This window comes from Oreochromis niloticus, unplaced genomic scaffold, assembly GCF_001858045.2.
Source record: "Oreochromis niloticus isolate F11D_XX unplaced genomic scaffold, O_niloticus_UMD_NMBU tig00007374_pilon, whole genome shotgun sequence".
NCBI lineage: Eukaryota > Metazoa > Chordata > Actinopteri > Cichliformes > Cichlidae > Oreochromis > Oreochromis niloticus.
The window spans coordinates 56,426-119,747 of NW_020328523.1; the positions used below are offsets into that span (position 1 = coordinate 56,426).

General features: G+C 42.4%; 1 pseudogene; it reads right to left on the reverse strand.

The window, feature by feature from the left end:
* Nucleotides 1-3,314: 3,314 nt before the first annotated feature.
* LOC109197035 (NLR family CARD domain-containing protein 3-like) lies at nt 3,315-56,301 on the reverse strand (annotated as a pseudogene).
* Nucleotides 56,302-63,322: the final 7,021 nt, after the last annotated feature.

The window sequence follows — 63,322 nt, forward strand, 5'->3', positions numbered from 1 at the left end:
TGATCAGAAAGAGCAAGTCAAAAAGAAAAAACTGAAACCTCTAAGCATTCTCACAGCTTCTCACCACACACACATAACTGAAAAAACTAAAACACACCAGCCTTTATTGCTCACAAGAGGTTACTGCAGAAAAAGATATAGTGGTCTTAGATACTGTACAATGCACTCAATATATATATATATCAAACTCAGTCAATTACTACACATTCACCGTAATGAATTCAAACTCTATTTATACAATTCTAATGAGCAAAACCAGCATCTCAGTCACAGGCATTTGAGGACATCTACAAACAATAGTTATCAAGCTAGATAAGACACGAAACCAAAAGCAACAATCCTCTCATGCGCTCCGCAGCAGCTGCCATTTACATGAACACACAATCTAAAAATAGAAGTCAACAGGCAGTGCACTGCTGATGCAGAGACTCCCTTCACAGAAAGATTTCTTACCTTATATTACACAGACGTCTTTTAATTACAGCTGCACAGCTTTTAGGCCTTTTAAAACACCTACCGAATTTCGACACATTTAATAATAACCGCCCAGCGGAAAACTCCCTGAGTTTTTTGCGACCAATTTACCGTTTATCGGTCCCGGACCGCGGCCTCATTTCTAGTGCCCTAACACAATTTAAAAGCGTCAACCAACTCAACCCCTGCCGAAAAGCCCTATTTTGGCCTTCCTCAGCCAAGGCTTTCCCGAAGTTTTAAGTCTTAAGGTTACACGCCCGAAACCCGGTTTCTACTGACCAAAAAAGCGCAATGTACTGTCCCGGACAGTAAAAAGTGATCCTTAATTCACTTAGCGTATTCTGGGATGCCCCAATTCCCACAGATTGCCAAACTGACTATCCCTCATAGAGGACGGAGCCTAAGCGTCCCCGACTCCGGCAAGCGTTACCTCTGGGCGATGCGCTTCCTAAGACTACCCCATAGTCCCGTCCTAAGAAAATTTAATTAATTTGAAAACACCACATAAAATCACATAAACAATCCTATTGATGCCCAAGCCCGGCTTTATATTCAATTGAGACTTAACTGTCACAAACTCTCACCAATTACCTATCCTACTAAATTCACTCTGCAGTCCAACTGCTTTAAATCCTGTTAGCAGCCCAACTGCTTTCTCTTTTCATTTCTTTATTCTGTTTAACTCAGTACTGTCCCTTATAAACTTCCATTTCATTATCATTACTTCAATTTTAACTTTTTACCAAAATCAAAACAGACATTTGCCAGTAATTTCAGTGAGCAGACTTTAAATTTAAACAGTCCAATTTGACACACTTTGGACGAAAATCAACAGGTGGTGCCTACCTTTTGGTGTATGCCGGCTTGTCACTCACTTTGACCACTGACCAATGCCTGAGCGCCTGACGCCTCGGACCTTTCTCCGTCCTGTCTCACTTCCCCCCTCGGACGAAGCCCCCAAATGATAAGGTTCAAAAATATAGGGAAATAAATACAGGCGGAGGGCAAGTAACCACACTGGTCCAGAAGATGAATTCAAGCGTTGATTTTAATGAAAAGCACACGTGTGGGAGAATGAGCTGACTCCGTAAGCCGAGAGCCCCACAATCTCATCCTCCTAACATCAAACTACAATTTTATATGCATCAGAGTATATTTTGTGACGCCCCCTCATTGCGTCAGTACATCAGCTTCAAAACCACAAATGTTCTATTTGACAACTTAAGACACAATTAAAAGAACACTGGCTTCCATCTTCTCCCCGGTGGTTTCCCGCAAGCCCGCTCAGCTCTCGCCTCGTACACCTGCTTCTTCATCAAACAGTCACGTACACACAGAAACTGCACCCTAGCCAAACAATTTAAACTTTCACCTACAAGTGAACCTCTAACTAAGTGTGTGTGTGTGTGTGTGTGTCTATGTGCTAACCACAATCGCACCCCATTTCACCTGCCGAATATCTCCTGACCTCCCCCAGACAGAGAGACAGAAGCCGCTCTCGTGTATGTAATAACCGAACCAAAACTATGTATGTGTACTCTACTGAATAAATGTTTTAATCAAGAACCTCTACTGAAAGCTTAATCAAAAGACATAAAAAATAATAGCATAATCGAAACTGCTCCTCAGACTAGCTTTCACTCAGACTCTGGTTTTTGGTTTCACTTCCTGCAAAGCATGTAACTTCAAAAAACATATAACTTCCTGTCTTATTTTGGCACAGAGCTACTCTGCGTGGGGCCATTCCTTTCACCATGCAGTCTGCATATAAACATTTAAGATTACAAATTCAACTCAACAGTTTAAAGTGGTTATAACTGCACCTGTAATAAAAACTTAATTGGGTGCCAATATGTTTAAACATCTAAATACAATATCACTATTAATAAATGCGTCAATGCAGATGCTTGTTATATGATTATGATGCAATAGCAAAATAGTAAAAATAGAATTAATAAAATGAAATAATAAAAATGGCAGAAAAATAACACCTCAATTCCTCACAGATACTAATATAATACATATACATATATAATACGTACTAATGATGAAGGAACTGAGCTCACAGTCCATTGTTCATTCAGTGAACTACTCAGTTTATTTTGGCCTCAGAAATGCTCACTCTGTTTGTACATCACTTATTGTCAGCAATAGATTCATTCTGCTTTGTGGACATAAACACATGTGACTTCACTTCCTCTTTGTTTTTGATGCAGCGTTTTATAAAATTAGAGCTGCATGAAAAACAATGAAACAGCTTCTAAAAGTTTGACATCAGAGCTTTGTGATAGTTTTCATGTTTCACTCAAACTAAAGTGATACACAACATATGCAGTGCTATACACACATATTCACATGTTTCTAAGAGTTTGAGAATCAAGCTGTTACTAACATCCTGCACCATGTTCTTGTTCAACATGGGAAAAACACGAGACGAGTTTCACACATGCATTATGATCCCTCAATACAATCAGATTCTGCTTAGAACTGCATTCAAGACTATTGAGCCAATATTTTCAGCTTATATGGCTGAAACATTTTCAAATGAGGAGCTTCCAAAAATGAGTGAAACAGTAAGAGCATGTGGAGAGTTTGGAAACATCCCATTAGGAAAGACAAATCAAACATTTGGATTCATTTTAATGAGCTCAGACTTGTTGAAAATGCAGAGGAGCTGGTTGTGAACTGTGCTTCAGAGAAAAACAACATACTGATATTCACTGTGGAACTTTGAGTGGAAAAAGACAGAAAACAACATGTGGATCCTGGAATAATGGGAGCTTCCATCTTTAAAGGACTGAAGAGGAAGAAGTTTACAAGGAATCATTTAGAAGAGTTTCAAACATCAACTGATTGAATCCATGAATCTGAAAATGTGTTTCTGAGTGAAAGAGACAGACATGTGGGCGATTGTGGCTCAAGAGTTGGGAGTTCGCCTTGTAATCGGAAGATTGCCGGTTCGAGCCCCGGCTCGGACAGTCTCGGTCATTGTGTCCTTGAGCAAGACACTTCACCCGTTGCCTACTGGGGGTGGTCAGAGGGCCCGGTGGCGCCAGTGTCCGGCAGCCTCGCCTCTGTCAGTGCGCCCCAGGGTGGCTGTGGCTACAATGTAGCTTGCCATCACCAGTGTGTGAATGTGTGCGTGAATGGGTGAATGACTGGATGTGTAAAGTGCTTTGGGGTCCTTAGGGACTAGTAAAGCGCTATACAAAAACAGGCCATTTACCATGTACAGACTGAACTATCTGTTCAACAGTCAGAGTGTTTCTCTAACAGGAGGAAACTCTTTACACTCAACTCAGCACAGGAACACTGAGGAACCAAAATCAACTCTAAACCCAGGATAAAGAGGTTCGGTGAATGTGGTGTTGAAGGTGTGGAGGTGGATCAGAGTGTCAGAGGAGACTCTGTAGAAGGACAGAGTGCCAGCAGGACAGTCCACATACACTGCTGCTCTGTTAGAGACAGAGGAGGAGGAGGAGGAGGAGATGGACGTGTATCTGTTATTGTGAAGGATATAAAGAGGACCATGATCAGAGCAGCTCAGTCTCCATGACTGATCATTCCCTCCAAACAAACAGTTGTTACTGCCTCCTTTTCTTCCGATTCTTCCGTAACTCATTGATATAATAACATTTCCTCTCCACTCGACCTCCCAGTAACAGCGACCAGTCAGACCATTTCTACACAGAAGCTGATTCCAGTAATCAAATCTGTCTGGATGATCAGGATATGACTGAACCTCCTCCACATGTGTCACCTTCCGGTTGTTGTCAGACAGTTGGAGCTTTGTGTTCACTGTGTTTGCGTCGATTGTGAGTTGACAGGAATCTGATGGAGAGAACAAACACAATCTAGCTGCAGTTATTGATCCATCATCTGTTCATTGATTGACACTTTGATGATGACTCCTGACATCAGAGACGTGAATGATGAAGATGGTTGAATGTGTGCCGCTTTGTTTGCATGAATCACATTAAAAACACACTTACACTTCCTCAGACCTGGTCTCAACCATCGGACTCCAGCAGGCTCCACCCTGAAAGGAGGAGGGGTCAGAGCAGCACAGTCAGCATGTACATATGGACATTACATGGCTCTCATACACACACTGTTACACACTGATAAAGGAACAGTCCAACATTTTCACAAATACACTTCAATCCATACATGGATCAAACTGCTGATGATTTTGGACTGATCCTGGATCTGTTCTTTAAAGCAGTTGATGGATTAATAGTCAGAGCAATAAATCCATAAAATTAAAGCATGGCTCCACCAGTCTAATGAATAGGATATTGTTCATATGACAATAAATGTAGTTATCTGTGAATGTCTAAATAGTTTTCTAGCCTGCCCAGAGAAATTGGCCAATGGTAGTATGTCTGTAGATGTAATGAGACACATGCTCTTGCAACCATGATACATCTTGCTGCCATGTAGACAATAATTGATATTAGGTCTAACAGTGATGTGGGGAAAAGGGAAAGAAGAGCCTAAATTTAGATCAACATGCACTAGAGAGTGCATCTGTTCACATGAAGTCCATATCAATACAGAATAAAGAGACCCCTTACTATTGAGTAAAAATAAACAGGCCAAGAATGTAAGGATATAATATCTCCAGAAATGTGAAGCTAAGTGACTCAGGTTTTTACTCATTAAGTATTTGGGCATCAGGCACAGACCCAGTCACATTGTTTAATGTAGCAATAGCTTTGATGCCAATGACTGGTACAGCCTCTACATCTGCAAAGTAGTAGAGTAGTAACGACTCTAAACATAACATCACTGAAGAGGCATTAGAAATGGAAATAGGTTTCAGAGACAAAAATTAATGTGTTGTACTGTCTCCCAAACTTTTCCAGGCTCATTTCTCAGGCTGAAAAAGTACAGGCTCAGAAATGTACTTAAAGAGAGTAAAAAGTAGCTCCAAAGGACATTTCTACCAGCTATTTTGTGGAAAGCTATGTTAACCACATGTCATATTAATGTAAATATATATTTGTACATGAGAATACAACTGTTATTCAAATCTACATTCAAATTCCAATGACGTCCTCAGCTTGAATCTGTTATGTGGGACACATGCAATGAAAGACAGAGAGTGAATTTGCCCCCACACCTAAACAGGAAAATGAGAACAGTCAGGGGCTAAAGTGAGATCTGGTGAACAGTCTATCAGGTGTCACTGAGCAGTCCTTACCTTTAAATATAACCTCTATTTTTCCTCCCCAGTCTGCCTTATAATCCTTCTCCATCTCTGAGTAAAATTAGCTCTCTTTCTTTTCTCTCCCTGAGAAATACAGCAGCTGGCCCTTTAGCTAGCAACACACTGTGCGATAAACTGCACACAGTTTGTGTCATGGTGAGCTGTGTGGCTGGCAGTGGTTGGACCCAAACGCAGGACTCTGAGGCGGAGTATTAAACTTAAAGGCGGTAGTTTATTTCACTGGTAGAAGACACTTTTTAAAAACACAATACATGAGTATTAGAAACAAAACCAAAAACTCAAACTAGGCAACATGATCTAAATTAGGAGTTCATGACGAGGCAAGGCATAAGCCGACAAAACATGGCCAGTGAGGAACACACAACTAATGCAGAGGACGCGATACTGACAGTGAGAAACACAGGGCTTTAATACACTGAGGGAAAAATGAGGGAATGAGACACAGGAGGAGAGCACAGATAAACCTAATTGATAGACGAGACAGGGAGGAAGCAAAACTGAATACACTGACATAAGAAACGGACCTTCAAAGTAAAACAGGAAATATGACATGCATGCACAGACACGGGCCTAATACTATGACATCACAGACATGGCAACAGAGGGAACACAGCTGGGCCTAACGGGACAGAAAGAGACAAGGGGAAGCAAAACTAAAAATACTGCATGCAGGACTGGAATGATCAGAATAACACATGAATATATTGCCACCAAAAAGGAAGAATACCTCAATACATTAACAAAAACAACGATGCAATATGATAATTTATGCACCAGCAGAGCGGAAGCAGCCATGGCCAGAACTAGATATCACTACTACGAATTTGGAAACAAAACAAGTAAAATACTGGCCTGGCAAATTAAGAAAGAAACATCTGACAAATTTATACAGACAATATTAACGGAAGATGATAAACTTCTTGACGAATCAGCACCCATAACTGTCGAGTTTAAACGGTTCTATGAATATTTGTATAAATCTAAGCAAGGGGTTGACAGTACTGCTGCAAAAAGATTTATAGATGAATAACCCTTCCCAAATTACATAATGAGGACAAAGAACTGCTTGATGCAGATATATCTGAGATGGAGGTACTCCGAGCCCTTTTACAAAATAATAAGACCCCTGGACCAGATGGATTCTCAGTTGATTAGTATAAGGCTTTCTCAAATAAATTACTGACACCACTCACAAATATGATTAAAGAAGCTTTAGAAAATAATAAATTACCAGATTCATTGGAAATTGCAACAATCACATTACTCCCAAAACCGGGCAAGGACAAACAGAGATGCGACTCTTACAGACCCCTCAGCCTCTTAAATGCAGATTATAAAATATTATCCAAAATAATTGCACTCAGATTGGAAGACATTATGCCTAAGATAATACACGCTGTTAAAGGATTTTTATATGTATTTTGCTCTATTGTAGTTAAAAATCCCTAGTTGTTTAGCTTCATTTAAAACTCCTGCATACATTGTGTTTTGACAAAAGCTTGCATGAGGAAACTGCCACAGGAAACCTCACCCTTGCTGAGTTTGCTGAGATAAGCTTGACCAGTTCCTGTTGTGACAGTTTGAACATATATGTTTTATGCTTATCACCTTGTAAGGAGTTGCTTTGTACTCACAAGGGGTGGCGCCCTGAAATGTGCTGCGTAAGAGCTGTCTATAAATAAAGAGAGAACCGATGTCTCGGCACGTGTCTCTGTGGAGACATTGCCCATGTGGATCTACATGTCTGAGTCTGTCTTTCTTGCCTCCTGAGTTTCCTCTTAACACACGCTGACCAAACAGGCTTCATTAAAAGCAGGCACGGAGCAGATAATGTGCGACGTTTGCTCCATATATTGAATACTGCTCAAAAAAATCAAGACCCCCTGCTAATAATCTCTATGGATGCTAATAAAGCATTTGACAGGATTGAGCCAAACTTTCTATTTCGGGCATTGGAAACTATGGGCTTTGGACAGAAGTTCACCCGCTATGTTAGGATACTTTTTAATGCCCCCAGAGCCAATATCATAACAAATGATGTGCTCTCAGGCACTTTCTCTTTAACCAGAGACTGCAGACAAGGTTGTCCAAGCTCCCCCCTTGCTCTTCGCAATTGCGATCGAACCACTAGCCGCTGCCATTCGTACTAGTGCCTCCATATCTGGAATCAAATTTGGTACAAGTGAACATAAACTTTCTCTATACGCAGATGACCTCCTACTATACATAACGGACCCACTTAAATCAATTATCTCCTTCATGAAGTGTCTCAAATACAGTGCAGCCTCAGGATACAAGTTAAACTATACCAAAAGCGAGATTATGACATTAAATATACAACCCCTCGTCTGGGGATCTCCTCAGCCCTTCCCAGGAGGGTGGCACGGATGCCCCTCCGGTGGTACTCCTTGGGCTCTTGCACTCTGGGGCCTCTGGATGTCTGGAGCCTGGATCTCCTCCATGCCTGCTTCATGCCCTGGGGGACAGGGCTATGGGCCTCCACACCCTCTAGCAGACCGTTACATGGGGAAACCTTTTGTAAACAAGCGTGCTGATCCACACAGGTGTGCACACGGGTGTTCACTGTTCGTAGACATAAACTACACCTTTCATAGCTGCTACTTCAAAGCACATTGTGCGCTGTCTGTCCTGCGTGCTGCACAACAACTTTCAATATTTAGTATTTACTGCTGTTCACACTTAGCTAGATTAACGTGATGGTGTTGTGTTTAGTATGTTGCTTTGTTTTTTGGTTTTTTTTGCTTGTTTTCTCTTCTTTTTCTCTCAACAGGTGATCCAGGAGATTTTTTTTTCTCTTTGTCTTTGTAAGTGCCCTTTCTCACTGTCCCTTTTCCCTTCTGTTTTTCTTTTCCTTCCCCTCTTTCTTTCTCCCTTTCCTATCCCCCAGTCATGTCTGTCCCATCTGTAACAACTGAAAATAAAATAAATAATAACAACAAAGTTTGATCAAATGGACCAATACGGCAATGCCATGATGATCCATTTGGCAAAATAAATCCATTTGGTATCTTTGTTGGTCTTCAGACAACAATTCTGACGGCTAAAGAACCAAATGGGACAGACAAAAAAAAAAAAAAAATACAAGATAGCCGTATTAGAGCTCTTACTGACCCATTACAGTGGTGTAATAATGGCTTCGCGTATTTGGGTATACAAATTGGTAAATCCGAGGATCAAATATTCAAGCTAAATTATATCAATTCAGAGATGGATGGATTTCCCATTATCCCTCATAGGCAGAATTAATGTTATTAAAATGAACACTTTGCCGAAGTTCATTTACTTATTTCAATGTCTCCCTACAAATGTTCCCAAAAGTTTCTTCAAAGAGCTTAATAAAATTATAACTTCTTTCATATGGCAAAAGAAAAATCCAAGAGTCAAACTCACCTCTCTGCAGGCCCCATATTCAAGGGGAGGACTTAATTTACTAAACTTTAAGAACTGTTATCTTGCCTCCCAGTACCAATCAATTTGGATCTGGCTACATGCAGAGGAGTGAGGTTAGATGGGTTCCACTAGAACAACATGAGGTGAACCCCATACCATTAAAATATTCCATTTTTAGGTACAAAAAAATGTCTATCCAAGCTTACAAACAATTTGATAATATTAAACACCTTCAGCGCCCGGCAGGAATCTCACTCGCTTCTGAAAATAAATATCTCTTTTCTTAGAAGGACACCCCTATGGGGCAACCCTGACGTCTCTCATCATATTGCCGACCCAATATTGCGGGAATGGAAGGACAGAAATATTCGAACTGCTGCTGATTGATACAATAATGATACATTTATTGACTTTCAACAACTAAAGGAAAAATTCAAACTTCCAGGACAAAGTTTCTTCAAATTTCTAGAAATAAGAGAGTGTTATGTGAAGGCTGTGTGCAGGCAGGAGTGGTAGTAGGAGGACCCAATGTGCAGACACTTGGAGGCGAAACGTGAACTCAAAAGGGTAACAAAACAAGGAATACAAAATACACTTACACAGACAGAACAGACAGCTAGATAAGATCGCGACACGGACACAGAGAAACACAGGGCTTAAATACACAGAGGGAGCAATCAGGGAATGAGTAACAGGAGGGAAACACAGCTGGGGCAAATCAGGCCTAACGAGACAAAGGAAGCACAACCAGACGCATTTACATGAGACACGGACTTTCAAAGTAAAACAGGAAACATAACACAGACTGAACTTACAGACACAGAATCACAGACAGGCACTACAGAGGGAACAGAGACGTGGGACCAGGGCAGACACAGACACTGACTGGACACGGGGATAAAGCAACTAAGGATTACACAGAGACATAAACCATGAGACAGAACTCATGAGACACTCTAGGGTGTTCGCTCGCTCTGTGGTATAGTATCACTTCCTGTTCCTGCTCAAACACAGTGGTGTTTCTGAGTAGCTTTTCTGCTTAGCAATTTAATTTAAATCTTTTGATACATCCCTTTTTCATAGTATAATCTTAACGTGCTTCATCTGAATCACCCTTTCTGTGTACTCACTACCTAATTTATAGCCAAAGTATTCACTCACTGTCTCTTTACTGTTTCGCTAGCTTAGCTTAGCTCGTAGCCGACTCGTTAGCACCATGGCTACTTCACCTGTCCCTCCTGCACTTTCCTGCTCATTGTGTCAGATGTTTAGTTACTCCTCGGCCTCCTTTAGCAGTAATGATACCTGTAATAAATGTAGCATATTTGCAGCTCTGGAGGCCAGGATTACTGAATTGGAGACTCGGCTTCGCACCCTTCATTCACCCGTAGCTAGCCAGGCCCCTGTAGCTGGTGCAGCCGAAGATAGCGTAGGCCCCGCTAGCTGTTCCCCGGCAGACCCCAAGCAGCTGGGGAAAGAGGGCGGCTGGGTGACGGTGAGGAGGAAGCATAGTCTTAAACTGAAGCCCCAGGTACACCACCAACCTGTTCATGTGTCTAACCGTTTTTCCCCACTCAGCGACACACCCGCCGGGGTCAAACTCTGGTAATTGGTGATTCTGTTCTCAGACATGTGAAGCTAGAGACACCGGCAACCATAGTCAATTGTCTTCCAGGGGCCAGAGCAGGCGACATTGAAGGAAATTTAAAACTGCTGGCTAAGGGTAAACGTAAATACAGTAAGATCATAATTCACGTCGGCAGTAATGACACCCGGTTACGCCAATCGGAGGTCACTAAAATCAATATTGAATCGGTGTGTAACTTTGCAAAAACAATGTCGGACTCTGTAGTTTTCTCTGGTCCCCTCCCCAATCAGACCAGGAGTGACATGTTTAGCCGCATGTTCTCCTTAAATTGCTGGCTGTCTGAGTGGTGTCCCAGAAACGATGTGGGCTTCATAGATAATTGGCAAACCTTCTGGAGGAAACCTGGTCTTGTTAGGAGAGACGGCATCCATCCCACTTTGGATGGAGCAGCTCTCATTTCTAGAAATATGGACAAATTCATTAAACCCCCCAAAATATGACTATCCAGAGTTGGGACCAGGAAGCAGAGTTGCAGTCTTACACGCCTCTCTGCAGCTTCTCTCCTCCTGCTACACCCCCAAAAACCCATCTCCATTGAGACTGTGTCAGCTCCCAAAAAGACAAAAAACAAACTAAAAATCAGCAATAAACAACTTAAACATAAAAAATCACAAAGAAAGAACAATACAGTATCCACATCTGAACCAAAGAGTAAAACAGTGAAATGTGGATTATTAAATATTAGGTCTCTCTCCTCCAAGTCTCTGTTAGTACATGACTTAATAATTGATCAACAAATCGATTTACTCTGCCTTACAGAAACCTGGTTGCAGCAGGATGAGTATGTTAGTTTAAATGAATCAACACCCCCGAGTCATTCTAACTACCAGAAATCCCGAAGCACAGGCCGAGGGGGCGGTGTGGCAGCAATTTTTCACACCAGCCTATTAATTAACGAAAGACCAAGACAGACTTTTAATTCATTTGAAAGCCTGATGCTTAGCCTCGTCCACCCCAGCTGTAAAACTCAGAAACCAGTCTTACTTGTTATCATCTATCGTCCACCTGGGCCTTACACAGAGTTTCTCTCTGATTTCTCAGACTTTTTATCTGATTTAGTGCTCAGCTCAGATAAAATAATTATTGTGGGTGATTTTAACATCCATGTAGATGCTAAAAATGACAGCCTCAACATCGCATTTAATCTGTTATTAGACTCAATTGGCTTCTCTCAAAACGTAAAAGAACCCACCCACCACTTTAATCACACTCTAGATCTTGTTTTAACATATGGCATAGAAACTGAATATTTAACAGTGTTTCCTGAAAACCCTCTGCTGTCTGATCATTTCCTGATAACATTTACATTTACAATAATTGATTACACAGCAGTGGAGAGTAGACTTTATCAAAGTAGATGTCTTTCTGAAAGTGCTGTAACTAAGTTTAAGAATATAATCCACCCACTGTTATCATCTTCAATGCCCTGTACCAACATAGAGCAGAGCAGCTATCTGAACGCTACTCCAACAGAGGTCGATTATCTTGTTAATAATTTTACCTCCTCACTACGTACGACTCTGGATACTGTAGCTCCTGTGAAAACTAAGGCCTCAAATCCAAAGTCCCTGACTCCGTGGTATAATTCTCAAACACGTAGCCTAAAGCAGATAACTCGTAAGCTGGAGAGGAAATGGCGTGTCACAAATTTAGAGGATCATCATTTAGCCTGGAGAAATAGTTTGCTGCTTTATAAGAAAGCCCTCCGCAAAGCCAGAACATCTTACTATTCGTCACTGATTGAAGAAAATAAGAACAACCCCAGGTTTCTCTTCAGCACTGTAGCCAGGCTGACAAAAAGTCAGAGCTCTACTGAGCCAACCATCCCTTTAACGTTAACTAGTAATGACTTCATGAACTTCTTCACAAATAAAATTTTTATCATTAGAGAAAAAATTACCAATAATCATCCCACAGATGTAATATTATCTACAGCTACTCTTAGTACCATCAATGTTAAGTTAGACTCTTTTTCTCCAATTGATCTTTCTGAGTTAACTTCAATAATTAATTCCTCCAAACCATCAACGTGTCTTTTAGACCCCATTCCTACAAAACTGCTCAAAGAAGTCCTGCCATTAATTAATTCTTCGATCTTAAATATGATCAACCTATCTCTAATAATCGGCTATGTACCACAGGCCTTCAAGGTGGCTGTAGTTAAACCTTTACTTAAAAAGCCATCTCTAGACCCAGCTGTCTTAGCTAATTATAGGCCAATCTCCAACCTTCCTTTTATATCAAAAATCCTTGAAAGAGTAGTTGTCAAACAGCTAACAGATCATCTGCAGAGGAATGGCTTATTTGAAGCGTTTCAGTCAGGTTTCAGAGCTCATCACAGCACAGAAACAGCTTTAGTGAAGGTTACAAATGATCTTCTTATGGCCTCTGACAGTGGACTCATCTCTGTGCTTGTCCTGCTAGACCTCAGTGCTGCGTTCGATACTGTTGACCATAATATCCTATTAGAGCGATTAGAACATGCTGTAGGTATTACAGGTACTGCACTGCAGTGGTTTGTATCATATCTATCTAATAGACTCCAGTTTGTACATGTAAATGGAGAGTCCTCTTCAGACACTAAGGTCAATTATGGTGTTCCACAGGGTTCAGTGCTAGGACCAATTCTATTTACATTGTACATGCTTCCCTTAGGCAACATCATTAGAAGACATAGCATAAATTTTCACTGCTATGCAGATGACACGCAGCTCTATCTATCCATGAAGCCAGGTAACACACACCAATTAGTTAAACTGCAGGAATGTCTTAAAGACATAAAGACCTGGATGGCCGCTAACTTTCTGCTTCTTAATTCAGATAAAACTGAGGTTATTGTACTCGGCCCTGAAAATCTTAGAAATATGGTATCTAAGCAGATTCTTACTCTGGATGGCATTACCTTGGCCTCCAGTAACACTGTGAGAAACCTTGGAGTCATTTTTGACCAGGACATGTCCTTCAATGCACATATTAAACAAATATGTAAGACTGCTTTCTTCCATTTGCGCAACATCTCTAAAATTAGAAATATCCTGTCTCAGAGTGATGCTGAAAAACTAGTTCATGCATTTATTACTTCCAGGCTGGACTACTGTAATTCACTATTATCAGGAAGTCCTAAAAACTCGCTGAGAAGCCTTCAGCTAATCCAAAATGCTGCAGCAAGAGTCCTGACAGGGACTAGAAAGAGAGAGCATATTTCTCCTGTTTTGGCTTCCCTTCATTGGCTTCCTGTTAAATCCAGAATTGAATTCAAAATCCTGCTCCTCACATACAAGGTCTTAAATAATCAGGCCCCATCTTATCTTAATGACCTTGTAGTACCATATCACCCTATTAGAGCACTTCGCTCTTGCACTGCAGGCCTACTTGTTGTTCCTAGAGTATTTAAAAGTAGAATGGGAGGCAGAGCCTTCAGTTTTCAGGCCCCTCTTCTGTGGAACCAACTTCCAGTTTGGATTCGGGAGACAGACACTATCTCTACTTTCAAGTTTAGGCTTAAAACTTTCCTTTTTGCTAAAGCATATAGTTAGGGCTGGACCAGGTGACCCTGAATCCTCCCTTAGTTATGCTGCAATAGACGTAGGCTGCCGGGGATTCCCATGATGCATTGAGTTTTTCCCTTCCAGTCACCTTTCTCACTCACTATGTGCTAATAGACCTCTCTGCATCGAATCATATCTGTTATTAATCTCTGTCTCTCTTCCACAGCATGTCTTTCATCCTGTTTTCCTTCTTTCACCCCAACCGGTCGCAGCAGATGGCCGCCCCTCCCTGAGCCTGGTTCTGCCGGAGGTTTCTTCCTGTTAAAAGGGAGTTTTTCCTTCCCACTGTCGCCAAAGTGCTTGCTCATAGGGGGTCATATGATTGTTGGGTTTTTCTCTGTATTTATTATTGTGCTATCTACTGTACAATATAAAGCGCCTTGAGGCGACTTTTGTTGTGATTTGGCGCTATATAAATAAAATTGAATTGAATTGAATTGAATTAACAAAGAAACCGAAGACTAGAAATGTTAAATAATATAATAAACTCAAAACCCTGGGTCAACGACCCAGGCATCCTAACAGAGAGTTGGTCAAAGAGAAATCCAAAGGGACATTCCGCGAGATACCAAAAGAAACTCCTCTTGAAACCCATCTTTGCACCAAACCATGGAAGTCAATAAAAGGAATAGCATCTTCTATATATGCCATTATCAATGAAAAGTTACCTGATCACAACAAAGTGTCCATAAAAAGATAATGGGAGACAGACCTGGGCTATGTCTATGAAGAGGTAGAATGGTACCAATTATTTCTACAAAACACAGGCAAATGCAATTTAACATACTTCATAGGATATATTATGTCCTTGTCTAGTCTCGTGTCTTTTTTTGTATTACTTTCCCTGGAACACTCTCTCACAGTCTGTGTCTAAAACCTAAAAGAGAATTATGGATTTGATCAACTGGTCTCTGAATGCTATTGACACCCTTTAACGAAAGTCTGGGCTCGGGAGAACCCGAGTGCCCTGGAGGGACTTTCCCTGCTGGATACACGATGGATGGGTGGCAGAGGATCGTGTGCCTGGCGGGACTGTCGATCGAGGATGCTGAAGATATCTACCTATTCCGAACCATGATAACAGGGTTCTTGCTGATCGGAGCTGGCTTGGCCCTGGCTTATCGGAGAATTAAGAGAGCGGAACCAGCTGTTCAAACCCCCACAAAGCTGCCCGCTGAGATTGGAACGACAGGTGTGACTTGTCAGAATGGGCTCACTGAAGGCAGCATGGTTAAGAGCTTGGAGGCGCTCATGACTGCAGTGAATGCTCAGAATAACACCTCTGAGCGTATGTATGTTGGATTACATCAGGAAAGAATCCACTCAGAACAACATCTCTGGGCGGAAGCGGGATTACATCTCGGATCAGTTGGCTGCGGTCGTGAAGTCTCAGAATCTGCTATGTGAGCAAAAGAGTGACAAGACCATGGAATTGACGGCTAATAACATCATGGAGAAACTCGCAGCTATTAACGGGAGATTGAGAGACCAGTGTCGGAGTGTTAAAAACAGCTTGAAATTCTCATGAGTTGTTTGCAAAAGAAAATCACCATCATAATGCGGCTACCCCTTCGGCGCCAGCTGTGGGCTCAAGGCTGGAGCTGAACAAAAACTCCCTGATAACGACTGTGTTGAGTCTGTTCCTTCCCATTCCATACAAGGCCACCTGGGTTGGCTGGAAGACTGCTTACTTAGCCTGGCGGGGCGAAGGACACTGTCTCAGCTGAACTATGGACACGCACACACATACAGTACTCTCCGTATATAGTAACCATTATCCTTATGTAAATATGTAAGAAAAATTGTGTATGTTTCTGTTCTGTGTCCTGTGTACTGTTTGTTTGTATATGTGTCTTTTTGGCTGCTGTTACAACCAAATTTCCCCTTGTGGGACAATTAAAGGATTATGCTATTCTATTCTATTCTATTCTATACATATACTGATACTGATAAGCACTCACTGACGCATCACCCTCCCTATCCAACGCCACCTCCAACACTTACCTCCCCCATGATGTGGACATCGGGTCAGCTGGAGGCGCAGTCAAAGATTGCAGCGGTCCCAGATCAGATGTACACACTGGAACACTTTCCCATGTTGCTTGTCTGTGTTTATTATGTTATGGTGTGTTGATATCTGTGCATTCCTGTATTATCCTTTTGTGTTACACTTTTTGATGTTTTTTTTCCTCGCTACCTGGCCTGACCTGTCTCCCCAATGTGATGTTTGTATTGTATGTACGGTCGGCAAGGTCTGTAATCTCGGTTGTGGGCAAAAGACCTGCAACTGACAAATAAAGGCTATCTCATCTCATCATCTCATATTACACCCCTTACAGGCTACATAAAATTGATAGTAATTATTCCCCCAGATGCTTGAGATGTAAGGTGACAGATGGCGATCTCCTACACATGCTGTGGAATTGCCCAGTGATAGAAGAATTTCGTAGACGGGCCATCGAAATAATCTCAAGGGTAATGGGGATCCAAATTGAACTGGACCCAAAACTATGGATTCTAGGTGACACAGGTTCTATCAATGTGAATTACCATAAGAAATATTTTATTTTACTTGCGAGTACAGCAGTGAAAAAAATGTATTATGCTACATTGGAAATCTGAAAATTCTCCAACATTGAGACACTGGATTAATGAGCTAGTGTCCTACTGCACATCTGAGAAGATATAATATAGTGTAAAAGGGAAGTATGGAACCTTTGAAAAATTCTGGGGGCCCTTCCTGGCAGTACTACCATCTCTGGACCTAACAGATCATAGAGCTGATGCAAACCCCCCTGGGTCTGCTTTGAGTTGATCCCCGGTTGGGCTTTCCTGACTCGACTTCCTGAATGCTGTGGTTTTATCGGGGGGGGGGGGGTTGATTCCTGTGCTTGGGAGTTTCTATAGATAGGTGTAAATATACGAATTTGATGAGGTTGAGCACTGAAACAGAAGGGGTGGGCTGCCTTATTATCTTCTGTACTGTTTTTTCCTGTTTGTTCAGTAGGGAGTTAGTTGTAGCATTTGTCCTTTATTTGGTTTTGTTTCACCTAGGGTTTAGGTAGCACCCTCTTTTCTGAGTAAGCTTGTTTTGTTTGTTATTTTGGGCTTTGTTCACCCCGGAGCTTAGTTTTCAGTCTAGACAATAAACCATCTTTTACTTAACAACTTGGCTTTTCTTTGTAATGTTTTGGGGACCAGCGCGGGGTCACTTCCTTTTTAACCCTTATGCTATGTTCCTGTACCCCTAGAGTGGGGTGTAACAACATGAACAAAAAAATCATTAAGAGAACACAAAACCATGAATAACAGTATTCAAACAATATAATAACAAAATCTGAAAAATAACTATTGGGTAGCAGAGCCAGTAACGTGACAGTTTGCGTGTTTGCTGAGGTTTGTCGAGCTGATAGAAATTATGCATTTTTAATTACTTGCCACTTTAAAAAACATTACGTCTTTTATCCTCACTCCTCTTTAGTAGCACCAGCCAGATGCTGAAGTACTGAGACCAAAATTTATGGACATTCACACTTGTGCCAGCTCACTTTAAACCCCAAGTATAAATGCAAAATATGATATTACTAAGCTAAGATATTGATTTGAAAATGTAACTAGGAAGTAGACACAAAAGTTGTCAGAATATTGATGTACAGATACCTAAAAAGTCTCCTTAAGTACAAAGTATTTGTACTTCGTTACTTCCCACCTCTGGTGAGAGCACTACCCAAAGCCAAAGCTATTATTAAACTAGACTAGTGTTTCTGTAGTGAGGAAATGAAAATATTCCCGCATGTGTGGTTGTTCATGCCACATGTGGATGAAGCAAACAGGAAGTGAGTGAAAGGCACAGGAAATGTTTCCAGCTCTTCCTCCTCTATCAGACATTCTCTCCATACCTGAGAGTGTCCAGTCTCCAGCGTGGATCCTTCAGTCCAGCCGACAACAGCGTCATTCCTGAGTCCCCTGGGTGATTAAAGCTCAGGTCCAGCACTCTCAGATGGGAAGGGTTGGAGCTCAGAGCTGAGGCCAGAGAAGTACAGCCTTCTTCTGTGATCAGACAGCCTGACAGACTGCAGACACACAAAAGCAGCAACCTTACAGGTAAACTTGAGAAGATTCATAACGTTGAACTTATATGTTCCCTGGTGCATTTGTTAACTGGAAGCCACAACATGTAAAGGTAGATAGTGCTCTTTTTTTCCTCTGCCACAGAGGTGCATTCTTTCTCCACTTTTATTTGTGATGCATAGAAATGAGTGTCAATGTCAATATTCAACGTGCCATATTTCTAAGTTTGCATATTTGCAATGTTGTTTTCTCTCTTTTGAGCAGTGATGATCCTGATCATGGGCCTGTGGTGGGGGATTTTACACAGTGGTGCAAGTTGTCATTTTTGGACATGAGTCAAAACCCAAAGACATGATAACTGATTTTTAGAAGGAACCCTATGATCATCTCTGTGGCGTTAAAGGACCAGACTTATGTTTATGCAGCAGTTTAAATACCTTGGTGCTATAATTGATAAGTTGATCTCACAGTGTATGCACTTCTAGCAAGCTCACTGGTTTCCATGCCAATTGTACTTTCAGAATGCTTTAAGCAATAGTTCTGTAGTCTTTCTGAAGTTCTTTCAAAGTTCTTCTCTGGCCACCGGAAGCGTGGCTTTCAAGAAGTCATTCTCAAGTATAGGAAACAGGTAGAAAGGCTGAGGTATGCTAAATTACAAATGAACTGGACTGAAAATTAATTGATGAAAATTCCAACACAGCTTGCCTTCTAAGTTGAAGAATGAAGGCAATCACACCAAATACTGACTTTCAAGCTTGCTGAAATTGTATAAACTATGTTTTCGCCTTATAAACTTTATTTCATCTGTTCTACGTTTACAATAAATCACTGAACCTTTTTCCAATTTTCAAAGCAAAATATAAATAAATAAAAAGGGTGAGACTTTTCTACAGAGGAACATAAAAATTAGCTATACACGCAGTGATAAAATTCAGATGTAAAATGATCAGTATGATAGACTAAATCCTGACCTGAGACCTTCCAGTTTACAGTGTAGACTCTCAAGCCCTGGAGAAAGAAGCTTCATTCCTAAATCCTGCAGGTTGTTGTTACTCAGGTCCAACTCTGTCAGAGAAGAGGACTGGGAACTGAGAACTGTTGAAAGAGCTTCACAGCTTCTCTCTGAGAGGTTACAGCTACTAAGGCTGTAAAAGAAAAAAAGTGATCAAATTAATTTTAAAAAGAAATATTTCTATATGCACTGTATGAAAAGCTAATGTAAAATTTAAATCAAAATCTAAATCATTTTTACGATTGCTTTGTAAAAAGACAACTAAATTTTTTCCATTTTTTAATTGAAAATTATGCAGTTTAATGTCTCATTGCACTCTGAAATGAAAGCAGAGCAGAAATTAGCAATTGGAAAATAAATAAATAAATACTGGAATCAATTTATAGACCAAAATGTATTCTAAACTTTTGACTCATAAAAGTAGCCACCTTTGGCAGATATAACAGGCTGAACACACCTGTGGCATTCTTTCTTTCTTTATAGAAATCAAATATTCTTCAGAAAGTTCTTCCCATATCTGTTGCAGAAGTTCCCATAAACATGTGGCACTTGTATGTTGCTTTGCTTTCACTCTTCTGTCCAGTTCATCCCAAACCAGCTTGATGGGGTTTAAGTCTGGAGACTGTGCTTGCCACTCCATGTTTTCAAGCTTACCATCTTGTTCTTTTTTCCTGAGGTAGTTCTGGCATAGCTTGGACTTGTGTTTTGGGTCATTATATTCCTGTAGGATGAACCCCTGACCAACTAGGCACATAACAGAGGGCATTACATGGTGCTGCAAAATGCTGTGGAAGCTGTTTGGTCCAGGGTGCTTCTTACACCGCACAAGTCACCAAGCCTGGATCCAGTAAAACAGCCTCAGACCATCACACTTCTTCCTCCATGTTTGACAGTTGATGCCACACACTGTGGAACCATCCTTTCGCCTACTCAACGATGTACAAAGATCCTGTGTGATGAACCGAAGATTTCAAATTTTGAACCATCAATCCATAATACCTTCTTCCAGTCTTCAGTAGTCGAGTGCCTTTTATTGGTGAAGGAAACTGCACTCACTGACACCTTGACTTTGCAATTTGTCTGTAGGAACAACCTGCATTTTTAATTGTTATGATGGTCTGTCTCTCTTCCATTGTTAATTGCCTTTCTTGCCATTTTTGTAGCAACACACTACTTTCTGCAGTACAGTACTGTTAAACTGATGCTCACAAGGGTATGATACCACAGTTTGTTCCAACACTGCTTTATGTAGACAGAGTGGGTTGTAAGTAATCCAGAAAATTTTGGAACACCTGTAGGGATTAGTAGCACCAGCTTTCAACACTTGATCAACCTCCATTGCTGCAGAACAGCTTTAAATCATTAACTCATTTTGTGTTCCCTGAAAAAGGCCTGTTGGTATAACACAATAACAACAGATGTTGAGATGAGGAAATTAACCATTAGTATTATATCCATGTGCCAGCAGGTACTGAACTAGTATTAGCTAATCTAAAAATACAGAAAAACACTGGACATGGAGACTAGATATTTGAGTAAACATCCTGAGCCTAGTAAAGCTGCCCAAGGAGGCTGATGGATCAGACATATTCTCTCATTTTGGTAAATTAAATAATGAACGTGGTGTGTTTTGACAACTGAATTGTTCTGGACAAAATGAACCAAGGCAGACTGCAAAGACATAATAATTCTCCACCAGGAACACCAATTATGAAATTTCTGGAGCACAGAGAGAAACTCTATAGTGAGTGGGAAGAAAAAGACATTTTTTTTCTAAGAATTAATGAGAGATTTTTCTGAAACCTATCATCAGAAATGCATAACCAATATAAGAAAAATGCAGTAGCAGAAGAGCCTGGTTAAATGAATTGAAGTGACTGTGTGACCAAGACTGATTGTGACATACACAAAGTGAATTCACATCTTGAACTAACTAGTGCACTGATGCACAAATGTTGGTTAAAGATTGGAAGAGAAATGAGGGAGTGGAAAAGTGAATTAACAGTAAGACAAAACTGAATCATTCATTGTGCCTTTGATATGAACAAAGTATGTTATAGATTTTTTTAAGATTTGTTTTTCATGTGTTAATGATTATCACCTATGGGATCACCAATAGGCTGGGTAATGATGGCTCTCTGGTACAGATTACATCCAAAAACACTTCACAAATGACACTTTTACTACTACGAAACAATAAAAATCTCTCAAAATCTTACAATTTTTAAAATTGTGCCACCCTCTGTTTTTTTTTTTTGTTGTTGTTTTTTTTGTTGTTAAATACAATCAACAAAAAGAAAGTACCTATTTACTCACAGAGCTTTGTTGGAGGCTTTGACCACTGGCAGCAGCCTCAGAAGAGCCTCCTCTGAAGCAGAGTATTTCTTCAGGTCAAACACATCCAGATCTTCTTCTGATGACAGTAAGATGAAGACCAGAGCTGACCACTGAGCAGGAGACAGTTTATCTGTGGAGAGACGTCCTGAACTCAGGGACTGTTGGATCTCCTCCACTAGAGAATGATCATTCAGTTCATTCAGACAATGGAACAGATTGATGCTTTTCTCTGCAGATAGATTCTCACTGAGCTTCTCCTTGATGTACTCGACTGTTTCCTGATTGGTCTGTGAGCTGCTTCCTGTCTGTGTCAGCAGGCCTCGTAGGAGAGTCTGACTGGTCTGCAGTGAAAGACCCAGGAGGAAGCGGAGGAACAAATCCAGGTGTCCATTTGGACTCTGTAAGGCCTTGTTCACAGCACTCTGGTAGAAGTGTTTCTCTGCAGATTGTCTTGATTCAGACTTCTGGGAGGTTGTTTGTTGTTCTTGCAGCAGATTGACTCCAGAGTTGATGAAGGTCAGATGGACATGAAGAGCAGCCAGAAACTCCTGAACACTCAGATGGATGAAGCAGAACACCTTGTCCTGGTACAGTCCTCTCTCCTCTTTAAAGATCTGTGTGAACACTCCTGAGTACACTGAGGCTGCTCTGATATCGATGCCACACTCTGTCAGGTCTGATTCATAGAAGATCAGGTTTCCTTTCTGCAGCTGATCAAAAGCCAGTTTTCCCAGAGACTCCATCATCTTCTTGCTCTCTGGACTCCAGTGTGGATCTGTCTCAGCTCCTCCATCATACTTGACCTTCTTCACTTTGGCCTGAACCACCAGGAAGTGGATGTACATCTCAGTCAGGGTACTGGGCAGCTGTCCTCCCTCTCTGGTTTTCAACACATCATCCAGAACTGTAGCAGTGATCCAGCAGAAGACTGGGATGTGGCACATGATGTGGAGACTTCGTGATATCTTGATGTGGTAGATTATCCTTCTGGCCTGCTCCTTATCTCTGAATCTCTTCCTAAAGTATTCCTTCTTTTGTGGGCCGGTGAACCCTCTGATCTCTGTTACCATGTCTACACAGTAAGGAGGGATCTGATTGGCTGCTGCAGGTCGTGTGGTTATCCAGAGGCGAGCAGAGGGAAGCAGTTTCCCCCTGATGAGGTTTATCAGCAGCACATCCACTGAGGTGGACTTTCTAGGGTCAGTCAGGATTGTAGTTTTGTGGAAGTCCAGAGGAAGTCGACACTCATCCAGACCATCAAAGATGAACACAACCTGGAAGTCTTCAAAGCTGCAGATTCCTGCTTCTTTGGTTTCAGGAAAGAAGTGATGAACAAGTCCCACCAAGCTGAACTTTTCCTCTTTCAGCACATTCAGCTCTCTGAAAGTGAATGGAAATATGAACTGGATGTCCTGGTTGGCTTTGTCTTCAGCCCAGTCCAGGGTGTATTTCTGTGTTAAGACTGTTTTCCCAATGCCAGCCACTCCCTTTGTCAGCACTGTTCTGATTGGTTCATCTCTTCCAGGTGAGGCTTTAAAGATGTCTTCTTGTCTGATGGTTGTTTCTGGTCTGTCTGGTTTCCTGGATGCTGTTTCAATCTGTCTGACCTCATGTTCATCATTGACCTCTGCAGTCCCTCCCTCTGTGATGTAGAGCTCTGTGTAGATCTGATTCAGAAGGGTTGGGTTTCCTGCTTTAGCGATCCCCTCAAACACACAATTGAATTTGTTCTTCAGACTAGATTTTAGCTGACTTTGGCTCCACTGGAAGTTCCTAATGGAAGCTTCTAAAAACAAACAAACAAAATCATACAATAAATATCATGAATTTATCAAGTGTACGTATTATGAATCCATGTTGGTCTCATTAGTCATTAGGGTCTCATTCATTCAACATCTTAAATATTTAAAGAAATTCTCATACTGCTCTGCAGATGGTTGGCCAGCACATCCTGCTTCATTATCCTTAGAATGTGCACTGCAATCTTCAGAAGTGCCTCTCTGCTGCTCCTTGTCTGTTCTTCATCCTCACCCTCTAATACCTTCTCATCCTCCTGCTGACTCTGTAGGGATTCAGGGTAATCTGGAATCAGAGCCTTCTGGATCTTCTTAAGTTCATTCTTCACAAAAGTGATGACATTGTCTTCCAGCAGCTAGAACAGAATACTTGATCAAATACTCAGTCATGGTAAACCCTCAACCAATTTTGTGGTGAAATGAAGTAGAGCATAGATATCCAACAAACAGAATAAAATAAAAACTATAGGACAGGGGTAATAATGTACTATCTATTAATATATACACCTGTGTGCCAGCATGGGGTTTGTGGCTCAGTTGCAGGGGAGGGGTGGAGCAGTGACTTTAGGGAACAGTGACAGGGAAGGCTGGCCGGCACAGTTGATATCCATAATGCTAACCATGCCTTCCCTATTTCAGTAGCTGCAAGGGCCCATAGAAGAGAGAGTTAGAGAACAGGACAGAAGTGTGTGTGTGGGTACTGACTGAGGATATAGCAGCTGGAAAGCTGGTTGAAAGCAAAAACATATGTAAATAAACACTCAGTTATCTTGCAATGTAGGGTCCAATTGGGTCCTTCTATCACAGTGGTGCCAAGGCTGTGGTATGACAGACCAGCTATTGCGCAGTCCATGGAGGTGCTGGCACAAATGGTGGACCAGCTTGTCACCATGTACATGGAGCAGGCAGTGGTGAACCAGTGGTGACAGAGCACTGCCAGATGCGGTAGGGAGTCTGTGCCCCCCCCCCCCCCCAAAAAAATGGACCCTTTCACTGCTATTCAAAGAGCTCTTAGCTTGCCCACTGCAGCAAAGGGGTCGTTTTGTGGGTGTATACCCTTGATTGCCTGGTCCTCACGATGGAGAACCATCCGGGTAGGCCGGATGGGACCACCCTTCACCAGGTGTCTGTTCGATGAAGCGGCTTGGTGGCTGCAGCCTGGGCCCACAGAAGGGAAGGACTGAGCGATGAAACTGATCTTCCTGCTGCAGTTGGTGGAGGGTCTTCAGCAGGCACTGACGAGTGGGCCTGCTACCTCCAGTCCACCAGTTTGGATACAGCGGTAATCCTTGCAGAGGACCATCTAATGGCTCAGCCGAGGGATCCACCCTGTATGGTGGTGGGCAGTTTCTGGCGAGAGCAGCATAGACACCGGGGCAGGAGTGCTGGAGTTGCAGGCTATGCGACAGCCAATTGTGGTGGAAATTTCTTAATTCTATGTATTAATCACATATTTTAACCATATCATTTTAGTAGTAGTAATATCACTTTGTCACTTTGTCTCCGAGAGCCCTTCTCATAATATCAGGGGACTTTAATCATGCCTCACTGGACTCCACACTGCCCACCTTCACCCAGTATGTGACCTGCCCAACCAGAGACAATAAAACACTGGACTTACTGTATGCTAATGCTGAAGAGGCATACAGTTCATCACCTCTCCCTCCCCTGGGCAGATCTGATCACAACCTGGTGCACCTTGTCCCTGTGTATGAGCCCTTAGTGTGCAGGGAGCCACCAGCCACCCGCACAGTGCAGAGATGGTCGGAGGAGAGCGAGGAGGCTCTTAAGGATTGTTTTGAGTCGACTGTGTGGGAGGTGATCTGTGACGACCACGGAGAGGACATCGACAGCCTTACTACATGCATTACTGACTATATTAATTTCTGTGTGGATAACACCGTACCTACCAGGACTGTACGGTGTTTCTCCAACAACAAACCTTGGATTACCCCAGAAATTAAAGCTGTCCTCAAGCAGAAGAGGAGGGCCTTCAAATCCAAAGACAAAGAGGAGTTGAAAAGGGTGCAGAGAGAGCTGAGGGGACTGATAAGGAATGGGAAGGACAGCTACAGGCAGAAGATGGAGAACCAGCTTCAGCAAAACAACGTTGGTGAAGTCTGGAGAGGCCTCAGAACCATCTCAGGCCACAAACATCAGAACTCTCTGCCTGGGAGGGATGTGAGGTGGGCAAATGAACTGAATCATTTCTTCAACAGATTTGATTCAGCTATGAGGCAGTCTCCAACATCGGCTGCAGACTCACCCACCCCCACTGCTGCTGTTCTACCTCTGACACCTCAGACACTTCACACCTCCTCTATTCACCCTGCTCACCCCTCCCCACCCCCAACAACAGCATCCAATAGGGCTTTGGAGCGTGATGTCACAGGGGTGGGCGTGGAAAGGATTTTGGCCCGATCCGCCATTTTCGGGGTCTAGCAAGTGAAAAGGGAGCGAAGGCACACACAACAGCCATGGTTCGTATTTGCTGTGTGGTCGGCTGCAATGTTCGATCGCACGACCGACAAGAGAATAAGCTTGAAAAGGGTTTATCTTTTCATTCTTTCCCAACCTGGAAGCAACATGAGGCAGCTCGTGTATCGATGTTACCAAACGAAGGCGTCTGGCCTGGATAGCAGCTGTGAGACCAGCTGATATCCAGTTCTCTTCCATCTCCAAATATCTGTTGGTGCTCCAGACATTTTCATTCCGGTAAGTTCTAAATATGTTCGTATCACTCTTTATAGCCTATTAGTTTTATTTTCGATGCGCTCTGAGGTCATAGCAAATTAGTACAAACATCCTACTGAGTGATTTTGCAGAACTATCTTCTATTTATAGAGTTGCTAATTATTTGGCATTATTGCAGCAAACCAGCCTATGAAATGGATAAAACACATCGTGACTGGGTTCCAGGGCTACATAAGGGACCTGCTTCAAACATACCACCATGCCAATCAGATTACTTCTTCCATGTGAGGGTGAAGAGGTGACCCTTCAGGATAAGATGGTGAGGGTTTGCTGCGTTTGTTGAACAGTGTTATAGTAAATCCAGGGAAAATGAAACTTGCTCCTGTTAAATATTCTTAAGTCTTTTGCTGTATAAATAGTGGGGTTTTTTTTTCTTTTCAAAAGATACAGTAAATAATGTTAGTAGTGTGTGATATCATGTAAACACTGTCATGATTTTATGTAAACATTTTGTCTTTTGTAAACTATAAATGACGTGGATTCTACATTGTAACTGATGTGATTTTCTATAAAGTGGTTTTAATAATAAAAAAAAGAGGCAAAAATTAGTTTGTTTCTTTATTCAACTTTTGAACAGTGGTACTCAGTCAGTACATATTCAGTAAATGCAAATTATTTACATGGCAGTGCACTTCAGGCATAAATCTAGACCCCTATATAAAACATTATGGCATTATAGCAGTGACAACTCCTCCACAGCAGCAGGTGGGATTTTTCTTTTTTGAGGACGGCTCCTTTTACCTTTCACTACGGATGGTCTGTTTATGTTTTGATCAAGAGCCTTTTTTTGGGCAGCTGAAGAGGAGAAGTCTTATCTTATGGCCAACCTCTGACTGTATCTTGGTCACATTACCAGGCAAAACCCAGTATGCAGGTTCATCTGTAACAGGCCTTGTGCCACAGATCAACACTGTTGCTTCTACATTAAACAGAAGAGCAGTGACATGGATGCAGGTCTCCACGACTCCGGCCATACAGGTGCAGTGGGCGGCTTCAACCTTCCTTGTGATGCTCACAGTGACCCATGGCTGCAATGCTGGTTCATTCAGTCTTTGAGAGTGCAGCACCTGAAACACACACAGACAAAGTTCATTTAAAGACAAGAACTTTAATGAGCCAAGGCCGACATAAATGTGTTTTATCTACTTTGTTACATTTATGATAAAGTGTTTAGAAAGTTAGCACATACATGTAATTTTTCATTTCTTTGTATCCATCTATAGAACGCTGCATGTTATAGTGTAAATCTGCCTGTTCTCTGTCAGAAACCTGCCTGCAGAAAATGAACCTAAAGTATGTAATGCAAGGATGTAATCACTTTAGAGATGGAGAAAGCATAAAGTGACAATTATGAATCACTTAATATGATAAGGAGATTCTGCAGGTCATTAATCAATGTATAAAATTAAAATAAAATGTATTTTTTGTGACACAAGATACAAATATTGAAGCAAGATCTATAATTAGAATTATTTATAATAAATATGAAGAAATCAGTTATTCTTTATGGTTAAAGAAATTGCAATAAGTCCTTCAGGACAATGTCTCATCAATGCACTGAACTCACTGTGTTATCCACCTAACAGAGCCTCCACATGTTCTCACTGTAATTTCCCCTCATGAATGAATTTATGCTGCACTAATCTGAATGTTTGCAGGGAAATCAAACGCATTTCACGCAGTACTCGAGCTGACTTACCTTTGTTTGAATGACGACTTGTATGCGCTGACTCCACAGATAAGGTACGAAAATATGTCAGTAGCGGTTGCTCTTCAGGGTTTCTACTCCACGGCAGTGTTTCATACGGGTCCACATTTCCAATGCACGCTATTTTCTGCAAGTACCGCTGCTTCGCCTCTGGACGCAATCGGTCTCTATACCGTCCGTTTTCTTTGGAGCTGCTTTTAAGCATGATTCTTGTCGTCGTCGTTCCAACACTGTGTCTCTTTTGATTCGTAGACCCCGAAAATGGCGCCGCGCTCCGCGGCGTGACGTCAACTCCAAAGCCCTATACACACTCAACACAAGGCTCCAGCCTGTCTCTCTCAACCACCCAGGTTAGGAGGGAACTGAGGAGGATTAAAGCCAAGAAGGCAGCGGGTCCAGATGGCATCAGCTCAAGGGTCGTCAGGTCCTGCGCGGACCAACTGTGTGGTGTGATGGAGCACCTCTTCAACCTGAGCCTGAGGCTGGGAAGAGTCCCACAGCTCTGGAAAACCTCCTGTGTTGTTCCAGTGCCAAAGACTTCACGCCCCAAGGACCTCAACAGCTACAGGCCGGTGGCTCTGACATCCCACCTGATGAAGACCCTGGAGCGGCTGGTCCTGGCTCAGCTTCGGCGCCTTGTGAGCTCATCACTGGACTCACTTCAGTTTGCCTACCAACCTGGCATTGGAGCGGATGATGCCGTAATTCACCTCCTACATCGCTCCCTCGCTCACCTGGAGACCGCTGGGAGCACTGTGAGAATCACGTTCTTTGATTTCTCCAGTGCCTTCAACACCATTCTTCCCTCGGTTCTGAAGGACAAGCTGGAGAACTCAGGAGTGGACCATCACCTCACTACCTGGATTCTGGACTACCTCACCGACCGACCACAGTATGTGAGAACTCAGGGCTGTGTGTCGGACAGGGTCTTCTGCAGTACGGGGGCCCCACAGGGAACGGTTCTGGCTCCGTTCCTCTTCACCATCTACACTGCAGACTTCTCCCACATCTCCACCCAGTGCTTCCTGCAGAAGTTCTCTGATGACTCTGCAATAGTTGGCCTCATCACTGATGGGGACGACAAGGAGTACAGAGAACTGACTCAGGACTTTGTGGACTGGTGCCAGCTGAACTACCTCCAGATCAATGCCAGTAAAACCAAGGAGCTGGTGGTAGACTTCCGCAGGCACAAACATCCTCCACTGCAACCACTGAACATCCAAGGTATGGACATCGAGGCTGTGGACAGCTACAGGTACCTTGGTGTTCATCTGAACAGCAAACTGGACTGGACTCATAACTCAGACGCCCTCTACAGGAAAGGGCAGAGCAGGCTGTACCTGCTGCGGAGACTCAGGTCGTTTGGAGTGGAGGGCCCACTCCTGAAGACCTTCTATGACTCTGTGGTGGCCTCAGCCATCTTTTACGGTGTGGTCTGCTGGGGCGGCAGCATCTCTGCTGGGGACAGGAAGAGACTGAACAGGCTGATCTGCAGGGCCAGCTCTGTTCTAGGATGCCCTCTGGACCCAGTGGAGGTGGTGAGTGACAGGAGAATGGTGGCTAAGCTGCCATCCCTGTTGGACAACATCTCCCACCCCATGCATGAGACTGTGACAGCACTGAGCAGCTCCTTCAGTGGGAGACTGCGGCACCCACGGTGTGGGACGGAGAGATTTCGCAGGTCTTTCCTCCCCGCTGCTGTCAGACTCCACAATATAGACTTTAACTGATCAAACACACATCCACACATGTGCAATAACACTAATGTGCAATAATCTTTTCTGGCATCGTTGTATTTTTACTCAGTTGTATATAGCATTTGTATTCTATTTTTATCTTATTGTATATTTTATTCTATTTTATTCTACTGTATATAGTATTTTATTTTATTCTGTAACAGTTGTGTACTGTATTTATTCTTATTTTATTTCATTCTAATTTTTGCTTCATAACTCTTGCACTGTCCACTTCCTGCTGTGACAAAACAAATTTCCCACGTGTGGGACTAATAAAGGTTATCTTATCTTATCTTATCTTATCTTAGTGTTGTATGCATGAATGTTATCATAAGTGGGCCTCATGTTTTATTGCACTCTCACAGAGGGCTTTTTGTAGTCTTGAAGATGTCCAGATACCCTGCTCAGAGAGGTAACACTGAGTGAAAAACAGAGTCATAATTCTCTCTGTGAGGCTGAAGGTATAGCCCCCCGTGAAATGGAGCCGGCATGTAAGAGCTGTGGAATGATCTTTGTTTGAGAATATCTGTGTGTATATCTAAAGTGGTCAGGGTGGTGGCTATCTTCAGAGACTGTTTAACCAGAGCATCCCTCCTCATTGCAATGTATTCTTTTTTTTTATCACAGCAAAAAATCCTGGCACAACTTCACCTGCTTCCAAGGTGCATGGAGAAGATGAAAGAATTAAAAAAGCAGGAACTCCAGCAACACTTGAGGAAAGAAGAACAACTTTAATAATTGACCAACGCGTTTTGGCTTGTGGCCTTCATCAGGGTCATAGTAAAACATTGTAAAAAAAAAATTGCTTAAATACAAGACAGGAAACAGAAAAAAATTCAAATTAACCAGTCAAAACTTTACAGATAGGTCAGCTGACATATAATAAGTAGGTATTGGTTAATTGGTTAAGTCACGCCCAAGTAAATACTGGACTAGAACATTAATGATGAGGAGGAGAGGGGGGTGACATCTTTTTTTAAAATTAAAAACCACTTTAAAATCATGCTCGCTGGGGGTGTTTGCAGGTTATTTAAAATTTTCACAACACAATCCATCAGGCTGAGGGTTGTCAGTCAATTATTCTACGTCTCACCTATCTTGTTTGGACAAGCGTCTACCATCCTCAGACTGATGAGTTGGTGGAGCAGCTGAAGAAGACTTTAAAGTCCATGATTCAAAAGTTGATATAAGAGGATGAGCACAATCAGGATCGCTGGCTAGACCTTCTAGCGCTTACAGTATGGGAGGTGCCACAGGCCTCCATCGCATTTTTGTCCTTTTTAAGACCTGTACACACAAGTGTTCACACAGGTGTACAAACAGGTAATCACAGACACATACCATCTTGGTCGGCTGCTGCCTCTAAACATGTCATGTATTATTAATACTGTGTGCTGCTCAGTAACATTTAATATTTATTAATTACTGTTATTTATGCATATGTTGGTTGTTGCTGTGCTGTTTCCATGCTGTGTTATTTTTGTTTTGTTTTTTGGCAGGTATTCAAAAAGATTTTCAATGTTCTTTTCTCTGTCTCCCCATCTCTCTCTATCCCTCTTCTTCTCTATTTTTCTCTCCATCTCCTGCTGTTAACTTTTTTCCCATCTCATCTTTCTTTCTTCGTTTTCTTTTACGTACCCTGGTCTTGTCCATTGTGACTGTAATAACTGTAATAACCAATAAAAAATCCTAATAAAATTCTAATAAAATATGACTATCAAGTGGACAGTTATAGCAAATGCCATAATGTTCCACTTGGGGAAAATAAATCTGTTGGGCATTTTTTGGCCATCAGACGATAATTCTGATTGCTACACTGCTTGACAGGACATGTAAAAAAATAAAAAATAAAGAACAAGAAAAACAGACCTAATTACAGAAAACTGGGAGGAAGTTCCAAGCTCTGCTAAGAATGAAATTCAGTACATTCTTGATCTGGGAGCTAAACTACACACATTGGGGAGAATTTGCTCCAGGTAGAGGATGTTGACTAGGAAGTGGTACAGTCAGACAGGGGAGGAGCAGAAACCTCCTAAAAGCATGGAGAGGCTGAAAAAACTTCTCTGTTGAGCCTGTTGAAGGAAAAAGTTAGGGCCCATTTGCCAAATTTCACCATTCATGCCTCCCTCCATTGTGATGACTGTGTTACACAGGCCGAGAGAGTGGATGTTGCTGCACTGCACTGGATTTAATCAAAGGCTACTGGCAGATTCCCTTGTCTCCAGATTTCAACAAAAATATGGCCTTCTCTACTGTGTATGGTTTGTTCCAATTTGTCACACTTTCTTTCAGCTGGTTTGAACCCTGAGCCAGTTGGACCGGGGGTCAGAACAAGTGTTTCATGGACAGGATACTGCATCCACATGCTCCATATGCTGCCGCCTACTTGGATGATGCCATCATCCACAGTGACACCTGGTCAGAGCATGTACAGTAGGTAGCTGTGGTTCTGGAGTCACTAGTGCAAGAAGGGCTCGCGGCCAACCTGAAGAACTGTGCAGTTGGGTGCAGGGATGTACACTATCTGGGGTACCACTTGGGAGGTGGGCAGATGCACCACCAGTTAAACAAGACAGAAGCCATCACATCCTGTCCGAGTCCCAAGACCAAAGGAAAGCTGAGGTGGTTCCTGGTTACTACCACTGGACTACATGCCGAACTTTTTGACCTGGCCAGTCCCTTGTTCAGTCTCACCTGAAAAGATGCTTCAGATATAGTCCAGTGCACAGAGCAGTGCCAGGCAGTGAGGGCAAAGAAGACTCTGTAAGAAAAGCCCTGCTCCAAACTTTTCCCTCCCTATCCTGCTGACAGATGCCCCAAACAGGGGACTGGTGGCCATTTTGTTCCAGCAGGTAAGGGGGTGGGGGGTCAACTGCCCTATCGTGTACATCAGCCAGTTTCACACTAAGCAGTCCATTTTTATATCATCTTTTTTTGAGCAATTAATACAACATATTATCCAAAGTTCTTCTTTTTTTAATCCTTCAATAATGTTCTTCCTTTGTAATAAATAATTTACACATTTTAATTATCGTGTCATCTGTTAGAAACTGTTTATTAGTTTATCCATCCATCCATCCATCCATCCATCATCTTCCACGTATTTGGGGCAAGATCGCAGGGGAAGCAGCCTAAGCAGAGAAGCCCAGACCTCCCTTTCCCCAGCCACCTCCTCTAGCTTATCCGGAGTAACACCAAGGCGTTCCCAGGCCAGCTGAGACACATAATCTCTCCAGCGTGTCCTGGGTCTGCCCTGGGGTCTCCTCCTAGTGGGACAGGCCCGGAACACCTCACCCAGGAGCCTCTTTGAACTCCTCCCACACTTTTGCTTCAGCCACTGCCCAAGCTGCATTCCGCTTGGCCTGTCGGGTACCTATCAGCTGCCTCCGAAGTCCCACAGGCTAACCAAGCCCAATAGGACTCCTTCTTCAGCCTGGTGGCTCCCTTCATCTCTGGTGTCCACCATTTGGTTCCGGGGTGACCACCACGACAAGCACCAACCACCTTGCAGCCGCAGCTCAGTGCAGCAGCTTCGGCAAAGGAGGTGCAAAACATAGTCCATTTGGACTCAGTGTCCCCAGTCTCCCTCGGAATGCTGTTGAAGCTCTGCCCTAGGTGTGCATTGAAGATCTCGCAAACTGGGGCCTCTGCTAGGTGTTCCCAGCGCACCCTCACTACACGTTTAAGGCGCGCCGGGTCTGTCCAGATTCCTCCCCCGCCACCTGATCCAACTCACCACCAGGTGGTGATCAGTTGACAGCTCAGCCCCTCTCTTTACCCGGGTGTCCAGAACATATGGCCGCAGTTTTGGTGATACAATTACAAAATACATCATCAACCTGCGGCATAGAGCATCCTGGTGCCACGTGCACTTATGGACACTTATGTTCGAACATGGTGTTTGTTATGGCCAAACTGTGGTTTGCACAGAAGTCCAATAACAAAACACCACTCGGGTTCAGATCAAGGAAGTCGTTCCTCCCAATCACACTCCTCCAGGTCTCACTGTCATTGCCCACATGAGCATTGAATTCTCCCAGTAGGACAACAGAGTCTCCAGGTGGAGAACTCTCAAGCACCCCACCCAGGGACTATAAAAAGGCTGGGTACGCTGAGCTTCCACTCGGCGCATAACCACAGATAACCGTCAGGACCTGTTCCCCGACCCGAAGGCGCAGGGAACAAACCCTCTCATCCACCAGGAAGAACCCCAATGTGCAGGCAGCAAGCCGAGGGGATACTAGAATACCCACCTCAGCCCGCCACCTCTCACCAGGGGCAACTCCAGACTGAGACAGAGTCTAGCCCCTCTCCAGGAGACTGGTTCAGGAGCCCAAGACATGCGTTGAGGTGAGCATGACTATATCTAGCCGGTACCTCTCAACCTCGCAACTATCTCAGGCTCCTTCCACATCAGAGAGGTGAAATTCCATGTCCCAATTGCCAGTCTTGGTAGCCGGGGATCAGTCCCCAAAGGGCCTCCGCTCCTGGCCGCCGCCCGGCACACAATGCGCCCGACCCCTACGGCGCCTCCTGCGGGTGGCGAGCCTGCAGGAGGATGGGCCCACATCCCCTTTTTGGGCTGGGCCAGGCCGGGCCCCATGGACTAAGACCTGGCCACCAGACGCTCACCCTCGGGTATCCTCTCTGGCCCTGGCCCTGGTAACCCTATCCCGGGCAGGGTAAACTGTTCCCTCGATGGTCTTCTTATAAGGGTCTTCTGAATCGCTCTTTGTCTGGTCCCTCACCCAGGACCAATTTGCCATGGGAGAGCCTACCAGGGGGCAAAATTCCCCGGACAACATAGCCCCTAGGATCCCTGGGACACACAAATCCCTCCACCATGACAAGGTAGCGACTTGCGGAGGGGTATTAGTTTATTTTACTGTATTTTTGCCTACCATCTATTATGTACTTGTCAAATCTTGATTCAAATTTTTAAAAAGAAAAAAGAAAGATGAAAATTAACAGAGTCATTTCTTTCAGATATCATTTGTCATGACTGCTGGGGTTAAAATTACCGCTCTTAGCATTTCTAGTGTTAAAAAGTGCTCAGCTGTGTTTCCACTTCACTAAGGCTTACATACAATGCTACAAAACTAGTATTTGTTTTACATACCATTACAGCTAAAAGGAAATAAGATTACACTAAAACATGCAAACTAGAGGAGGCAGAGATCTTACCACCATTTTTGTTTTGTTTTGTTTAGATTTTTTAATGGCAATCAACTTTCCCTCCTAACTTAAACACCCAGTGTGTACATGTCTGAACAGAATAAATATAAAAGATATATACACACCTTAAATACGGACAGAAGGTATGTTTGATGCTGCTGGTCAGACTGACTACCGGGAATTTCTGTGCTCTCCTGGTCCACTCTGTGGAGAAATAATGAACAGTAATATAACAAAACATTTTATGACACTGATCCTCCAAGTCAGACAAAAAGACAGCTTCCACTTTCTAACGCCTGGACCTCTATTTCAGACACCACAGACATAGGCACAGACAATCCTGAAGATTACCAGCTCTTTGTAATCTTTCTAACTGTCTAGTTAGGTTAACACTAATAAAAAAAAATCTGAATCATAAGTTGTTGGGTTTTTTTTTTTTTTTACTGGCCAGAGAAAAATTCTAATATTCTTATAGAAAGCAGATGAGTTTGACGTCCCTTTTAAAATCTTCTGTCTGCCAACCCCTTGCATGTGCCAATATTTAGTTTTGTTTCATCTTGACACCAACCATGTTCTCTCTTTCCTTGGTGTTTCGGCTCTGAGATGATAAAACATAGATATGATCCTTCATATCTTGAGAGTCAAGGTAAAGGTAAAAATTAAAATCCCTCCATATAAAATATGATTAGGTGGCTACTGGCCATGGCAGATTTCACAAGATGGTGTTTAGTCTATGAGATTGCATCAATTTGTTAGATGTAATTATACACTAATCAGCATATTTTTTATTAGTGTGTTAGCGTCATAGTGGCTTATTAGCAGGGATTAGCGGTTTGGATATAAATAAGACAAAAAATATATCTAAAACTAAGCCAGAGACAAAAGACAGACAGAGACAAGACTGGAGGAACAGAAGTGAACACAAAAGGGGACTAAAATCTATCATCAGCAGAACTAAAGCAAGGGACTAAAAGTCATGAAACAAACAAACAAAAAAGTCCTAAAATCAGACCACTAACAGTATACAATGAGCCGCGAACAGAAATCCCATCTCTAAAAACAAATCACAAACTCGCTAAACTCAGAATACTGGGTCAGTGACTCAGGGACCCTGTCACCATCTGCATCTATCAATGGTGGGTCCTGGCCAAAGCCAGCTCTTTCACCTGGATCTATTCTCAATTTGAACTAGCCTCCACTGTGAGGACATTTGATTCTAACTTGAGTGTTTTGTCTTAGCTTGCTAACCCAAATTCTGAAATGAAACTTCCATTTTTTGTGTGTTGGTCAATAATAAAACCATATGTGCATCTGAACCTTGAGCATTACAGGTCTGGGTTTTTGCTTCTATGTTAATGAATGCTGACACTATGTTTTCCGTTGATGAGACTACAATCTTTAATTCTGAGCATCTATTGCCGAGGCCACCAATGTTGAGACTAGGTCATCTCTGAATGCATACCATTGTTGTTACAACTCTTGGTTTCAAGAATCACTTGTATTTAAGTTTGGCTCTTTTTGTATATTAGCATGTTTGATTTTCTTTTTCTTCCCAGTGGCAAACCCAGGAGGAAATGTAAACAAAGTAGGCAAAAGCAATGTTGCAGGGTGGGCCCACTAGCACTGATAAAGAAACAACCATTTAAGCGACCACTTTTGAGTATTTTCCTGTCCAGTGTTAGGGCCATAACCAACAAAGTCGATGAACTGAGATTACAGACTGCAGTCAACAAGCGTGTACGGGACAGTAGCACTGTATTACTCACAGAGACTTGGCTGCAGCCATTAATACTGGACTCAGCTATTGAGTCAGCATGCCGCACGGTCCACTGTCATGACAAGAACGACCACTTCGGTAAGAACAAAGGAGGGGGTGGATATACATCAATGACAGCTGGTGCAAAAACACAAAGACTGTAGACAGCCACTGTTCCCCGGATTTCCCCGGATCCCCATGTAATTTTGAGCTTGTTTTGAGTTGAGGTTTAGGGTGTTTCTGTTTTTGTTTTTTCTAGGATAAAATGTTTTGGTTTTGTCTTTTTGGTGGGGTTTTTTGGCACAAACTAACTGTCCCTTTCTCCCCCACATTTGTTGTTTGAATTTGGGTTATTTCTTTTGTGAGAGCGCTGCCATTAAACCTTTTTCTTAACACCTGTACCGAGTTTCCGGAGTTGTTGTGTTATTCCCTCCTGCCCTCGGGGAGACGTAACAGAATATTTGACTGTTAAATGCAGACCTGAAGGTGCATCACATCAGCTGCAGGACTGTTTTGAAAACACAAACTGGAGTGTCTTTGAACATCAGGACCTCAAGGAGCACACTACATCAGTGCTCTCTGTTAGAGTGAATTGTTAAATGTTTGTCATTTTTATTCTTACCATTTGTACTTTAACTGTGTGTTGAAAGGAATTCTTTTGTTCTCCCCTCCCCAGATTCTCGAGGTTCTGAGTGGGGGGCTGTAGTGTTTTATCACAGGCAACATCCTTGTGAAGGTCTGTTTGATGTTGGTAAAACTTCCTGCCCTTTGTATGGCTTCACTGTGTTATCTAGGGTGAACCATAGATTGGGTGTGGGGAGATTACCCTCTTTATGACCTAGGATGTTGTTCCTGCTTTATGACCCTTTTGGTCAGCAGCTTCCACACACACACACACACACACACACACACACACACACACACTTACAAAACCACAGGCAGGGTATTCCTTGTTCACATGTATACCTATGTAAGCCGTTATATGTTATGCATATTCAAGTAACCACAATAAAAGGAGCGCTATGGGGAACCTGGCTGAGAGTCTGATGGAGGTCAAGTAGGTGGAACGACACTTGGCTCCAGGCAGGCCTCCCTCATGCATGAGTAACACAAAGAACGTTGCCTACTTGTGTCTTGTTCTTGCTGTGTAGCAAATTGTCCTGAACGTTCCAGCGAATAGGTTTACGCTACAAACCTATCATTAATTGGTCCTTCTTGAGCCGGATCCTTGGAATTGACATTCACCGAGGGGAAAAGAGACACGCCGAAAGACTGACGTCAGCCAGGATTTATAGAGGTCCTGCAGCAAAGCCCCGAGGTGTGAGAATTCGTCATCGGGCCGGTGGATTAGCCATCTGTTTTTCTCCTCGATAGATGGTGATTGACGGGATTCGGGACTGATGCTACTCGCAATGAACAACTCCAAGTAAGTTTAGAGTCCATCTCTATAACTGTACGTCTTCGCTGCTCAGTGGGGCGTTGTCCGTGGCCGCTTAGTGGGGCTAAAATTCACCGTCTTAGTGGGGCGATGTACAAAGCCGCTCAGTGGGGTTTTTTGTACAGAAGCATTAAGTCGCAGAGTTGGGCAGTTCGAACTTTTTTGGTTCGCCGTCTTAGTGGGGCGAAATACGGACCGCTTTGTGGGGTCCTGTAATACTTTCTCCGCCGCTCAGTCGGGTGTTGAGAAGTTCCGCGGAGTCCATTTGTAGTGGACAATAGGCCTATTCTTTGTTATTGTTGTTGTTGTTGTGGTTGTGAGTGTGTTTGTGTGAGTGGATGCAGAGCAGAACACGTGGTCTGTGACAGCTGTTGTTGTTATTATGGGTTCCCAAGCAACTAAGAGTGCGTCAGAGGGTGACGAGACGTTTATGATGAACTTTGCTCCCGGAAGCACTAAGTATTTAGGACATTGGCGCAAGAAATATGATTTTGAAGGTAAATTGGTTGTAGGACAATGTCAAATGTTAGTAGAGCAGTTGACAGTAAAGGCAGCTTGTGCAAAAGGGAAATTGAAAGAAGAGCGAGAGTTACAGCTGGCGTCCGCTAAACTGTGGTTAGAGCAGGCGCAGAAAAGACAGGAGGCAATGAACGCGAAGAGAGCAGCTTTGCAAGCATTAGCTGTGAAACCTGAAGATGAGACGGTGCAGTCTACTTCAGTGGTGCTGACGTTAAGGGACCAACAGCGTAGAGCAGCATTAGAGAGAGAGAGAGAGGAGGAGGATAGAGTACGACAGGAGTTTGGGGATGCCGCAGCACAATATTTAAGCCCTTATAACACTAGATCCAAAACTAAAAGGGATGAGGCGAGTGCAGCTGGTATGCCTGTCTACCCTGTCCTAGATACCTTTCCCATGGTGGAGGTCGCGAATCCTCATTTTGGTGTTGAAGGTGACCGAAATCGTGTTATTTGTGTTTACAGGCCATGGAGTGAATCTGAATGTGCAGAGGCATGTAAAGGTTTAGGAGACCCGTTGACTAATGTTGATGAATTTATTGCCCGACACAAGCAACTCTGCTCCTCGTACCGCTTAAACGGCCAGGAAACAGAAGCCACCTTTCGGAAGTGTCTCACATATAACTGGGCTCGGGTGCGAGGCACCTACACAGGGAGGGATGGTAATACCGTCCTACCCTATGGCCATGACAACCTAAGAGGCCAAGTTGATGGGGTTTATGAGCGTCTTAGAACTACCTTTAAAGCTTCTGTAGATTACAACAAAATCGCCCAATGTGTGCAGAAAGAAGGAGAGGATGTTCATGAGTTCAGGGCGAAATTAGAGGAAGTTTTTAAAGAGCATAGCGGCCTTGAAGAGAGTGCAGAGAAGGCCAGCCCATATCAGCAGCAGTTAAAGCATGCTCTGATGAATGGCTTCCATCCACGCATTGCTGCTTTCATCAGAAAACAAAATGTTAATCAGAACACTGACGGGTCCGTTGAATGCATGAATTGGGCCCGCCATGCGCAGGAAGTTATTAAAAATAAAAAAAAGAAGTCACAAAGCTCTGAGGCCGCTGCCTTTTTAGCAGATGAAATTTTGTTTCAGGGACAGGCTGGAAGAGGGCAAAACAGAGGCAGGAGTAGAAGAAATAGAGGCTCATGGCAATTTAGGGGGAACCGTGGCAAAAGAGATGATAAGTGCTATGCATGTGGGGAAATGGGCCACCACGCAAGGGAGTGTCCTGATCGCATGCTTGACGAGTATAAACGCCCTGATGCAAGAAACCCTTATTATAATAAATGACTAGCACCTGTTGACACTGCTAACACACATACATGTACAGATGATCCTTTAGTTTGCCAGAATTTACAACAGCCTGTGTTTCAGACTCTAGACTTAACTGAAGTATTGTTAAATCTGTCAGGGAAAGAAGTAAAACCAGTTCGCACGTTAACCGTGCAGGGTAAGACCATTCAATTTCTGTGTGATACAGGTGCAGATAAAACTGTTTTAAAAGATCATGTGTCAGGAGTTGATCCTTCAAGTGGCACAATTTATGTGAAGTCTGCAAATGGTCAGTTAAATCAGCATAGAATCTCTAAACCAGTGTGGATTAGAGATCCTACCACAGCAGAGGCAGCTCAGGGTTCAGTTGTAATGTGCCCAACTTGTCCGGTGAACCTCTTGGGAAAGATATAATGATGAAACTTGGAATTTCAATAATTCCAACATCCATTGGGATGATAGCTGCAGGAAAAGGAGAAACTGCTGAGACAATGGTTCATCAGGACAGTGGGGATTTGCATTATTACTGGACACTTGACCTGTCGGCCTCCAGACCTGATCAAATAAACTGTAAACTGTTAGCTGCAGCTGAGGAAATGTTGACAACCAGCCACAACACACAGGCGCCAGAAGACTTGCATGTCACACTGAGATTTAAGACCACGCCTGGGCCTGATGAGGCCTACACAGATAAAGTGCTGAAATTAGGGCCACAGAGAATCACCATAAAAACAATATATACTGATGGTGAAACCATGGCTGGATGTAGTGTGATCCTTTCTGAAGCTGCACAACAACTTTTTACAGGGCAGACACCACATGTTTCACTGACAAAGAGTGGCATGGCTGAGTGGTCAGACTTAGCATCTTTGGTGAGACAGGGGGAGAGTGTTGGAATGTGGCAGAAAGCTGGAGGGGGTTGGGAGACAGACATGCAGCACAGCATCTTTCGTAAAAAGCTGGGATGGGTGACACATACTACACCACAAACACACTTAGAGGGGGGTGAGAATGACACAACAGAATGATATGTTGTAGATGTCAGAGATCACCCGGAGCTTAAACAGGTCCCAGAGAAGCTCTGGTCTACTGGGAAGACTGATGTGGGGTTAATGACTACAGCGAGTCCAGTAGTAATAAAGCCCAAAACGTCTTTTAGGCCAAGAGTGAAACAATATCCCTTGAAGCCTGATGCAGTGGAAGGCATTAAACCAGTAATAGAGGATATGATATGATATGATATAAGCTCCACAGGCAGCATGTAACACACCCATCTTCCCAGTTAGAAATGCTGATTCACAGTCGTGGCGCATGATTCAAGACTTAAGGGCTGTAAATCAGGCAGTGGAGAGTATAGCTCCATGCGTCCCCGACCCCCACACCTTGTTAAATCAGCTCAAACTAGACAAAACACACTTCACTGTGGTAGATTTAAGTAATGCTTTCTTTTCCATACCAGTGCATGAGAATTCACAAGGCTGGTTTGGTTTCACGTATCAAGGCAAAAAATACACATACACCAGATTGGCGCAAGGTTTTTGTGACAGTCCCACAATTTTCACACAGAATATTACAAATTGTCTGTCTGATTTTGTAATTCCATCACATTCACAGATGTTGGTATATGTCGATGACATTTTAATTGCATCCAATTCAGAGAAGAATTGTAGAGACGTCTCATTGGCATTGCTGACTCACTTAGCTGAAACGGGTAACAAGGCCTCACTTTCAAAGCTACAGTGGGTAAAGACAGAAGTGAAATTTTTAGGACATCTGCTTAGTGCTGTAGGGAAGAGCATACATCCAGAGAGGAAAACAGCTATTTTGGCAGCACCTAGGCCAGTGACAAAGAAACACATGATGCAATTTCTAGGTTTGCTAAATTTCTGTCGATCGTGGATGTCCCATTACGCTGAAGTTGTGCAGCCATTACTAGATATGATGTACAGTAAACCTTTGGTTATGTCTGAAAGTTTGAGTTGGACCCCTGAGGGGGAGCAAGCTCTGTGCATGCTGAAACAGATGCTGACAGGAGCATCAGTTCTAGGGCTTCCAGATTATAACAAGCCTTTTGTTCAGACTGTTGATTGTAAAGGGCATTTCATGACATCCATGTTAGCACAAAAGTGTGGAGGTAGGATGAAGCCAGTAGCTTATTATTCTAAGAGGCTGGATTCAGTGGCTTGTGCCTTACCTCACTGTGTGCGATCTGTGTGTGCAGCTGCTGAAGCCGTAAAGTGTTCTGGTGAAATTGTCTTGTTTCACCCTTTGACCCTGCTAGTTCCACATGAGGTGGATGTTTTATTGCTGCAGACTAAAATGACATTTTTGTCACCTGCAAGACACTTATCTTTAATGTCACTGTTGCTCTCCCAGCCACACATAACTATTAAGCGGTGTACAACTTTGAATCCCTCTACACTGTTGCCCACAGAGGAAGAGGGTACACCACATGTGTGTCGTGAGCATGTGGAAACACAGTGTAAACCTAGAAGTGATTTAATGGACATACCACTCACTGAGGGCAAAGTTTGGTTTGTTGATGGTTCAAGTTTTAAAACGGCAGAGGGAAAGACTAAAACAGGCTTTGCTGTTGTGGATGATGTACAGGTGATCCGTGCTGGGCAGTTATTGCATTCCATGTCTGCCCAAGCAGCTGAGATAGTGGCTCTGACGGAAGCCTGCAAAGCAGCTGAGGGGCAGGTAGTGACTATATATACAGACAGTCAATATGCCTATGCCACACTTCATTTCTTTGCCGCTCAGTGGTCAAGACGAGGCATGACAACATCAACAGGGAAACCTGTGGAGCATGCAACACTTTTACAGGACCTGTTGAAAGCAGTCTTACTGCCCAGTAAAGTTGCGGTTTGTAAATGTGCAGCACACACACGTGGCACTGACCCTGTTGCACTGGGCAATGCCTTTGCAGATAAAATCGCAAAGGAAGCGGCCCTTGGAACACATGGGGTTCATATTCTGACGTCTCAGGAGCAAACTATGCCCATTACACATGATGTGTTAGCAGACATGCAGTCACACTCACCTTCAGCTGAGAAGCAGCTGTGGCTCACTAAAGGAGCGAGCCTGAGAGGTGATGTCTTTTTTTTTTTTTTTTTTTTTTTTTTATTAAACCTGTCCCGTTTGGTTCTTTTGCCATCAGAATTATTGTCTAAAGGCGAAGAAAGATGCCCAACGGATTTACTTTACCAAATGGACCATCCCAGCCTTGCCGTAATGGTCCATTTGATTCACCTTTTATTGTTTATTTTATTTTGACTTGCTGAATACGGGACAGACTTGACTGGTGGAAAGAAAGGGGAGAAAGAAAGAGGGAAAGAAAAACAGCTGAGAAGAGGGACGGGGGAGAAGGGCAAAAACCAAAAACCAACAGAATAAGCAGACAAAAAATACATATATCGATCACCTGGATCACCTGTTGAGAAAGAAAAAAAGAAAGCAAGCAGAAGAAAACGAGAGTAATAAACAACATCACAATGATATATGGGAATATGACAGTAAATACTAAATATTAAACATTATTGTGCAGCACGTAGGATCGACAGCGCACAGTGTGCTTTGAGGTAGGAGCCAAAAAGGGTGTAGTTTGTGTGTGTGATCACCCGTGTGTGCACCTGTGAGCATGAACGCGCTTGTTTTTAAAAGGTTCCTTCATGTAATGATCTGCTAGAGGGTGTGGGGGGCCACTGCCCCGTCCTCCAGGGCATGAAGCAGGTATGGAGGAGATCAAAACTCCAGACATCCAGAGGCCCCCAGAACACAAGAGACCAAGGAAGACCAACAGAGGGGCAGCCGCGCCACTATCCCAGAAAGAGCTGAGGAGAGTCCCAGATGAGGGGTCACTCAGCAGCCGCGGAGCAGAAGCCGGGGGGGTTGCAGTGACGTGCCCGTGAGCTCCGCCGGCAGCCAGCTGTGCCTGAGTGACCGAGCCCCGGGCTGAGAGGCCGAGGGCACCCCATCCCCGAAGTGGCCCGAGCGAGCCCCAGGCTCCAGGCCCCGATAAGCAGCCGCCAAGGAGTGAGCCGGTGGGTACCTGGGCGCCCACCCCCGGACACAAAGAACCACCAACGCACCGATGTCTGAGGGCGTCTGCCACCGGCAGGGGAAGTGGTGGGGGAGATGGGCCTCCAAACCTTGGAGGGCCTGAGATGTCCCCAGAGAGGTGGCGTCTGATACCCAACCTGACATAAAGACACAGACAAACAGGCACACACAGATACAAACATCTATTCCCACCCTCATGCTCTCATATACAATTACTCAACACTCACCCAACGTGGAGACGGACATAAAGAGACGCTGTACACACAATCACACTCCCCAAGCGTACTCTAAGCCCCGGGTCTAGGTACCCTTGCCCCTGGAGGGGGAAACTGCGCCCAGACCCAGGTGATGTTACCCTTTTCCCTGCGGTGGGGAGAAGCAGACTGCCCCGACTCCGCAGCAGCAGGGAGGCCCCACATTCCAGACCCCAGTCGGACGGCCAACTCCTCCTCCTAGCCCCCCCCGCTCCAGCAGGCCGCAGAGAACGGGGGTGTAGGAAGACTCCAAACCTCCCTCCACCCGCTCTTATGTAGTGTTGATGTATGTGTGTTCTAAGGTGCATTTAAAACCCAGGAGGGCATGGAGCTACCTGCCAGAGCAGCAGGTAAGCGTATAGCCCCTCCTGCTAGCCCTCAATGTCTACGTGTATTTAAAATTGAGAGGTGGGCAACGACGCCAGGGGTGAGGTGTACACCCTGATGGTAATTTGGAATCCGTGTAGCGTGCCCACCCCCAAGATCCTATATGTATGTGTAATGAGAGTGTGAGTAATGTGAATGTCTAAGTTGTGGGATAAAATTGAGGCAGAGGCAGCCAGAAGGGGACAGAGGGGGGGGATGTCTCCTCTGCACCCTGGTGACACACCCCTACCCCAAGGCCCTGCATGTGTGGGTGATTGTGGTGGAGCGGGAAGAGGGAGGCAGCTGGAGATGGGGAGGGAAGGAAGGGAGGGGCAAGTGACCCCTCCCTGGGGCCAGCTCCCCCGCTGACCCCAGTAGGCACCCCCATACTCTGCAACCCGCCAGGGAAAGGGGGGCCCAGGCCCATCCGGACCGGGGCCCAGTGCAGCAACGCCGCCCAGCCCCACAGAGCCCGGGACAGTCCACCCGACCCCACCACAGAGAAAACTGCACCCACCCCATCATCCACTCATCTTCCAGACTACACAAGACAATAGACGCCCAGGCTGAGATCTTCCTCCACCTCTCCTGTATCTCCCCCTCCTGCAGAGAGAGTTCCTGAAGAGAGGAAATCTCCTGCAGGATTTGACAACCTCCCCCACCAGTTGAAGAGCCCCCCAGGTGGTTCGATGCACAGGCGGCACCCTGCGCCAGGACTGGGCCCCCATACACCCACCCGCCCACAACCCCGGCAACACACCAACCAGGACCCAAGCCCCTGAGGCTTGGCCAGGGCCCCAGCCCAGAGACGGAGTGCCCCCAGAACCTCACGCCCATCCCGGACCCACCCAGGGGCAGCCAGGCTACCAGGTCAGTAACCCACGTCCGTCAGCACAGACCCTCCCCTAGCCCTGCTGCACGCAGCCACGAGGAAACCGTCACCTAAGAGCCAACAGAGCCCCTAATTGGCCATGACCGTTATCCCGGGTTGAGCCCCCCAAGGAAGATGCTCCCGGGGAACCCCCTGATGCCCTAAGCCCGTCCCTACCCCCACACCAATCACAACAGTGAAGGTGGGACCAAACTAAGACCCCCCACCCCCACTAGGTGATGGAGCTGATCAAAGGAGCCCAGAGCAATTGATCTGATGTGGTGGCAGAGGCTGTATCAAGACTAATGTAAGATAAGATAAGATAAGATAACCTTTATTAGTCCCACATGTGGGAAATTTGTTTTGTCACAGCAGGAAGTGGACAGCCGGAGAGATTATGTCTGTTATCTTTGTGATAAACCTATATTGCCTAAGAACTTATATAGGACTGCTGCAATTTTGAGCCATGGGCTCTGCCATGTCTCCACAACCGGGATGGTGGCAGCAGTCGAACAGCAGTTTTTCACACTGGGATTCAATGCTTATTCAAAACATTTTTGTAAAGCATGTTTAATATGTTGTAAACATAATGCTCAGGGGAACCTCAGACCTAGAAGAGGAAGGTTTCCCAGACCCAGCTACCCATTTGAAGTAATCCATATGGATTTCATTGAGTTGTCTAACTGTAACACCTACAGGTACTGCCTGGTAATTGTGTGCCCGTTCTCAAAGTGGGTTGAAATTGTCCCCACTAAGAAAGCAGATGCTATTTCAGTGGCTAAGGCGATATGCAAAAATGTGATCCCAGAGCATGGGATCCCCCAGACTATTTACAGTGACAATGGTCCTCATTTTGTGAATGAAGTAATTGAGAAAATGTCACGACATCTGGGGACGACATCTGCGTTTACAAGCACATAATTTGCACCTTAAGAACAGTATTTGCCTCTTTTACAGACAATGATCAATCTTAAGAGATAAATGCAGGCACAGAAGTTCCCCTTTCTGGCATCCTCTTCCAAATATGGTGATGATCTCAGGCCTTTGAGGTCCCCATGGACTTGTCCTCCTTCTGTCGCCTGTTGTCAAGTAAACTCTAGTGCAACATGTTGCTGAATACATTCAGGCCTTTGCTCAGCTACTATTTTACTGTAACAATATACTCAGCATATAAGCTTTTAAGATTATAGATTTAACTCAACGATTTAAAGTAGTTATAACTGCACCTGTAATAAACATGTTAATATGTGATTATGATAACACCTGTAATACAAGTTATAACATAATGCCAACAGCTTCAATAAATGCTTTGATGAAATGATAATTAATGCAATAATAAAGATGATGGTTATGAACAGTAGCAGTAAAATAATTTCTTTAATCCTACAATTCCCTCTCTTGACGTCTCTTCCAGAGATGTCACCACACCATTTTCTTGTGTCACTCCTCGACCCACTCTGTCACCTCTAGATCCATCAATGGCATCATGGGCACCGAAACCACCATTCCCAGGTCCACTGCCTTCGCTCTGACCCTCTCTTGTTGTCCTCTGACTCAGCAAATCAGACAACAACCTCAGGTCATCTAGGTGGTCCAGTAATAAAACGCCAGCTCCCACTTGAAAACACTTCATGCTTAAGTGGTCTCTGCTCCTTTTCTGGGTCCCTCTCTAGTGGAAATCTTCTCCTGTAAGGGATAGAAAACAAACAGCCTCTCTCTGCTACACCTCACTAATCTACTGTGTTCATCTAATGTTCCCTTAATTATTCAAACTTGGTTCACAATATCATGTTCTGGGCTCTATCCTTTAATTAATAGTAAAACTGCTGGATATAGGACTTCCTTTTACCACCTGCCGCTGGATCAGAAACTTTCTCTCGGACCGTGTACAGAGAATTAGAGTGGATCCCCATCTTTCCTCAGCCTTAACACCAGCTCTCCACAATGCTGTGTACTAAGTCCCCTACTGTAAACTATGTACACACATGACTGTGTCAGTACCCACCCAGATAATGCAGTCATTAAGTTTGCAGTTGGCATTTAAGCCGCTGCTGTGTGGCAGGAGATATAGGTTGCTGAGGTCATGGGCAAACAGACTCAAAATGAATGCTGAAATGGGGCAGTTTTCCAATTTTGTTGTGCTATTGTACTAAGTATGACTCTGCAATGACAATAAAGAGTTATCATATCTTACTTATGTCTCTTCTCCTCTATTTTGTGTCTTGTCTGTCTGCTTTAATTACTAGGCTTGTTAATCCCCCTTTATATTCCCATTTTTGCCTTCCTGTTTATCTCCATGTTTGTTTATCTTCTGTCTCTATGTCAAAGCGGCATGTCTTATTCGGGGTCTCGGGGTGTGTTAGTTCTTGTTTTATTGTGATGTTTTTGCATCTCATCTCCTTCGTATTAAGTTTTACTTCCTGTCTCATTAATCCAGATTTGTTGCAGTAGTGTTCTCTGGTTTTTCCTATTTCCCTAAGTAACCGGTGTGTATATATGGTCTCAGTCTTCTCTATTCCTTTATTGTGTCCTCCCTATATGGTAGTGTGTCTCCTTGTATGGCATGTATCCCTGTGTTTTTCTGCCATGTCAATTGATAGTTCAGTCTATGTTTTGGATTTTGTTTTACTTTGATCCACCAGCATTAAAGCTGTAATTATGAGTTAACTCCAGGTTTCATGAGTCCTGCATTTGGGTCCTAATCTTGTCCTCAACACTACACACCTGTGACACGTGGAATTTCAAAGTTTGAGCTGGTAAACTTAAAGACTATCTTTCCTGTGACAAAGCTTATCATCTCTGTGTTTGCAAGCCTTTCAGTTCAAGTGATATTTTTTTAAGGTTTCTGAGTCTCTTGCAGTATTGGGCAACTGCTCTGTCTACCAGTAGCTGGTGTTTCGCTTCTCTGGTATTCCTGCCAATTCCTTTCTGTGCCCCGCTCATGTATTGAGCCATTTGCCTGTGTGACTGCAGAAGAAGGTGACAAAAGAAGAAACACTCAATGCTAAATGCACCACCAGCCTAGACCTATTGCAGCATAACTACAGGAGGATTAGGTGTCACCTGATCCAGCCCTAACTATATGCTTTTTAGAAAAGGAAAGTTTTAAGGCTAATCTTAAAAGTAGAGAGAGTGTCTGTCTCCTTAATCCAAACTAGAAGCTGGTTCCATAGAAGAGAGGCTTGAAAACTGAAGGCTCTCCTTTCCATTCTACTTTTAAATACAACAAGGAAGCCTGCAGTCTGAGAGTGAAGTGTTCTATTGTTATACAAAACTATGAGGTGTTTAAGATAAGATGGGACCTGATTATTCAAGATGTTTAGTGGGTAAAATAAACATTCAACCTGTAACCAATTTTTCTAAGTAAATGTATTTTGAAAGGTGCTATTGACATGAAATTTCTTTGTTGGTAATGATTGCTTCAAGAAGCCTCTGGCATGGAGAAACAAGTTGGATGCATTGCTTTGGTATGATTTTAGCCCATTCTTCCAAACAAACAGTCTTCAAATCCTGAAGATTCTGTGGGTCCCTTCTATAAATAGAGCGCCCGGTGGCGCCAGTGTCCGGCAGCCTCGCCTCTGTCAGTGCGCCCCAGGGTGGCTGTGGCTACAATGTAGCTTGCCATCGCCAGTGTGTGAATGTGTGCATGAATGGGTGGATGACTGGATGTGCAAAGCGATTTGGGGTCCTTAGGGACTAAGTAAAGCGCTATACAAATACAGGCCATTTACCATTTAGTTCTCCACAGATTTTCAGCTGAATTCAACTGAGATTATTGGCTGGATTTCAGCTTTATTTTCTTTCTCTGAAACCAGCTGAGAGTTTCCTTGAGAGCTGTGTGTTTGAGATCATTATCTTGCTAAAACGTTTATTATCATCATCACACTTATTTCATCATCATCTTGGTTTTTATCATAAATGCCTCAGTACATTTTTCCATTCATCTGTCCTTCAATTATATGAAGCTTGCTAGTGCCGTATGATGAAAAACAGCCCCACACCACGATGTTCCCCCTCCAAACCTCACTGTTGGTATGGTGTCTTTGGGTTGATCTGCAGTGCCTTTTGACCTCCAAATATGGTGCATATTATTGCATCCAAAGAGTTAAATTTTGTCTGATCTGACCAGACTATATTCTCACAGTATTTCACAGGCTTGTCTAAATGTTGTTCAGGAAACTTTAGACACATGGTGAGCATACACACAGGCCAGAGCAGTGGAGTGCATTACTTACTGATTTCATTGAAATAATTGTACCTGCTGATTCTGGGTCTTTCTGTAGCTCTATACAAGTGCTCCTTGGCTCTTGGATAACAACTCTTTTGATAATTCTTGTCACTCCTCTGTCTGAATTCTTGTGAAGAGCACCTGGTTGTGGCCAGTTTATGGTGAAATAATGTTCTTTCCACTTCAGGATTATGACTCCAACAGTGGTCAACGGAACCTTCAGGAGTTTGGAAATTTTTCTGTAAGCAATGCCATGAGTATGTCTGGCGAAAATAAGGTTATGAAGGTCTTGAGAGATCTCAGTGGTTTTACCCATCTTGGATATTTCTCATGTAACACCTTGGTAATGAAATTTAAGGAGCTTGGAAAGAAAAGTGTCTGGACTTCTTTCAGTTGCTTGAAGACGTTTCACCTCTCCTCCGAGAAGCTTCTTCAGTTCTAGGATCAAATGGTTTGACCCTAGAACTGAAGAAGCTTCATACCATCTATTAGGAGCTGGTGGGTATGTACGTGTGGTTTTCCTCTCTCAGCACAGGTAGGTGGGGCGGTGCTTTGCGGGATTCCCGGCACACCTGCGGTGCATCAGATGTCATCGGATGGAGCATTTTTAAGGAGCTGTCTGACGAGCGTCTGCCGTCAGAGTATTGTCACATTACCACTCACTTCCTTGAGTGGTAACGTGTCAACTTACAAGATTCTCGAGGTGAATATTACGTTGCTTCATGGTCTGGATTTCGTCTATTTACCTGTCTCTTCCTTACCTTAAGCCGGCCCCGCTACCCGCTTGCCTGCCTGCTGTCTGGAAAATTATTGTTGCCTGGTCATCCACAGGAACATACTTCACCTATGCATATCCTTCTGGATGGTCTCCACCCGTGCCTGTACTAACAGTGTGTCAAGGAAACTCTCCAACTCTCCCCATTCGTAAACGTTTGCTCCCGATTATCTGGTGTCACCTCCTTAACCCAGCTTTTCCCCTTTTCTGTAGATCGCTGCTGAACGCCGCCAATCCTCCCATACACCCCGACTCAGTGTTGGCTTACTCCATGTCCTCGCACATTCACTAATTACTGTAGCCCCTTCCCTTGTAAATATCCCTGTCAGTGTAATAAATAGTCTCCGTATGCTTCTGCTATTGAGTCCACCTGTTCGAGTTCCCTAACACCATCTTGTTTTTAGAAGCACAAAAACTTTGCAAACTTCAAAACGGTGATATGCTCACTTCAATTGCGGCCACCAATTCTCCTTTAAAGGGTTAAAAACAAACTCACTCATTCACTGCACACTTAAACACACAGACACACGTGGACAAAAACTCAAACCTGAACACACATAAAATCAACCTCAGCCCAGAGTGGAAACACTGTCAGACCTGTTTTTCTTAATATTTCTTAAAATGAGAACATGTCTTAAGAGAATATTTTCTGCTCTGTTCTATATATGAGAATGGAAAATTGGAAATATTCTGCTTGATGTTTCTGAAATGGTTGATGATTATGTATGTGAGTGCTGTACTTCTCCTGTGTAGTGCTCACAAACTGTAAAGGAAAATCAAATACCTGCTTCCATGAAGTCTTTCAAGTCCTCTCTCAGATTTATGAAACTCTGTGCAGTGTTTGGGAAATTTAACAAGGAAATTGTTCATCTAACTAATGTTCATGCAACTAATATTTACATAACTAATGTTATGCAAAATGGAGTTCCTAAATAAGATTTCATGTCTTAGTTACATGAAGTAACTCATCCCAATAACACTCTTCTGATTATTTTTCATATTTTTAAACTATTAAAAGTCTAAGGCCTGCTTTAACCTGAGAAAAACCACTCAATGAGAATACACTCCTTCCAGTCTTATGGGTATTTAAGGAGAACTCACCTTCTTTGTTTCATTGGTCTTAAGCCTGTTGCATTTCCTTTTTCTAATGGGTGCTCCATGGACTGATCACTCTTCAAAGAGCCACAGCTGGGGTCAGGTTCAGTAGTATCCATTTTCTTTATTTTACTGATAGAGACCAAAGACCAAAAAGAAGAAAATTCAGTTTCTTTATAATATATATTTTAAGATAACTGAGTTTAAACATTAATCATTACAGTCCTATCTGCTTTTTTGCTGGGCTGAACTAAAATATTGTAGATGGACAATTGAAAGTTCTCAAATGACTTTGAAGATGATAAGAGAGAAAGGACAAAAAGTGAGAAATCACAAAAACCATCCATTATTTGTTTTACAGCAGCAAAACTAATTGTAAAATAAACTGATGTTCACTCACTTTGTCTTTAAAATCCACTGTTTTTTAAAGTTCCGTGGAGGCTCCATGGACCCATCACTTTCGAAGGACACACAGCTGGGATCAAGTTCAGGAGATTCTGATCTTTCCCAGATTCTATGGATAAAGACCAAGATCAGCAGTTATATAAAATCAATTATTAGCCTTTGGAAGATGATGGAAAGATCAGCAGCTGTGAGAAAAAGAAAAGGCAAGTTTGGTTGATTTTTTTTTTAAATGATGGTTGAACTTTGAACCTGGAGTTTGCCTCAGAGATAGACTGAGCTGCAGAGGACTGTCTTTATATTATATTCATGCGCTGTAAAAGAAAAAGAAAATCTGTAAAAACACAGTATAATGTACTGTATAAATGTGAAGGAATTTTCCTTATTAGTCATGTACAGGTATTTTTCTGTATTTCTTAACTACTGCAGTGCGTTGTGGAAGCAAGAACCCCAAAAGGAGGGAAAAGTAAGCAAGTTCAGCCATTACACTTACTCAACTCAGGAAGATTTTGCTGACTCATTTTGAAAATAGAAAAAAAAAAAAACTTATTTCACTTGTGATCACACACTTTGGTTTTCCGGTGCCGAGAAATGGCCAACAAAAGGAAAAGACAAAGTGAAAAAAGGATGAAGATCCAGTGCAGGTGGTCTCAGGAGATGAAGAAAACACCTGAACACAATGTTGTGATTGATTTAGTGTTTGAAGGTTAATATGTTACTTTAATTATAAACTGCTTATCTTGCAACTGAAAGCTGTTATGTCTATGCAACTCTGCATGTATTATAGGAAAATTATTAATGATAATCCACAGCAGATCTGACCAAAACTCTGTTCTTTCCTGCTGGCAAATTCAATTTATTTTCACGTCATTTCCCACCTCACTTTTATCAATACTAAACTTTGTATTTCTATTTCTTTTATTTTAGCTTAAATGTAAACAACAGCAACAAAAAACAAACTTCTTAAAATTTGTTTTTGTTCCTCTTTTTTTCCTCAGAACAAATGAGCAGGCTCACTGGCTGTGATGGAGGAGCAAAACAGCCACACGTTAAATGCGACTGCTGAAGTTCCTGTATGAAGCCAACAAGTATGAAAAGCCAAGGAAAAGCTAGGTGTGTTTTCTTTAAAGCTCAGATGGAAGTTGGTGGACTAACATGCAAACTGAGGCTGTATTCAGAACTTTGTCACACTGGTATATGAAGATTGGGACAAAGAGAAAGTGTGCACACACAATGGTCACTTCATGCTAGCCTCTGGTGTCAGTTTGTCGTCACTTTTGCTGTTATTGTCTTACTTGTTGTGATTTAGGATCTGTGAGCACAAGCAGAGGTTTTTGCTTGGGGAGTATTATGTAATAAACATATATTCTTAGTGCCTATTTTCTGATTATATTGTTTTATGTATTTTAATAATAAAGGCTTGTAAAGCAAGGCCACTTTTGACTCACAAACTAAGTGCTCAGCCAGACTGAAAAACAGGAAGTTAGTGTAGAGCTGTACAAGCATATAAATAAAAAAGCAGGAAACCAGACAGAAAAAAGAGGAACTAGTAACATATAAGGAGTTGTTTGTATCGAGGCTGTGTGTGACGTGTAAAGTACCAAAATAACAACTATATGAGACACAATTTTAGCTTCTAAGGTTAGAGATTCTGCAACTGGCTTTGGGCTGTGCAGGGCTCTCTCTTCCGGAAGAGGATTGAATAAAGAATTATAAATGTTTTGACCACTTCAGAGTCGGGTTTTCTCTGTTCTATCATGGGGATCAAAGAACCGGGTTTAATAGAAGTAACTGTGACCTCTTTTTCAGAGGCTTCTCTAACATTTAATGGTGCTGAAATATGTCAAACTTTTCTCCTCTACATTAACAGCTGAGAGTGTTTTGAGCACATTGGTGAAAAGAGGTTGCACTGAGGATTTTGAATTATGGCGTTTAAGTGTTGTCACTGCCAAGAATTCGTGAATACAGATCCTTATTCACTTAATTGCTGTTTACAAAAGTCTTCATCAGAACAAGCTCTTCTAATTTTGCTTTGCTCCTCCCTATCTTTGAAAAGCAAAGGCTGATAAAACAAATCTGGTAAATGCACTTTTATCTTTAAGTTTGGTATAGTAATCTGTCTTAATATATTTTGTGTTTTAGTTATTATATGGGGAAAAGTTCTTTCAGCCCTGTGCCGAGAGGGCTGTGGTCATCCATCCATCCTGTTCTTGTCATGGTCGCATCGTACCCTCATGCTGTGTTTCCCCCAGTGCATTCAGAGCCTTAGTTTAGTTTAGTTTTGTTCTGTTGTTCGTATCACTTCCAAGCCTGCAATAAAGTAGTGTTTAAGTTCACGTTCTGCCTGAGAGTCCAGTGTTTGGGTCCTTTTCCTGCCTGCGCACAGCTGTTACAGTACATGACAGTTCAAATAAACCCAAATTTCAGGAACACCTTTAGATCTGTTCAGTTTTATTCATATAGCACCAGTTAACAGTCAACAGATCTTGTCTCAAGTCTCTTTAAATTGTAAGGTAAAGACCCTACAGTGTTAATCTAGGACAAATGTTCACTCTGATTCATTGATGAAGTGAATGTAAGTCAGTAATCAAAGATGAGTTTTTGGCCATAACTGACTACACATGTATAGTATAGTATATCATGATTGGACAGACATTGATGTAAACCACACCTTAACTGTTTGGCTGAGCCAAAACAACCACAGCAGTGATTCTAGCTTAAAGGTACTCTGGATATTGTTAAATGTGCAAATATTGTTACCGTTTTTCTTTGGCAGGTGTTGTTTGAAGAAAACACTTTGAAGCCACATGAATGTATAGGAACACATTTACATGAGGACAAACTGATTTCAAGGAAAATTAAAATGCTCAAATTTTAACATTTTTGAGTTATGCTGTCATTATAGTTTAGTATGGTTTTTGAGTTGAGGACAATAAAAGAATATTCAACATTAAATGTACCAATGTTCTTGTGTACTACTTGTGCACAGATAAATTTAAGAAGCTTTAATTTACAAGCAACTGGTGTATAAGGTTGTAATTGTATAGAAATGTATGGTTAAAGATATAAAAAGGTACATTTAATGGGTTAAAGTTAAAAGAAGTGACTGCAAATAGTAATAGAAACAGAATTTTCAGTTTTTCTCTTAATGGAAAATATCCGTTAATAATATAGAAAATAAACTGTGAATAAAAATTGAATTTTCCGTTTTATAGTTGAAGGAAATGTCCGTAAATAGTAGTAAAATATACTGTAAATGTAAGGATTTTCCATTTTACCATTTACGGAAAAGTCCGTCAAATTCCATTTAAAAAAAAAGAAAAATTACTGGCAGAAAATTACCAGGACATTTTCTGTTTTTCTACAGAATTCTTTTTAAAGTGTGTGTCTCTCCAGAATATATTAATTATTATATATTATTATTATATATTATTTTATTACAAAAAACTGTCTTATTTTTTAAATAAACTGTGTTCAGTTAGTTTAGTGGTTCCCTAAACTAATGATCATAGATGGAGAGATTGACAGATAGATAGATATACAGTGGCTTGCAAAAGTATTCGGCCCCCTTTAACCTTTCCACATTTTGTCACATTACAGCCACAAACATGAGTCAGTTTTATTGGAATTCCAGGTGAAAGACCAATACAAAGTGGTGTACACGTGAGAAGTGGAACGAAAATCATACATGATTCTAAACATTTTTTACAAATAAATAACTGAAAAGTAGGGTGTGTGTAATTATTCAGCCCCCTGAGTCAATACTTTGTAGAGCCACCTTTTGCTGCAATTACAGCTGCCAGTCTTTTAGGGTTTGTCTCTACCAGCTTTGCACATCTACAGACTGAAATCCTTGCCCATTCTTCCAAGTGGTCATAGTGGATCATCTGAATTATTTTAGTTTGCATGCATTTACTAGAGTTTTGAGCGTGAACAAATGAGTCTCAGGGGAATTTTTCTGTATTCTTGGGTTAAGACATTTTGCAAACTTTATGGCATATCTTCATGTATGGCCTCTAACTGCTTGCTTTCCAACAAAAATGCAGTTTAGAGACCAGGAAACAACATCAAGCAGTTAAATCAGACACCAAATTGATATCAAAAAGTTCATGCTACTAACAGCTCACCTCTCTACAGCAGATGCTTGCTGGCCTTTAAAATTAAAAGGGCGAACTTTAGACGTGTCACTCTTTAAGGACACACAGCTGGGTGGAGGTCCAGGTTGGCTCCTGTGAATAATGATGGAGCAGTGATGTGAGTGCTGAGCTGTGACATGGAGAAGAGTCATGGACAGTTAGAGATGGTCATCTCACCTCTGAGCTTTGGTCTGGCTCTCATGTTCCCCACACAGAGTGCTTTTAGAGGGAGGGACTCCCTCCTCTCTGTCCTCACACTGATCCATGCTGCTCAATTCAGCTCACACACACTTTCTACCTTCACCTGCAGAGGAAACACAAATCATTCATGTGCACATCAACTGAGATCTGCAGAGGTCGTGTCTGATGTGTTGGACTAACATCCATCTGAGACACAGCTTTCATCAGTTCACTAGAAAAAGTATCACAGAGCCGAGTTCAGCCTCCAAATCCCTCCATTACTGTATTCCTACAAAGCAGCAGGTCAAACATGGCTGTAGAAATGGCAGAGAGCAGCTTTATTTCAGTAACAATGCCCAGGACCAAGATGACTGCTTACAGAGAGTTCATACTCTAACTGATAGCTGCTTTGCTAGCTAAGCTAACTCAGGAACAGTTAATCTGACAGCAGTTACTCTGGAACAGCGGCCAGACACAGACCTCAGGACACATTCAGTTTGTTTAATCTGATTCCTGGACTCTGATCACACACCGAAAATGGGACACACTCTGCCTTATTGATCCAGCTGTGAGTCGGATGCTCTGAAATACAGAGCTGCAGATTTTAACATGAAGAGGTGTGACTGTGTAACTTTGTCAGAAACCATCAGTAAGTTCGTCTCATTTCACCATGTTTTTATTTCTGTCTCTGAGCAGATTCAGGTATTACTTAAATAACTTTTTATTACCTCCTGTAGCCTCCTTTTAACATCCACAAATGGAGTCATATAGAAAACTTCAGGCTGACATTAACATTAAATAATTTAATTAAATACAGCTCAGAGCTTAATGTATATATCACAATAAGATAAAAATATATACTAATATAACAAAAGCAATACTTCAGCTGTTTTCTCTTCCCACCTTTTCAACAGACTCGATGTAATCAGACATTTCTATCAAAGCTGTTTCACAGACAGATGTAGGATACTTGTTTATATAAATGAAGCTCATAAAGAGGTGTGGAGATGATTTAAAGTGTGTCATTGTGCAGTTAAAGCTCTTTGTGTCATGCTCTGATCTCCTGTGAAAGCAGCTCTGAATGAAACAGCCAATCGGATCCTTCAGAGAGAGAGAGCAGGAACATCAGGAGAGGACAGATGAAATAAAGGAGAACAGAATCATTTCTGCATGAAGCAGCAGTCGGGTACACCTTCATGTGCTGACTCTAAAAATGTTGAGTCTAAGTCAGAGTTCACATGCTGACGTGTGAAGACATGAAACCTTGTTGTACCGGTCAGTATAAGATTGATAAGATAAGATTGACAGAGCTGAGTCACATTTACAGAATCCTGTTCTTAGAAGACCTCAGTGAACTTACTCATAACAGCAATTATACAAGTCCAAACTTGCTGTAATTTGTAGTTAGAATAAAGGTAGAATAAACCTTGAATGACTCCACCTCTGATATAAAAAAGCAGAGAGAGGAGGATGTATTTTGACCCACAGAAAGATGAGATGGACTGATGTTACCTGACAAGTTTAAGTCTAACAGTATTTTGTGAAACAATGTTTTGTTTATGGACACAAAGTGACTGTTTTTTATGCCAGTGAACATGTATTTATAACTAATGATCTTTAATAGGAGGGTGTTACCATGGCTACCAACAAAACAAAGCTTACCTGCTGTAACCTTGAAAATACAGGTTACCGTTGTATTTTAATCGAAACCATGATCGTCTCTCTAAATCTAACCCAGTGGCTTCAATGTGGCTTATCTGATCAACATGTTTTAATTACAGATAATGTATCTGAGTTTCAGGAAACCACACCTCATACACCTCTTCTGTATCTGCCTTCCTCCTGTTTCCTTTAATATCCATGCAGTCTCAGGCCCAGATCTATTATTCCATCTGTCATTCTCCTTTAGTAAATATCGTCCAATCTAATTAAGAATGTGTTCCCTACAGTAAAAATAATCATGGACCTCAAATTTGTACAATGGTATATGAATCAATAGATTATAGGTTGTAACTAATTCACAGGTTATGACAAAGTCTCTCGATCTGCAGCATCCTTGGAGAAAACAAGCAGATGGAAAAAAATACAGCTCATTATTATTTTAAAAGGCAGACAGGATTTATTTCAGCTCCAAATTTAAATTCAGTGATCTCCACGAAACTAAGTATCTTCATCTGTTAAAAGCTGCATTAAAGTCAGCTTCACTTTCTGTTGATGAAAAAATAAAAATAATTATTTATTACAGCTTTATCTTCTATTAGTACGGAAAAACTCTAAAACAAAGATTTATGAACTATAGCTTCAGAAGACTAATTTTGCCCTGAGGAATCCTGCAAATAATGGCAGCATGCATGTGAGTGCCAGGAAACACGCCGATAACAATAGTCTCAGAGAGTCGATGGTTATTATGAACTGTGGGAGTCAGCATCCAGTGGGCCAGCTGAATCAGCGGAATAAAGATGAAGCACGTATACTTATTTTGTACAAAATAATGGAACAATGTTTTGTTGTATTGAGTAGCAGCTGTCTGTGCTAATCTGTGACCATTCTGCAAGTTCTTTAACTTGTCAATTGTGCGATTTAATCACAGAAATTGACGAATCTGCGGATGCAACATCTGGAACATGGAGAGTGGAATATTTGAACAAATCTATCTAGTTAACATTGAAAAAATAGTTAACCTGGAACACCTGGACTGGACTTCGATCACACATACCTGAAGGCTATTCCTGGATTGTGTTCATATACAGTCATATACAGTATCTATTTACCTATTCCAGCTGTGAGTCCATTAACTCGAACTGTGAACACATAGCTGATGTTAGCCAGGAAAACATTACACAATGACTTCAATGGAGAAAACACACACAGTTTGTTGTGTGAAGAAATCAAACATGAGCTGAAAAAACAGTAAATTTCCTAAAGACAAACTGTTAAAGGAGGAAACAAAGCAAACTTACAGTTTCTTTAAACACAACAACAAGCTCCACTGCACACCTGGACACTAAACACGGACACACAGGTGAGCTGCTTCCTGGAAGGAGGCGGGACTCAACCTGAAGCAGGACAGGTGGGAGGGGCTCAACAGGAGCAGCCAGTTCCATTTAACAAGTCCCTGAACAACAGACGTTAATGTGGGTTTTTGATTAATTGAATAGCTGCAGCAGGAGTGATTATTTAAGGTTTTCCTTTTCTTTTCTTGTTATTTTTCTTTGGTTTCGGTTAAATACGTGGTACCTGCAAAAGCATTTTGTGTTGTGTGTACTTATTAATTACTGCCCATCAGCTCCAGTAGCATTACAAATTCTTCTGATTAATAATAACCTAATATTTCACTCAATACCTAGCCTGTATTAATTCATTAGCGCTTCATTAGTGTTACATAAAGCTTCCCTCTTGTCTCCTTTACCCATTTCTTCTGTAAGTTCCACTCTCACAGTCACACTGGAACACAGAAACATTAAACACACAGGAAAGAGAAATGTTCCAGTGTGACTGACTTCTGTATGATAAATTTTGGCTCTCTTGTTGAATTTTCATGTCTACTACTGACTACAGTTTGCCATTCATATTTCATCTTCACCAATTTGAATTTTAGACAACTATGTTAAAATAGTAATTCTTTAAGCTATAATTCGTAATTAGAAGTCCTTCAAGCACAACAAGTAATTTATCCAAGGATTGTAGAAAGAAGAAAAATGTTCCTTAAATGAAGACAAATAAAATTAGTTCAACATTTTCAGAGATGCTGATTATTGTATAGACTACGTAATAACAGATCTTTGTCTGTTTTTTTGGTTTTTTTTATATTCAGTATCGCCTTAAAACTGGTTGGACTGGTTAGTATTAAAGTTCACTTTTTCACATGAAACTTTGCTGTAACTGCCAATGTGCACACACTGATCCCAGCTCAGCTCTGACACACCCACACTGTTTGGTTTATTTGAAACATGAACAATGAACTTCATTCAAATGTGGTGACAGGGTGTAGTTTTTGGCACAGCGATCATTTAAATGTGTGTTTCCTACTTCACAGTAACTGAGTGTCAAGGATCGGCTGTTTGGCAGGCAGGATTGGGCCCAAATGCAGGACTCAGAGACTGACTGATTAACTTAAAGTGCAGCTTTATTGCTGGGAAATCCACTGTAAATTAAACTCACAAAAACACAAACGAAAACCCTGATCATAGAAATGAGGACTGAAACACTGGAACTGAGACGCTAGGACACTAACGGGAGCACAAGACAAACACAAAGCATATTGAGGGTACAATGTGACAACAAGCAGGGGATGACAGAACTAAAATACACGATGGAGTAATCAGGGAATGGAAGACTGGAGGGTGTTAAGGTTCAAAAATATAGGGAAGGAAACACAGGAGGAATGCAAGTAACCACACTGGTCCAAAGGGTAAAGACGATGATTTTAATGAAATGACACGCGTGGGAGAATGAGCGGACTCTGTAAGCAGACAGCCCCACAATCTCATCCTCCTAACATCAAAATACAGTTTTATATGCATCAGAGTATATTTAGTGACGCCCCCTCATTGCGTCATCACATACATCAGCTTCAAAACCACAAATGTTCTATTTGACAACTTAAGGCACAATTAAAAGTACACTGGCTTCCATCTTCTCCCCGGTGGTTTCCCGTAAGCCAGCTCAGCTCTCGCATCGTGCATCTACTGCTTCATCAGTCAACTCTCACCTACACCCTAACAGTGTGTGTGTGTATGTGTCTGTGCGTACACAGAGTGTGCATCTGCTCTCTGCACCTTAGTTGACCTCACTTAGGCAACCAGGCTAAGGCCATCCTGTGTTGTGATGATCTTAACTTCTATGTAAAATGTATAAAACAAATATTTCAATCTACTACAACTACTTAAAACTTAATCAAAGCTTAATCAGACGTATAAATGCATAAAAGATGATAATAGCATCATCAAAACTCTGGTTTTGGTTTCACTTTTGCAAAAGCACACCGTTTCCTGTCAGCCTGCAATCAGCTTCTCCCCCACTGAAGACTATGTGTAAGAATATAAAAACATTCAGAAACCTTTAAATTATAGATTCAACTGATTATAACTGAACCTGTAATAAAGACTAATATAATACCAATATATTTTGAACATCTGAGTGCATCTATGAAAGCAACATCCCTATTAACATGAAATGTTAATGATGATTATAAAATAGCAGCAAATAATAGCAATAAAATATTTCTATTCCCCACAAGGGAAACACAGCTGGAACTAATTAGGCAGGCGAGACAGGGGACAGAAGCTGAACACAGAGAAGGAATATCAAAATAAAACAGACTTGACACTGAACAGAGGGAACACGGAACCAAAACCTAAGAACTAGAACTCAGAAAATACTAAAGAACTAAGGAGCCAGGAATACTTGAGACAAAAATCAAAACCAAGAGACAAGCAATGACACATCATGAAATCAAGGATTAATAATACAAAACAGAAAACACTGGGTCACCGACACAGGACCATGACACTTAGAGTGTGTGGTATCAGGGAAGCTGATAGAGCAGACAGAAGCTGGTCATTTGTATTATTGTTTAATTAACAAACATAGTGAAAAATGGTAAAATGTGTAACTATAGTGACATATTTGGAAATACCTACCTTGACTGGGTCCACGTACATTCTTATCATCATTTTCATGCACAACATGAGAATACCTGAACATAGAGGAGGTGATATTGGTAGACAACAAATACATCACCTTAGAATAAATATTTTGAAAATCACAGTACATTAAATTACAAATATAAAACAGACTTGACACTGAACAGAGGGAACACGGAACCAAAACCTAAGAACTAGAACTCAGAAAATACTAAAGAACTAAGGAGCCAGGAATACTTGAGACAAAAATCAAAACCAAGAGACAAGCAATGACACATCATGAAATCAAGGATTAATAATACAAAACAGAAAACACTGGGTCACCGACACAGGACCATGACACTTAGAGTGTGTGGTATCAGGGAAGCTGATAGAGCAGACAGAAGCTGGTCATTTGTATTATTGTTTAATTAACAAACATAGTGAAAAATGGTAAAATGTGTAACTATAGTGACATATTTGGAAATACCTACCTTGACTGGGTCCACGTACATTCTTATCATCATTTTCATGCACAACATGAGAATACCTGAACATAGAGGAGGTGATATTGGTAGACAACAAATACATCACCTTAGAATAAATATTTTGAAAATCACAGTACATTAAATTACAAATATAAAACAGAACTAATGAAATTACTGACAGTGTTCTTAGCTTGTTGGAATAGGGTCAAAATGTTCCCATACAGAGCAAAACTTTCTCTTTCTTGCTGCATGAATGAAGCAACAGGTCACCAAAGCTCACATCTGTGTAATTCTCAAATACACAAAACACCAACACTAACCTGTGAGCTGTGAGGGGATCCATTGTGGTTCATGTGTGACATTGTGCCCATCAATAGATTCAAAATACTACATTTGTTAGCCAGTGTGAGAAAATCCACCAATGACACAAACTGAGAATCCAGGCCGTGCACAAAAACATTCACACAACGACACATTTAAGAACCAGCGGATTTTCCAGCATCACATCTGTTAGCTGGGCGTCTTAAATGAAATGATGGACGTGGATCTGTCTCAGCGAGCAGCTTCTTCCTCACACTTCTTCTTTAACACTTCGTGCTTTGATGAAAGATAAACATGAAGCTGGATTTCATGTTGAGGAGACTCTGAATGGGCCTTAGGATCTATAAATGTCCTCAGTTTCTTTCAGACACTCGTGAATATTATCAATTTACACTGCTGCAGCCTACAGCTCACTGATGACAGAGACAGCTGACTTTAAACACACATCCAGAAATAACGTTAGCACTGAGAGCAGAGCTGAAAGCATCCGTCCAATCGCTGATGGCCGCCTGAAGGAGGCTACAAAGAGCAGAGCTCATTGGCTGTGAGCTGTTTGTGACACTTCAGCATCTTTTGCAGTTTCCCTGCTTGTTTCAAATGTCTCACTGGCACTGATTTTGATCTGTCGTCTCTG